The sequence below is a fragment of the Amborella trichopoda genome, chromosome 8 (genome assembly GCF_054954075.1).
Source record: "Amborella trichopoda isolate Santa Cruz 75 chromosome 8, AtrichopodaSantaCruz75HAP2 v2.0, whole genome shotgun sequence".
Lineage (NCBI taxonomy): Eukaryota > Viridiplantae > Streptophyta > Magnoliopsida > Amborellales > Amborellaceae > Amborella > Amborella trichopoda.
The window spans coordinates 30,086,626-30,156,801 of NC_142343.1; the positions used below are offsets into that span (position 1 = coordinate 30,086,626).

The window sequence follows — 70,176 nt, forward strand, 5'->3', positions numbered from 1 at the left end:
AAGCAGTGTTTGCAATGCCAGGGGATAAGGCGCCAGGACCTGATGGTTTCCCTCTAGCTTTCTTCCATAGATTTTGGAATTTGGTTAAAGGTGAATTATTGGAGTTTGTTAAAAGCTTCATGAGTAGGGGGCATATTTTTAAAGAGGTGAACTTTACATTTTTGGTTTTGATTCCCAAGAAGTCATTGATATCAGATATCAGACTGATTTGCTTACTTACTAGTCTTTACAAGATTATTGCAAAAGTTTTGGCAAAAAGGCTGAAAGTAGTCTTTCCTTTTCTCATCTCTAGTACTCAATCAGCTTTTATCCAGGATCGTCAAATTACGGACATTATGCTTGTTGCCCAAGAATGTATTCATTCTAGAGTCTTGAGTAAGAAGCCGGGTATTCTTCTTAAGTTATATATGGAGAATGCCAATGATTGGGTTGAATGAGGAATTCTATTAAAAATTCTAAAGGTTATGGGGTTTGGTGATAAATGGAAAAATTGGATTTTTGGGTATCTCTCATGTCCGCATTTCTCGGTGTTATTTAAGGGAAGTCCCATTGGCTTCTTCAGTGCTTTCTAGAGGTCATCAAGGAGACCCTCTATCTCCTTTTTTATTCACAATCTACGCTAAATGTTTTAGTTTGATGTTAAGTAGGGTTGGGAGTTTGGGTCGTTTTGCAGGTTTTAATATTTCTAACTCTGGTATTGTTATCTCCCATTTACAATATGCTGATGATATTTTAATTTTCTGTGATGTGGATTCTTTCCAAGTAACAAATATTGTTAGATTCCTGAAAATTTGTGAAGTTACTCTTGGCCTTAAAGTTAACTTTCACAAATCTTCCATGGTTGGTATTAATTGCTCCGATGACTTGATAATGGATTTGGCAAATATGATGGGTTGTGAGGTTGGTTCGTTCCCTCTCACTTATCTTGGTCTTCCCATCTCTGATTCTAGGCTTTCCATTGCAGTCTAGGTATTGTATTTGAAAGAGTTCAAGCCAAGTTAGATCTCTGGAGGCACAAGTATTTGTTGTTGGATGAGAAGGTGACTATGTTGAGATCTTGCTTAACTAATCTTCCGATGTATCATATGTTATTGATTAATATGCCCGCCTCGATTGTAAAAAAAATAGAAAAAATTATAAGGGATTTTCTGTGGGGTTCCAATATTAAAAAGAGAATATTTCATTTACTAAGATGGGATAGAGTATGTACTCCAAAGAGAGAAGGTGGTTTGGGCATTAGGAATATTAGAATGGTAAACCAGGCTTTGATGTGCAAATGATAGTGACGTAGTTTTCATTTGTAGGATTATCTTTGGTTCATAGTTCTTTTGGCCAAGTATGAGATGGATAGATTTGATATTTGGCTTGGGGTGGAAGAGGTAAAGGTTTTTCTCATGTGTGGAAGGCTATTTTCAATTGTAGGCCTATGGTTTTGGGCTACTTCAGATGTAATATAGGTTGTTGTAGGCGAGTTTCCTTTTGGCACCACAAAGGGATTGGGGAGTACCCGTTGAAGTCAGTTTTTTCAGAATTATATGGGATAATTACTCAACCTAATTTAAAAGTTAGTGAGGCTGTAGAGAGAAGGGGTCATCTTACATCATAGAACATCTTCTTGGCTTACAGTTGCTTAAGCAATGTGTTACTATCCCAATGGTGTGCATTGATGGAGTTGTTGGATAGGGCCTATATCTCACTGAATGCAGATGATGAAATGATTTGGGAAATTGAGAGTGACGGGGTTTTCTCTGTTAAATCGTGCCACAATCTCTTCTTTCATGGTCGGTGGAGATGGTCTTGCCCTCATATTGCCCAAATATGGAAATGACTCATTCCACACAAAGTTCAAGTCTTTATTTGGTTGGCGACATTGAATAAGGTGTTGACCATTGATAATTTGATCAAAATGGGAAAAGTTTTGCCGAATGTTTGTTTGTTATGTAAAGTTGACTGGGAATTTGGTGCGCACCTTTTTATTCATTTTTCATTCAGTGTGAGAATTTGGTATTGGCTTTTTGGGGTTCTAGGGATTAATTTGGTGCTTCCCCAATCTGTTGAAGGAATAGTCTCACAATTTGCTCTCTCATTTGCCTAAAATTAGAAAAGTTATTTGGAAAATATCGAAAGGTATTATCCTTTGGGAGGTGTAGAAGGAAAGAAATAGAAGAACCTTTGAGGGGATTTCTATGTCTTCTGAAAGATTAGTACATATCATCAAACTTTCTATTTGGTCTTGGTTATCAGTAACAAAAGAGGGTTGAGGTATCTCCAAGGTCGATGTTAGTAACAAAAGAGGGTTGAGGTATCTCCAAGGTCGATGTTATGGCTAATCTTAGTAATCTTTTCCTCCTTGGTTGTGTTAGCAATAGACCGAAAAGTATTTGGACTACTCCTTCTAATAGAAGTTTGAAGCTCAACTTTGATGTCAGTTCTCTTGAAAACCCTGGTTTAGCTGAGATTGGTGGTGTATTGCGAGATTGCTTGGGTAACATCCTTTTTTCCTATGCCAGTCCGATAGGTGTTAAAACTGCTAAGTTTGCTGAACTAAATGCTTTACTTAGTGGGGTGAAAATCTTCATTGATAGGAATCTTGGTAATAACTGTTGGATTGAAGAGGATTCCTTGAATGTTATTAGATGATGCAATAAAGAGCAGAAAGTTCCCTAGGAGCTGCGATCTTTATGGTTGCAGGTTATAGATTTGGTGGATTCTTTGTCAGTTTCTTTCTCCCATGTTTATCGTGAAGTGAATAATGTAGCAGATGCTTTGGCTAAGGGTAGTGCTTCCTTACCTTCTCTTGTTAACTCTGACAATGTAATTACCTTTTCATAATCATCAATAAAATTCAGGAATATTTGTCAAAAAAAAAGAAAAGAAATATATGAATAAGATATATTTATATGAAAATTTCATTACAAAACAACCTACTATATAAGCATGCAATTATCATAATGATTTCACCTCCCTTTGCTTTTTTGTTATCATAATTAATATCCTGACACCTGGGCCGGGTTTTTGTTCGAGGAAAGCACTACCACAAACACAAACACAAGGGCTGATTTTTTGTTCAAGGAATGGACTCCATAAATTTGTGCCAGCATTTTAAAACTCGGCCAAGGCAACCCGGACTCAACCATGGATAGAGGCAAGTTTTGGGCGAGTTAGTTGTACATAATATTTTAAAATTTTAAGCATAATGTTTTCACAAATTCATATCAGGTTTGTTAGAATGGTTTATTGGTTATTGCTAATGAGTGAAGTCTACTCCAACTAGAGTTTGAATCCTACCCTTCACTCTTATTTTTTCCGCCCGTCAACTTTCTTTTAATGTTGGTGTTCAACGTTTGAGAATCGAGGTCAAGACCTCTTATAAAGAGGTCCTCTAACATAAGGCGCACTAACCAACATGCCATTCTTTATTTTATTTATAAAAAGAGACACTTATATTATATATAACTATTATTTGTATTCATTTTCTTAAAAAAAAAAAAGATCCAAACTTGAGCAAGTTACTCAGACTCGCTCGAGTAACTCACCTCAGCCATGTCCCGAGTACCTTGGCCAAGTCGATTTTTTAACATTGATTTGTGTACTTATGACATTCATGGTATGTAGCCATGGCACTACTTATTGGTTATTAATGAGATATTAATGACAAACAACACGGTGTGGTCAAGAAGATTGAAAGGATGATATGATGTTTCCTTTGCGGCTCTTTTGGAGACAATAAAAAATATCATTTGGTAAGATGGGATAGAGTTTGTACCCCGAAAAGTGAAGGAGGTCATGGTATCCGAAGAGTGGCATTGATGAATGAGGCCTTATTGACAAAATGGTGGTGGTGTAGTTTATGTTTCAAGGACCAGCTTTGGTGCAAGGTCCTAACTGCAAAATATGGTGTGGATAACTATGGTGTGTGGATTGGAGGTGGTAGAAGAAGTAAATCGAGGTCTGTTTTTTAGAAGGATATCTTTATGTTCAAAGCCTATCTCCATAGAGACATCCGATGGTGTGTGGGGAATGGGGCCCAAATTCCATTTTGGCATCAAAAGTGGATCGGAGATAGTCCTTTGAAGATCGCTTTCCTTGAATTATTCACTAAGACTTCTTATCCTAATGCTTTGATAAGTGATACTTATCAAGTGGTTGGGGAGCATGTGGAATGGGATATTTAATTTCCTTATAACCGTGTAAATGATAATATGATGGCACAGATCACGGGCTTGTTATCACAGTTACAGGAAGTGTTTATATCCAATTATATTAGTAATGAGTTGGTTTGGGAGCACAGTAAGGATGGTCTTTTTTCGATAAAAGCAATGTACTCTCTTGTTTCATGATCGCTACAGATGGTCGCTGCCCAAATTTCCCAAATATGGAAGTGGTCTATTCCTCATAAAGTTTAGTGTTTTATGTGGTTGGCTGGGCAAAATAAAGTTCTTACCATTGATAATCTCATTAAAAGATGAAAGATCTTGCCCAATGTGTGGTTAATGTGAAAAGAAGATGGGGAGTCGATTTCACATCTATTTATTCACTGTCGCCTTGTCACAGGTATTTGGAATTATTTCTTTGGTGTGCTTGCTTTAGGATGACTCTACCTCAAAGTGGTTTGGGTATCATCTCACAATTGATGTTTTCGGCTCTACCTAAAGTGGGGTCTATGATTTGGCAAATTGTAAGAGGTGTTGTGTGTTGGGAAATTTGGAAAGAGCAGAATAGACATACTTTTGAAGGACAAGGGCTTTCTGATGATGGTCTTCTACAATGTATACTTCATACTATATGGAGTTGGTTATCTATCACCAAAGATGGGAGAGGGATTACTGAGATCGATGTGCGTTTAAATCTAGCCAGTTTTGCTTTTTCTTAAAGGACAAGGCCGAGAATGAACGACAGATGGATACCCCCTATACTGGCTATTTGAAGCTAAACTTTGATAGTAGTTCTATGGGTAATCTTTGGAATGCAGGGGTGGGAGGCGTAGTGCGAGATTGGATTGGGTCAATTATTTTCTCTTATGCTGGACTTCTTGGGTGGGCAACGACTAATATGGCAGAATTCACAATGTTGTTTAAAGGTTTGATGTTTATTAAAGCCTTGAATTTGGGTCATTTCATTGTTGTGGAAAGTGATTCTTTAAATATGATAAAGTGGTGCAACAAGGAACTTCGTGCTCCCTGGATATTGCGATCGATTTAGGGCCAAGTTTTGGACTTAGAAGGGGGATTATCGCTATCCTTCCAGCATGTGTTTAGAGAATCTAATGGTATTGCTGATGGATTGGCTAAGAGGGGTGTGTCGATGGATTCCATTTCGATATTGAATGATGAAAATATTGAGTGATGTGAGTGCTGAGAGTTGTAATCATGGTTTAGTTCGTAATAAAAATTGATAATATTTGTCAAAAAAAAATGACAAACAACACAGATTGGTTGTACTCAACTTTGAACATCAACAGTAACTACGGTGGATGCCCCAACACCATTTTATTTGCAGATTTATGAGGTTTTTATCTCATTGTAAGGCAAGAAAACCATGTTTTAGCGTTGCATTTTGGCCGGCATACTTTAAAAAATTACCACCTATATTCCTTGCTCTCAACGTCGTCATTACAGTTTCAAAGTTACACCTCAAGGCTATGGCCTACGAACTTTCCAATTTAGTCAAAAAGTACTAAGGGCTCGTTTGGCTCCATGGGTTAACAAACTTAGATTTTGAATCAAAACGTTGTTATGTTAAATCTTGGTTATATAAAATAATAGTTACTCAAGTAGGACTTGTTTGGATGACTTTGAATGGTACCCAAGTTATGCATCTCATGTTTAGATCATTTTTTTTTTGTATAACCTAGTTTGCTATTAGGGGTCATTTGGTAAAAGTTTGAATATTTACATGAAAAATATTTACATATTTAAACAATTTATGGGAAAAGAATCCATAAGTATGCTTTTTCCCATGTTTTGCAAATACAATTGGAAATAGGCACATAGAGAGAACACATCAAACTTGAAATTTTGAAATAATCTCTCTCTAAAAATTAAAAGCGGTGTACACCTAGGCTTCAGAGATGAAAAAGTATATAATAAGAATAAATTTTTTTTTTATACACGAAGGTCGCAATCACTTTTAATTGTTAGGTTTGTGATGAAGTCGCTAAGGGTGCCTCAATGATTAGGTTAAAGTTCAAAAAATGCTTTTTGAATTTTGTAACACATGCCAAGTTGTCGAATTTGGCATGAAGAACAAAGATTTGAATTCTAATACTTAGTGAGCTCAAAAATGTTAAGAGTAAATGCTAGGAGCAATTAGATAGCCTCCATATTTTAGAAAACAAACGCTACTAAAAAATATACACAAAAAATTACATTTTATAACACATCAAATGCATCAAAGTCTGTGGTAAAGGGTCGTGGGTTTTGGAGTAGTGCTGTGATTTTCACAATACCAAGGACATTAACAATAATTTTATCTTTTTTACTGCATCAGGAATGGAGCCTATTGACGGTTTTTCCATGTGGATGTGGACCCCTACTATTCATGGGGACTTCATTCAGCTTTCCATACTTACTTTTCAGGGGAAAACACCTTCAATAATATAGCTATCAGAAAGCTTACTAAAAGACTTGAATTGTTATCTAAAAAGACTTGAATTGTTATCTAAATGAAAAGAAAATATTGGGCATGAGGATGGGGATGGTTTGATTCTAGATCACAAAGCAAGGCCACTTAAGAAACGTTTCTCTCAAAACTTAGGTGTAGAAAAATGTAAATGAATGAATAAAACAAGTATTAATATTTTTTAGGAATTTTTTCCAAGAGGTAAGAGTGTTTATGGTGCATATTTAATGCATGCGATAATGAGAATATTGAAAAGTTCTTGTTTGTTGGCTTTCTCAAAATTTGTGTTTATCTATTTGCTCCTTGATTTCTAACTCTAACATTTTAGGCTCAACGAACATGTTAAATTCAAAAGTTCTGTGATGTAGTGTGAGACTTCGGTACAAATTTAGTGATCCCACTTCAAGTAAAGAGTAGCTCTTCACAAGACATGCTTGTTTATAATATTATACGAGATTCTAACTTCGCATCATTAATTATAAGGTAAATAGTAGGTAATATTAACCACCTTATACCTAACTATTCATACTTGTGGTTTTTTACACGGCCCACATACCAATGTACGGATTGTATGTAAACCCTATCCTTCTTCCATAAATGACACCAACTAATTAAGAAGTATTGTTCGTATAAAAATAAATAAATGATCTTATAGGATCCTCATTCACCCATACGTATAGGACTTCAAAAGATCACCATTAAATTTGGTACGGATCTATAGAAAAATCCAGTCCTACACCCATGTGATAACTTTTCTAGATATCCATGCCAATTTTAATGGTGATCCTTTAAAGTCCTACACACATGAGTGTGTAAGAGTCCTATAGGATCATTACTCATAAAAAATATAGAAGCTTTTTCAACTTGTGACATTCCTGTCGTAGAAAATTATTTTCATACAAATATTGTTGAAGCATTTTTAAACAACCTGTACTATTACTACCATTGTTGCACATGTGTTCCAATATCAGTCAAGTATGGACTGGTATGTATCTAAACTTAAGTATCTAAGTAAAAAGAAAAAAAAACATGTTTTTAATATAAGGTTGAGGCCCAAAACAATAAAGTAAAAGGTACCTTTAAATAGTGTCAAAAGATAGATTTTTCAGTAACAAAAGATCTATATATTTAAAAATCTAGAAAATGGATAGCCCAAATAATGCATTTACAGTATGTACTAATTCCCAAAACTTAAATCCATGTTTTTCATTCCTATAAATCTCAAGATGGTTGATTTGAAAGTTTTTTGACATCAAAACAACTTTTTCTAGTGAAATTTTAATGTGCAGCTTATTTTATTGTTTAAGGCCTATAAACTATTTCATTTTCTTATTGAACTTGAAGTTATTAATTTTTGGTCCTTTTTTTAAAAAAATTCATGATGAGTTGCAATGCTCTGTCTTTAGATATCTTTAGGATTTTTATTAACTATTAACAGTCTTTGAGGATGATTGTTTATGAATAAATCAACTACGAAAGTAAAGGTCTAATGACTTGAGGGGCTTAGGATGCTATGTAGAGCCTTAATTTGAGTTTTATTACTATCGTACAATTATTTTCACAAAGCTATTTTAATTTTTTTTTTAAAAGCCCCAACTTACTAACATCATTTAAATATTGGTTTTGTACGTCGTGAATATCTGCCTTATTATTTGCTCCTAAGCAATTATTTTTGTCTAAATATTACTTTCTAAATATAACTTCCAAGTGTAGTATGCCTATAGTTGGTTTCCTTCTAGACCTAAACTGTAATGGATTTTATTATGTTCTTCATTACAGGGGCATACTTAATCAATAATCATCACCAATTATACTTATTAGTTATTCCCCAATTACATCGAATTATAGATGATGAAAAGGTAAGGAATTATTTTATGCTAGAGATGAGTAAGAATAGCAATTCCCTTGGAAGATTTAAAACACATTGGACAAAGTCAAAACATGCAATAAACTCATGTTACACACTTTATCTTTCTCTCTCTCTAAAATGCACCTACATACCTGTGAATGTCAAAATTTTCTTTTACCCGTGATTCCATTTTCTATACTTATCTACAATGGATGCAGAACCTTATAATGAATTCAGCTATTTTGAGCCCTCGCTTTGCTTTCTTATTTTTACTCAAACCAAGTATTATTATTTTTGCTTATAAAATGGTCTGAATTGCTCTCTCATTTTTCCTTAAAGAGAAGTAGCTCTCTCATTTTTACTCAAAGGGAAGTATTGTTCTATTTGGTCTAGCAATGGCACCCAAGGAGAAAATGGGGTGAGGAAAGCTTGAAATGAAGATGATAGAGAGCAAAACAAATGGGCAAGTGACATATTCAAAGAGGAAAAATGACATTATCAAGAACGCTTATGAGCTATCAGTTCTATGTGATGTGGATAATGTCATCCAAAAGTGGAAAGCTCAGTGTCTTCTCTGGGGGACAAGTGGTCAAGAAACTAATCCTTTATTCTCTTTTTTTTTTTTCACTATTTGGTTGATCATGACTCAATCTCTTTCATTTTTTTTTTTTTCTTTTGTGTATTCTTTTGCAGGATTGAAAAAGTTTTTGCTCGCTATACTGACCTTCTCATACATATATGAGGGAGGTAAGAGCTTAAGATTGAAGGGAGAATTATAGATACTCCCAAGATCCAACTTTGCTCCCTATATATATATATATATATGGTGCAGTTGGCATATGGATGCATCCGTAGCTGTAGAGGTAAGGTGCACCTTCAAATTTTATCATGGTATGTAATTTTGATATAAAATGTTTTTAGGATTATCTCAAAATCTATTTTTATATCTAATTATAAAATTTTAAATTTTAAAAATGGTTAAAATAAAGTAAATCTATAAACATAAGAAAATATTGAAAATGGACGGTATAGATACTATGTTGTAAAATACACTATTTCTGAGACTTAAAATCTTTTTATTTATCATGGTCATACATCTCGATGTCGAGATGATCAATCAAATGGTTTTTCAACATTATAACGACCTTTTTCGATGGATTATTGAGGTGCATCCGTAGTTCAACATTATAAGATTACATCCTTATCTAAACTTTTTCCACATATATCTATACCATGATAAAATTTGAAGGTGCACCTTACCTCTACAGCTACAAATGCATATGTATGCTAACTGCACCTATATATATATATATATATATATATATATATATATATATATATATATATATATATATATATATATATATATATATATATATATATATATATATATATATAAAACTAAGTTATGAATCCCAACGCTGTTTTTTGTGTACCCACCAAGTAGAAAAGTAACATTTTAATGATGAAAATGCTCCCCTCTAAACCCACATTTCTCTTTGTTTTATATAATGAAGTCGATCGAACACATTATGTGACATAACGGTTTCTGTTCTATACTGAAGCTGGTCTAGCACGTAGTGCGCTAGACTGGCTTCTTGTCCATGTTGAAGCCAGTTTGGATTTAAAAAATATTTTGGACTCGGAGATGCATACAAAATTAATTGAGGGGGTATCTATTATTTTCCCTTGATTTAACAAGTTCCTTTTGTCTATCCATGGTAGGTTGATTAATTTGAACAGGGTTGTGCATAAGTTTGTAGGTGGTTATGATACACACCACGAAATATAAGAGGATCTATGGGTTGCCTAGGGGAGCAATTGAAGGTTGCAGGTTGTGTTGCCTAGGAGACAAATTAGTTAGAGCCAGAATAGGGGTGAAAAATTATTAAAAAGTAAGTATATTATGTTTACTGTCAAACTACTCCCTCAAGCATAAGACCCATTTGGGAGGAGTTTTTTAATTTGAAAATTTTGGAACCACCTAAAAATCATAGATGATTATTTTTGAAAATTTGAATTTTAAGATTTTCTAACACATTGGTAGGTCTCTATTGAATCTTAAGACATTATATTTCTCAAAGTGCATGGAGAGTACCATTTGGATATTTTTCCCCGGAAGTTATTATGGGTTGAAGAGGTTACATCCTCAAATTTTTTTATCTTAAAGTTATTCTTAAATTGAACTTTCTAGTAATAGATTGTATGCTTTCGCAAGAGAATGAAATATTTTGGCATTATTAAAATTATGTACATTTTAATCTTTTGCTTTTTTGAAGAGACATAGAGGCACCACTGGAGTTCAAATGAATTCCAAGTTGTGGATTGGGAGTACTTATATTTGAAAACATTGGTTTTAAAGTATAAAAAAATATATCACAATTTTCTACGCAGATTATAAATGTCAAGAATGGGCCCTTGTCGTCAACGTGGCAGAACCACAGAGTCCAATCCTACCCGCTAACACGTCAAGAAAAAAAAAAAAATACTATACTTCAATGGCTTACGGAAAATAACAATGTATGGGGTCATTAAGGTTCAAAGAAAAGGCCTTTGACGTTATTGAAGCCCACACGATATCTTCATCATTGCTAATTATAGATTAGACAATAGCAATATGTGTAATCATGAATGTTGGGAGGTGGAGCCAGGAACCTATTTTTTTACTCACACACATATTCAACTCAATAAAGTAATTAAGGTCAATAGAAAGGAGATTCATAAAAGTAATTAATGTCGATAGAAAGGAAAAAATTTGTTGGTCTTTCTATAACATGACTCATCCGACAAAATCATGAAAAGCTTGGAGTAATTAACATAAGTACATCTGGAGGAGAGCTCATCCACTTCAGTTGCGGACCGACGATCCAACATTAGAATCTTCAATTCCCTGCCAAAGTAATTTAGGAAAAGCAAGTTAGGTGCCATCCAAAGAAGATCTCAGTGAAATTGTATTATTTGAAATTAGCAAAATAAATAAATAAATAGTTTGTTAAATTTGAATGCATCAAAATGATCTACTTACTTTGTCCCTTGTGTGCGAGTGTGTGAGCGAGTGTGCACATAGGTGTGATCCTCTTTCTATTAAAAGTTTAGATCAATGTTATCGGGATCGGACTGAACATCTAAATGGCAAGTGGTTTGGTCAATTTAAAATCAATCCAACCACTAGTCAACTAGTTGGACCAAATTTTATGAAAAAAAAAAAAGAAAATAGAAATAATAGTTTAAAATATAAAATATACCACGTAAATTTTTCGAATTTCATTTGGTTGGTTGAACAGGCTAGAACAACTGTTCCATCGGGCCAATGCACCGATTGGCTGTCTTACTGGTTGTACCACTGAATCGGCCCAATTTTGATAACCATGGTTAACAGGAACATTTCAAGGACCTATTCTAAAAAGCTGCAGTGAAATCCTACATCTAGCCTATGAGTATTAACCAACTCCATAGAAACCTAACTACTACATAGAAACATGTGAATTTCTAGGAATGAAAGACCATACTTCCATTGTATTTGAGCTTGAGATATCTGGAGGGTGAATTGCAGGTGTTACCATTTTAACTTCAGGCCACTGTGAAGCTGTAGCATCAAACTGAACGAACTCTTCATTTGTTCTGACTTGATTGCTCCTATTGGTCGATTGAACTTGGTCTGCAATGTTTCTTCCAGCAACATTCATCATAGAAGAGTACATAGATGAAGTGGGTACACATTCAGGAACCGATTGTGGATGGCCCCTGGAAATCAAATTTTTGCAGTATTAGAAGAAAATTATTTGGTCTATAGGATTCTTAATGTTTTTTGGTTCATTTTAATCAATTAGTTATGAAATGTTTTTCATGGAGAGCAGGCTATGGTTATGTTCACCCACCATTTTGTTCTTTTTCTTTTTATCTATGTTGTTAGCCGATAATTTATTTTCTAAGTATTTATGAAAAATACCTCAGGGCGAGCAGGGAGATGCAATTCACGAAATTCTAAAGTGGGGCCTATAATTACCTCTGCAAGAACCGATCCATATTGTGAGCTGCATCATTTGCAAGGGACCCACCAGCAATGGAGCTCTGTCCATGAGAACACATCTGCAATTTTTTTTTTAACCCAGAAATAAGTCACGCCAATCATAGCAGTAAAGGTCTTTATTTTGTTTTATAGAAATTATTGCTCGGAAAACAATTTTTTACCTGTAAATTACTTGGGTTGTTGCCTCCGAGCCGAATTCTTTCTAATTCTTGCTGCATAAAACAAACAAAGTTTAGATAGATTCGTTTTGGGATTAAATGTAACTCAAAAAACAACAAATTCATGTGGCCTAAGAAAACAAATAATGTTTGATGAATTTGGAATTTGGATTGAGAATTTACTTCACGATTTCTCACTCGAGTGAGTGTTTCTTCAAGGAGATGCTCATAGTATTCGGCCTGTGCTAGTGATCTTATCTCGATGGGCTTGCCTTCAAAAAGCCTGAAAGTGAAGATAAAGATGTAAATTTATTTTTAATATGGTTGATATTAAAGTATAGTTTAGTTAAATATTCATTTTCCCATATGGAGAAAGGGGGTACCTTAGTGTTCTTTGTGCCTCTTCCAATTCACACTGCACTCTATTAATCTCAACTAGAAGCTCCTGAAATTTTCAGAGTAATTGGTTCTCATGAGGAAAACAAGGATGTAACAAGAATAACATGATTGTAAAAGAAAGGGAATGAAAAATAAAAAAAGGTGAATGAGTTTGTGAGCGTACCGGGATGCGTAGGTTAGGAGTATTTGGGATCCTTTAAGTCAATCCACAAGGAACCCGATATAAGGAAATCAAACATTAAGAAGATAGAGAGAAACCAGACATTCAGAAGAGGTAAGCATAAACGAAACGCCCCTATTTCCCAAACTTGAGTCATTTGAGACCACTCACCCAATTCCACTCAGATTCGGTTGAGTAACTTGGTTGAGGCCGAGTTCCCCTTAGTTAGCTGTACAACTTGGGGATATAAAAAAATATAAAAGAATCTTTTTTTCTTCTTTAAAGTTGCTTTCTTTTATAATTTTTATATATGATTTGGATGTATTTGGCAAAGATTATTTAGTGTTTTTTGTTATACCCATTACTTTATATATATATATATATATATATATATATATATATATATATATATATATATATATATATATATATATATATATATATATATATATATGTTTTACAATATCTTGAATTGTAAGTTAGTTGGTTTTTTTTTTTTTTTTAATCTATTGTTTTCTATTTCAACTTGTTTTAACTTTTTAAAGTTATTTTTTCATGTTTTTATTTTTTAAAATTTTAAATTTTATTTTATTTTTTTATGGCCAAATGGCCATAAAAAATTGATTTTTCACTACTATTTAATCTTATTTAGTTGCATTTTGTATAATTTTACTTTAAAAATATTTTCCTTTTTTGGATTTTTTTATTTTATTCTTGAACACTTTTTGGTCTAGTCTAGAACTTGATCCAACTAGGGCAAAGTTACTCGGACTCGAGCTGAGTACTTGCTCGAGCATAGACTGAGCAACCGGCCTGAGTTGATCTTTCTAACATTGATCCCAATGAGTGGGTCAAAATTTAGAGAAAAGATTTAAAACCTTGTGACACACACCAGGCTGAGCAACCGGCATGAGTCGATCTTTCTAACATTGATCCCATTGAGCAGGTCAAAATTTAGAGAAAAGATTTTAAAACTTTGTGACACACCCCAGATCTCCAGATTTTTCATCTGACATCTATATGTAACTGTGATCTTCTTACATCAAAAGAAAATGGTCTTATAGTATAAAATCCCATGTAAATACAAAGAAAGATAGAGACATACCTTGCCCTACGGGAAGGGTTTCGATAGTGCCTTGAAGGCATCTTATCCAATGATCCTGCTATATCTTTGCTTCTTGCTGCCCACTTTAATGATTTCCCTTAAATGGATAAGCTTTTGGATGGCCTCAAAAATCGCATATCACTTCGAAGCTTTTGCCTTAACACTATGTATTTTACTTTGAGGGGGGGACCTTTCTTGTTTGGTCACTTTTTCAGTTCCTGTAAATTTATTTTTAAAATATTATTATAATATTAAAATCAACCGATGTCAAGTGAACTGGCTTATACTAGGTCTCTGACTTAACCAAAACCTACGTAAGGGATTGTAAGAAACCAATAATGAGGATGCTTTAGTTTGAACTTTGCACATAAAGAATAACACTGTGATGGTGTAGTGAGTTTAGTAAGATACAATTTATAAGAAAATAAGAAACAAACGGTTACCATGTTTATTTTGGAAGGAAGCAATAATTAAGAAAAATAGTTATTGGTGAAGAAGTAATCAGGCATGTGTTTGACATGCATATAGCGAATATTGAAAGATATTAGAAGGGTTATTTTGTTCCAAAAAAATAAAAAATTATAAATGATACACCAAATAAATAAAAATTTAACATTTTACATATTTTCAACAATTCCAACTCATGATCATGTTTGACAGGATTTTGAAATTCAATAAAGATAAATAGTAAAATTTTAAATAGCTCATCTCTTATATCGATTTTGATAAATTTCCACAAAAAATGGCATATATGTTTTGTAGCAATTAAAGATAAGTTGTAGATGTTTATCTTAAATAAAATAAGTTGGTCAAATGCTATAGATATTTATGATAACTACCCAAATTTATTTGATATTACCTTTGAAAAGTATATATCCAATCTAAAAAAAAATGTTTATCTTAAATGAAATAAGTTGGTCAAATATTATAAATATTTTTTATAACTACAAATATTTATATAATATTACCTTTGAAAATTTTATATCCAATCTAAAAAAAGTTTGCATTGCAGTACTAGTTAGATTTGCCACAATCAAGAAGAGAAGGTTCAAATTAGTCCATATTAGACAACAATAAAAAGTCTCAAAATAATTCAAAATAAAAGTACAAAGAAAATATAAAACATGAAATAAAAAGATCAATTCAAAAAGTCAAATAAAAAATTCATATAAATTATAAGGATCAATATCAAATGTTTCAAATTTTTTAAAATTGTATTAAAATATTTTTGGGCTTTCAGATTTTGTTTATTACCGGCAAGAGAGGTCTCAATGTTTTTTGAACAGTGTTTTCATGGAAGAACATTATAAGTCATGGGGTAAGGCATGATAGGAAACCAACAATAGAGATGCTTTAGTTCGAACTTTACACGTAAGGAAAAAAAATTGATGATGGAGCAGTGAGTCCTGCTCGATGCAATCTATAAGAACATAACAAATGGACGGTTACTCTGTTTATTTATGAAAGGAAGCAATATTTTAACAAAACTAATCTTCGAGGTAGAAGTAATCAAGCATGTGCTTGACATGCATATTGTAAATATTTACAAGATATTAAAGGGGTTATTCTTCTAAAAGAATATGGAAATATATCAATGACATGCCAAACTTATCAACTATTTAACATTTTAGGCATTTTCAACTACTCCAATCATGATCAGTTTCATGGGATTTTGAAACCTAATAAAAATAAATAGTAAAATTTTAAATAGCTCATCTCTTTTGTGCATTTTGAAAATTTTCCCTGAAAAATAACATACATGTTTTCTAATAATTAAAGGTAAGTTGTTGATGTTTAAGAATGAAATAAGTGGCCAAATATAATAAATATTTCGGATAACTAAAGACATTTACATGATTATGATAACTACAGACAATTATATGATTTTACCTTTGACAAAGTATGTATATGATCTCAAAAGAATTTTCAACAATAAAAAAGAGAACATTCAAATTATTCTATATTAGATAACAATAAAAAAGTCTCAAAATGATTCAAACTAAAAGCATAAAAAAAACATAGAACATAAAAAAAGAGATCAATTCAAAAAGTGAAATAAGAAAGAGAGTTCTCAATATTTCAAACTTTCTAAAATTGTGCTAAAAGCTTTTTGAGGCTTCAGATCTTGTTTGTTACCTGCAAGAGAGGTCTCAATATTTCTCGAGAAGATCTTTCATGGAGAGAAGATGAGAAGTCATGGATGAAGAGATAGTAGGAAACCAACAATAAGGATACCTTAGTTCGAACTTTACATAAAATGAAGAAGACTGTCATGGAGCAGTGAGACTTGCAAAATACAATTTATAAGAATATAAGAAACCGACGGTTACCATGTTTATTTTGGAAGGAAGCAATATTTAGGTAAAAATAGTTATTGGGGAAGAAGTAATCAACACGTCTTGGACATGCATATGGTGCATATAGTGAATATTTAAGTCCTATCAGAAGGGCCCTTTTCTAAAAAAAAAAAAAAGAAAATTTATCAATGATAAACCAAACTTATCAACTATGTAATACCTTACATGTTTTCAACCATTCCAACTCATGATAATGTGTATTTTGATGGGATTATGAAAGTGAATAAAATAAGTAATAAAATTTTTAATTTCTCATCTCATGTCATTTTACAAATTTCCCCAAAAGGTAGCATACATGTTTTGTAGTAATTAAAATGATGTTGTAGAACATAAAATAGTTCTCAGCTCAAGTTACATATTAGGCTACTCAGGCAATTAATAAATATTGTTATTTATATTTCGATTAATTCATAAATATTTTTCTCTAAGGTTATACATGAAGTAAAATTAATAAATGTTGTATTTGTTGGTTATGATTATTGAAGAGTCTATGTAAGGAAAAAGTTAATCATGATATTCTTTGTATTTCTGATGAGGAAGGAAATCAACCATGTAGATATAGGAAGGAGCAAGTGGTGAATTAGCAATTCTTATATGATTAAAAATTATAAAAGAGATATACGATTTTACTTTTTCATAAAGCAATATTTAAGTAAACTATATCATAATTGGTAATGATTAGGTATTGGAAAAATATAAAACATGCATGTTATATAAATTATAAGTTTATTCTAAAACTTAAACTAGGCCTCAACTCAATTTGCACATAAATTCAATTGAGTTATTCAAAAACGTAAAACTTTTATATTTTTAGCTTGTTTGTACTCTATTGTATGTTGTTACCAAGTAATTCACTATTAGTAAATATGCTTGAAAAGTAAGCCATTGTGATGAAGAACATTTCAAAAATCTTCTTAGTTTGGGTGAGGAAGGAAACTGCACTTAGAATTAGCCTGAAAGGAAGAATTTTATGGTGGTTTAGAGAGTCTTGTATGATTAACATGATTTTAAGTTGGAACAGTTGCAAGTGGAAAAATGTTAAATGCTTCATTTTTAATTGGTAGTTTGGCCAATTTCCTTTATTTAAGTAATGATAACATAATTTAGTTCTTAGAAAAATTATTTACCTATATAAAATTAAATTGCAAGTTAGTTATGAGATCAACATAACTTATATAATAACCCACTTTAGTCATTAGTAAATATTCTTGTTCATGTAGTTGATTCATTTATAAATACTCATCCTCTGTGTATAGATCTAGCAATAAACTTAAGATTAATCAAAACTCAAAGCATTGTAAACCATCGTGTCAAAATAAAGAATAAAAAAGTCACAAATTTGTATATGACTTCAACGTGTAGCACTAGATACCCACCATTCCATACTTGACAATCATACATTTGTATTTCTACAGCAATGATATTCTTACAAGTAGTTGAAAACAAATCTTTAGTAATGTTTTTCTAGAAACAATTCTTAGGAATTAGTTGGTGTGGTTTATAGATGAGAGGTAGAGATTTCTATACAATCAGTCAGTGATTAAAAAATCGCCGAGTCGAATCGGATTTGCTCGGTTCGACTCGGGAATCGGCACTGGACGTGCCGAATCAGTCAAAAAACACGAAATCGCCCGGTTCTAGAGAGAACCGGGTGATTCTGTACAGTGACTTGCCGATTCACTGTACGGAATTGGCGAGTCCCGTGAAGAACAACGGCTGCACAGTGTTCTTCACGGGATTCTTCAAAATTTGTCATTTTTTGATCATTTTTTTTGTTTTTTTTGCCATGTGATTAAATATGCAGGCTTTATACAGATTTTTTCAGCCTTTTCATGGATTAAATGATAGAGAAATTTCGTTTTTTTTATCATGAAAGTTGGGTTTTTAGGGTTTTCGCCTTTCCTTGTGTTTCATGCCAAATAGGGCACGAATCTGTGAATATTTGTAGGCATTTTGATCGTAAAGTTGTTCATCAAAATATTCTGTTACGAATTTGTGATAATCGTTGAGAAAAACAGAGCAATTTGGAGATTGAAGGCTCGGGTTCACGAAACCAGGTAAGAACTTTGGGTTTTTTTTTTTTCCACTATATGATCAATTTTATTGCTTATTTTGAAAATAATGAGTTACATTTGTAGGGTTTTTAATCGTTATTGCTTCTTTTATCATTTAACATATTCAATTTTGTTTAATTTTCTCAATTACAGCCTGATTTTTTAGATGAACACAGTGAAGTCTGTGAAAAAAAATTTCTGCTGTTTTTTTTTTTTTTTTTTTTTCCGCCTTTCGATTTTTTGTTCATGATATAGTACAATTAATGTGTTAGATTTCTAAGGTTTTTAATTGTTATAGTCTTGTTTGTAATCAGATATACTCAATTTGATCTGATTTATTCAATTTGAGCTTCATTTTTTAGATTCAATGACTGCTGTCTGTGAAGAACTGCGTTTTTTGTTTTTTTGCACATTTTAATCGATTTGATTTGATTTATAGATGATAATATGTTCAAAATTTAGGGTTTTGATTCCTTATATTGTTATTTATCAGAAAATATACTCAATTGGATGTAATTTATTTGCTTGGAGGTGGATTTTTTAGTTAAAATGGTTGATGTAAGATGGCTCTGTGAAGAACATAATTTTTTTTTTTTTTTTTGTAATCCATTATCGAATTTTTTTTTTTTGTAATCCATGATCGCATTTTTTGTAATCCATGATCAAATTGTTTGTTTGTTTTTTTTTGTAATCCATGATCGAATTTTTTGTTTTTTTTGTTTTTTTTTTTTGTAATCCATGATCGAATTTTTTGTAATCCATGATCGAATTTTTTGTAATCCATAATCTATTTTTTTGTAATCCATAATCCATGATTGAATTTTTTGAAAATTTGTGATTTTTTTTTTTAATCCATGATCGAATTTTTTTTTGTAATCCACGATTGAATTTTATGAAAATTTGCTGTACTTTTTTTTTTTATCCATGATCGAATTTTTTGAAAAATGATGATTTTCCGAAAAAATGTGAAAATCATGACAAGATTTAGATTATCATGAGGTATTAAACCATATTTTAAATTTTTATTGTTAAATTTTTTGTTGAAAAAATTGTATGTTGATAGATTATTTATGCAAAAAAATGCATGTTATTATATTTTTAATGCAAAAATGTATTTTTTTAGTCTGTTGTTAATGCATTTTTTAGTTGGAATAACTTATGTTAGGTGGCTCTGTGAAGAATGATTTTTATTTGTTTTTTTTTTTTTTGTACATGATGGATTTTATTTTAAAAATCATAATTTTCTGAAAAGATGTGAAAATAGTGACCAGGTTTTGATTATTATGAGGTATTAAACCATATTTTTAATTTTTATTGTTAAAGTTTTTGTTGAGAAAATTACATGTTGATAGAATATTTATACAAAAAACATACATGTTATTATATTTCTAATGCAAAACTCTATTATATTTTTTATGTAGTTTTGCATTAAAAATGTATTTTCAATTTTTAAAATTTTGAACGCAAAAAATACATGTTGTTAAATTGTATTATCGTGTGGAATTAAAGTGAATATCATTGTACAAAAATCGTGGCATATATGACAATTATATTATCCTGCATTTTTTCAATTTTATTATTAATTTTTTAATGCAAAAAATGTATGTTCTTGATAATTGAGTTGTACCCATGTTTGGAGCTTGCATTTTGTATTATATTAATCTTCATGTTTGTAATTGACATGTACGAAAATATTATTGTCAATATAGGTATTTTGCAATAACAAATAACAACAAATATGACTACATGAACTACCCCAACATATTATTACTACACATGGTGATTATTTTTCTTGTTGAACTGTCAGGTTAATGTTTAACTTTTTAGATATTAAAGCAGTAGAATCATGTCAAGATCTGCAGAAGACTCTGCGTGGCAACATGAGGTCAGACTTGATCCCAACAAAAAAGATAAAATTATTTGTAATTACTGCCAAGAGTGATAAGTAGTGGGGTACATAGGTTCAAGCAACACTTGGCAGGGGTTAAGGGAGATGTTTTTACATGCAATAAATTTCCTTAATAATGTAAAACAACAGATGACGGCAATTCTTAATGCTAACAAAGGTAAAAAAATTGCCAAACATAGGATGAATAAGGAGATAGCTAGTTTGTATACGCCATCAAGCAGGAATGATACAGAAGAGCAATATAATAATGACCTAGAAGAGCAATATAATAATGACCTGGACATGGCCACAAGATTGAGTTTACGTGAACAATATCAGAGGGAACGTGGGTTTAGAATGCCCGGTGGGTCTAGCTTAAACATGCATGGTGGGTCTAGCTCAGACATATATAGCGGGCCCAGCTTAGACATGTATGGCGGGCCCAGCTTAGACATGCATGGCGGGCCCAGGTCGAGCATGTATGGCGGGCCCAGCTCAAATATATATGGAGGGGTTGGCGGCAATATGTGTCAACAAGAATCAAACGTTGAAGAAATAGTTCCTAACTTATCTAGGAGTGCCAGTATTGCAGGTCATGATCGTATAGACCCATTTCTCTCAAAGCCTAAGTCACAACAGATGACCCTAACAGGTATGGTTCAAGGTTGGGGAGATATGTTGGTAAATGGTTCTACGATAAAGGGATTCCCTTTGATGCAGCCAATAGCCAATATTTTCCACCTATTATGGTCAGTGCAATCAAGAGAGCAGGGCCCGGGGTAAAACCCACGACGGCATATGAGCTCAGTGGGCCAATATTAGATGAAGAAGTGGAGGAAGTTACTAAGTGGATTAAAGAATATAAACAGAGTTGGCCAAGGACAGGCATCACTCTCATGAGTGATGGTTGGTTGAATAAAGTTAGCAAAAAGGAGTTTTTAAACTTCTTGACCTATTCCCCAAAAGGTACAGCTTTTTTGTCTAGCAAAGACGTATCAGAAACGAAGAAGGATGCAAACTTCTACGTACGACTATATGATCAGAGAGTGAAGGAGGTAGGAGATAAGCATGTAGTCCAGTTTATTACAGACAATGCGCGTTCATGTGTTTCTACGGGCAGCAAGTTGATGGATAAGAGGAAGCATCTAGTATGGACGTCGTGTGCTGCACACAACATCGGTCTTATGTTAGAGGAGATAGGTGAGATCAAAATTGTGAAGGAGACTCTAGATGAAGCAAGGTTGGTGTCGAGATTTATATACAACCACTTTAAAATATTATTTCTGTTTAGAGAACACTCTAAGAAAAAAGAGATAATTAGGCCTGCCATAACCCGCTTTGCGACCGATTACTTAGCTGTGGACTCCATTCGGGAATCTGAAGATGTATTAAAGAGATTGTTTACCTGTGAAGAGTGGTTAAATGACCGCCTCTCGAAGTTCAGTACCGGTATAAAAGTAGACAGCATAGTCTCAAATAGGAGGTTCTGGTCTCGATGTTCCAGTGTCGTAGAGGCCACTGCTCCTTTGGTTATGGTGTTAAGAATGGTTGATGCTGACAAGAAAGCTACCATGGCATCCTTTATGAAGGTATCGAAAGAGCGAAATCAGCTATTAGGGAGAAGTGTAGTTTTGCTAACAAAGTGATCGAGATTATAAAACAGAGGTGGAATACCAAATTTGGACATCCAATTTATTATGCAGGTTAATATATATTTATATCATTAAAACGTTTCATTGTAAATTATTTTTTTATAAAATTTTAAATGACATTTCTCTATCGATATATTTTCCAGGTTACTTCTTTAACCCAAAATTTTTCTATTTGACACCTGAACATCCCCACAAGATTATGGAAGGGGTCAGATACATTATTGCCAGGTTGGAGAGAAGCCATCGAAACCAGGTAGCAGCAGTATAAGAGGTATTATTTAATGTTTGCGTAAGAACTTTATTGAGTTGTTATATTTGTGAGGAATAATGCACTAAAACGAAATATATTTGTTCTAGCTTGCTATGTATAGGGATGCTATAGGATCCTTCGGAACTAGACTTGCCAGGAATTCTCGAACAAAGATGGATCTAGGTTATCTCCTAGCTAATATTTTGTTCATTCATATATTTAATCTTATGAATTGTTCTTGCCCTTACAATGCTTTTTGCATTTTAATACAGCTGAATGGTGGGAGATATATGGTACTGATGCACCTCACCTAAAGAGGATAGCAATCAAGGTGCTCTCCCAGACATGTTCTGCTACTGGCTGTGAGCGCAACTGGAGTACATTCTAATGGTTGCACACTACTAGGAGAAATCGACTCGCTTCGGAGAAGCTTCATAAACTACTCTACGTTCATTACAACTTAAACCTCCGAGAGCGACAAATAAGAAGGAAGCTTGAAGACTATGGACCGATAAACTTAGATACAATATTTTTTACAGACACAGCAGACCAATGGGTAGTAGAAGAGGAGGAGCTAGTGTTGCACAAGAGAGCGTTCCTTGAGGCTATCGGTGAGGAAGATCTTGAAGAAGGTGATGAGCAGCATGAAAGAGGAAGCAATCAGCCAACGTATCCACAATTTGTCGGAGATGTCGATGATATTGCACCTAATGAGGGAGAGTGGGAAGGGGGTCTAAGGGAAAATGAGAGAGATGATGATTCTGAGGCCACCCTATCCCAGCCATATTATTCACATATCGAGTCCCAACAGCAACAAGGTAGGGATGAGCACGACAGTGTAGGTGAGCATGAAGGTTGGACAAGCTTCGGGGATTTTGGATTGGGAACACAACATAACACTCAGGGATTTGGATATAGTCTGACGCCTGCTAATATTGATGATTTGTTTTTAGATCGAATCAATGAACTGTCAAACGAATTCAATCAATAGCACCAGCGTGACCAAGAAGAAGAACGACATCGTTTGTCATTTTATTTTTAGATCGTATGTTACTAATTGTATGCTTTATTGTAGTCCATGTATGTTGATATACTTATTCCATGATAATTCTATATTTATCCTTTTGTGTGACGTAAATTAAATGGTAAATAGTAGTTCATGCAGGGAAAGAACAAATCAATATTCGCATATTCATGCAAAGAAATGAAAATTCTTAATGGAGTACCCTCATTTTTTATTGAATTCCTAAAAAACAATATTTATAATGAATTTTAATACTTTTTTCGGATTTTTTTGAAGCTTTAATTTGACCGATTCACCCGATTCCCGATCAGGATCGCCGATTTGCCGATCTAGATCGATTTTAGAAGTGCACGATCCGGGTCACCGATCCGCTTTTTAAACCATTGCAATCAGTACATTTGTATATGTGTAGTCATAAAGCCTGAATGTATGCTTGGAATTGGTATAAGATGGCCAAGTAAACAAATATACAAATGTAACTTATTAATAGCTTTACTACATGGTGCAATGAGAAAGCATCATACAAGTTGAAACAAGCATGTCTAATGAGAAACCATAGTTGTTTGTATTGGGTTGTTGATTAATGCTGATATCTAATGCTACAGGACAAAGCTTTGAAATCTAAAACTTAGATTGAAACATTACACTTAAAATTTTATAAAATAATTGTATAACAAATCAAATGCATCAATTAGGTAACCTCAAAATTTTAGGAAACAAACACAACTAAAAAAATAAACGCCAAAACATTCCATTTTATAATACATCAATTACATCAAAGTATGTGGTAAAAGGATGACTTAATAGAGCAGCACTATGTTGAGAATTTTGGAGTAGTGTTGCGATTTTCACAATCAACAGGAATAATAACAATGATTTTAACTTTTTCACTACATCATGAATGGAACCCATTGAAGGTTTTTCCTTGTGGATGTGGACCCCTATTATTCACTAGCGTTTTATTTAGCTTTCCATACTTATTTTTCAGAGAATAAAACGACTTCAATAATATAGCTCTTCAAAAGCTCACCAAAAGACTTGAATTCTTATCCAAAATGAAAAAAATTTGTGCAAGAGGATCAGGATGGTTTGATTCTAGATCACAAAGCAATGCTAGTAAAAAGTGTTTTTCACAAAATTAGATATAGCGACAATGTGGCTAGTGTAACTGGATGGATAAACCAACTATTAATATTTTTTAGGCTTTTTTATCCAAGTGGTAGAATGTTTATGGTGCTTGATTGATGCATGCGATGATAAGAATGCTAAAAAGTTCTTGTTTTGTTCTTTAAGATTTGCTTGTTAGGTGAATGTGGCCATTAAAGGCCTTTTGAGTGCTTGTAAAATGAAATGGTATAATGGAGCATGAACTCAGTGGGAGTGTGGTCCCTCGAAGACCATACTCAGCAAACAATACTTGCTGATACCGAACTGTTCTTGACAGTCTAGGCCAATCGATTGGGAAAACCTATGTTACATGGGCATAGAAAATTAACCAATAAGGGTTTTAATCAGTCATCCCTTCATGATGTGAGAGTATACCCGAATGAGTAAGCCGAGGTTCTCAAAGCCCTTTGTGTGTGATGGGGGGTCAAAACCTCATCCATGCACCATCACACGTCATATATAATGATATACCGTTTCGAGAAAGCAAACTACCTTTCAGGGTGAAGTTTATGCATGTGCGAGAGATACCCTTATACGCCATAGGAGCTGTGGTCGCATCAGGTCTTGGTAACCTTAGTTCGTCTTTAGGGGAGAACCTGAAATCTACAGACTGAGATTGTGACCCCTTGGCTTATTGGCCAGATTTTGGTGACCCACTAATGAGCCCCAGCATAGACTATGGGTCATGGAAAACACTAAGTCGGTTTGATAAAACAAGTGCGGTCTGTAGTCCACAGTTGAAGGTGGAGTGCCCTAGTGTTTTATTGATTTAATTCCCAAACCATATTGATCATTTTCTCATCTAATGAATTTAATTATGTTTGTTTTATTGATATATAATTTTTAAAATTATTATTTGAATTTTTCTAAATCTCTGGATATTTTATTTGTCAAATTTGGATTTATAAAATCAGAGATATTGATTTTATATTTATTTAAATATTCAAATAAATTCTAAAATTGTTTTATTGAGTTTTAAAAAGACTTACAATTGCATAGGGGCCCATTGTGCACATGGGCTCACTATGGCCTAGATGGTGGGGCCCATGAGATCCTCTTATGGGTGGCACGCCCCACCCATTTAGAAGCTTTCTATTTTTGTGATAAGTGATTTTGGCTAGTAGCCAAGTTGCTATGTGTTTTGAAAAGGTATTGGCTTGAAGAAACTTTGAGTGAATTTTTGGAAAGCATGAGAAGGCTTGTGCATTATTTTGGTATGCTCAATATTATATTTAGAATTACTTTATTTAATTTCTATTGATGGTAAATGGTTTAGAAAATGGGGATAATGGTTCTAGCACCTTCCATATTAAATTTCATAAGAAGAGGCAAGCCAAAGAAAGCTCTAAAAAACCCTAATCTTATTCAAAGAGTATGAAAAGAGACTGTTTCTACCTAAAATATCTCTACATTATCTATCTATCTTTATCTCTCATGAAAGCCCAAAAAGGGGGCACACCCCACTCTCTCATCTTTGAGGTCCATCTCTCTCCCACATTGTGAAGAGGGGCTAAGGGTTTAGGCTTTGGAGTTCTTCTCTGTCTCTCAACTATAGATTTATAGTCAAGGGTTTTAAGGTGTAGCAAAAAAAGAAATTCATCTATCTCAGACTTGGTTGCTAAGGGAATTCACCTAGGGTTTGATTTTGTGATCAAATGTGTTCATGTTCCATTGGTGTGGCTTGCCTTAAACTTGCTTTCTCGGTTGAGATTGAAGGTTGATTATTGATCCCGTACCATCGAATGGTGGTGACTTGGTATGGGGTTTAATAAGCCCGGTTGAGGTAATCTTCGACCCTCTATTTTTTGTTTCTGGTCATATTTAATTATATTATTTTTATACTCCTAAGCATAAGAATTATGGATATGTTTTTTGTTTTAAAAAAATTGGTTTAATGACATCAAGGTTTTTAAGATATTAGATTTGTTAATTTTGTTTTATTTGAAGCAAGGGTTATTGTAATAAGACTACTTGTAAGTGATCTTTACTAAAAGAAAGGAAAAAAAAGAAAGAAAATGAGTGAAAATAAGAAAAATAAAAAAATACACCCCACCGGCAAGATCGCATTAGTCTTTCTTTCATTGCTTGCTTTCTAAAAATTTGTGTTTTTATATCTAACATTCTAGGCTTAACTAAACATGTTAAATTCAATGGTTTTGTGAAGTATGAGACTTTGACACAAATTCCACTTCAAGTAACTGTAGTTCTTTATAAGACATGTTCGGTTATAACCAGTGTTTAACATAGAGGATCCGCAACCCGAATCAGTCAAACCCATATCCGTGTTGGATCAATGGATCGGTTTGGTGAATCGGCTGAATCGACAATTTTTGTCTCAATTGTTTTTAAAAAAATCACTATAAATCTTTAAAAAATAGTGTTTTTTTAGTTTCTAAAAGAAATTAGGAGTGGTGAATCATGTACTTTCATTACTCTATAAAATACGTGAATACTGAGACCCTACTTTTATGTCTGGAAGTCTATATAATTACTAATTATAGGGGAATGATTTCATGCAACACTTGTATAGTACTAGAATGCAACTGTCTTTAAAAACCATGTTAGAGACATTTATTTGACACAAATTTTTAAATGTACATTATTTTTCGTTTTGAAGAACAATCACAAAAAAGAAATTTTTGAAAAAATTGTGTAGGAAGTTTCAATTTAGCCTAATTAATATAAGCCGTCCATTTCATTGAGATGGTTAGATATAGGCCTCAAAAGCAATTTTTTATTCTCAAAATTTTTATATAGCATTATCATCATTAGATAAATAATGCTAAAAAAAAGAAAAAGTGATTTTGAATTATTAAGGCTTAGATATTGAAATTCACCAAATGGATGGTAGATATTCATTGTTGGATGGGTACTAATTTTGACCATATCTAGGGTGCAAATTGAAATTTGTTTTTTGTAGGATTGATTATGAGGATAAAGAGAGTGTGTGCAAAATTTGGGGTCAAACAAATTCCAAAAATATGGTTTTCTGAGACCTTGTATTTCTGTCTGGATGTCTGTATAATTATTAATTATAATATAGTATTATAATATTACATCAAAATAATTTAAAAATATTTAAAAAAATTTCCATATTATAAGATTGAAAACCAAATTACCATGTAAAGTAATTAGTATCAAATCAAACATTCATTAATTCTCTTTACTCGTCTAAAATTAATACAACCTAACTAACAATTATATTATATATTGAAAATAAAATTATTGGTTTATAATTTTATAATTAGTTTACTACAAAAATAAGAATAAATTTGAAATTTGTCTTATAATACCATCTAATTTAAAAATCTAATTTACAATTATAATAAAAAATAATATATTATATAATTTATAATACAATATTAGTAAGTAATATTTTATATTTGGTTATCAGTATAATTAATATAATTATTAATAATAATATTATACTAAATGTGATTCAAAAAACAAGATGGCTCTTGCATGTATATTTTAAATTGCCCGTATATGTTTTTTATCATAAACGTAATTAGTTTAAAAATACTTTAAATTGCTAGTATATTTTTTAAGCAATATTTGAGTAGCTAGTATACTTTAAAAAACACGCGTTGTTCTTGCATATATACATTGTGCTACCCAAAATATTTTTTTTCTGCAAATTAGTCTTCTATTTGAATGTGTGTGTGTGTGTGTATAGAGCAATGATCCAATGCAACAGTTGTATCATATTATAATGCAACGACACTTCTAGAAAACCATGTTTGTTGTATTTGTGTGGCCCCAAATTTTGCACACACACTATCTTCATCTCAATAATCAATCCCCTCAAAAAAAAAAAAAGTCCAGTTTGAACTTTAGATATGGTCAAAATGAGTCTCCTCAAAAAACGAATCTAGACAATTCATTTTGTGAATTTCAAGATCTTAGCCTTTATAGACTCAAAATCATTTTTATTTTTTATTTTTTAACATTGTTCATCTAATAGTTTAGGTGTGTCACAAAATTTGAGAAAATTTATTTTGAACTTTGAGCTTAGTCAATGATACAAATGCAGCCCACTCAATTTCACATCTAGGGTCAAGATTAAACACCTTGTGTAAAAAGTAAACAGTCTCATTATATACTTTTTCTTTTTATTTTTCGAATTTTAATATATTTATTTTCCATTTCTCAGGGTAAAACGTTTTTGAATTCTTTTTAGTGTCATAATATTAAAATTTATAGGGGGTTTATTTTTCAATCATGTTATATGGAATCATTTTTTAATAATTTGTTAATCATGTTTGTTATAACATTATAATTAATTATTATACATTGATTACATTGAAAATCAGATCGTGTGTGTATGTCTATATATATATATATATATATATATATATATATATATATAACGAGAGAGAGAGAGAGAGAGAGAGAGAGAGAGAGAGAGAGAGAGAGAGAGAGAGAGAGAGAGAGAGAGAGAGAGAGAGAGAGAGAGCAATGATCCAATGCAACGGTTGTGTTATAGTATAATGCAACGACACTTCTAGAAAACCATGTTTGTGGTATTTGTATGACTCCAAATTTTGTACACACACACTCTCTTCATCTCAATAATCAATCCAAAAAAAAAAAGTTCAATTTGGACCCTAAATATGGTCAAACTGCGCATAAATACACTCTTTTTATTCTAATGAAAAATCACAAAAAAAGAAGAAAAAAAAAAAGAAAAAAAATTGAAAACACAACTTAAAAGTATTATTCTAGCCCAATTAACATAGGCTGTTCATTTTGGTGAGATGCTTAGATCCAAGCATTAGAAGGATTTTTTCATTTCTAATTTTTTTGAATGGCTTATTATCATTAGATTTCACATTGGATGGTGATAAATAATTATGACCTCTCCGGACAAGAGGTAAATTGCGTCATTGTATACAATCCCAAGTAAAGAAAAGGGCATGTTTATTACCCTACGTTGCCCACTCCAAGAATATTTATTGTTGTAAAAAATAAAATAAAGTTGAAAAAGTGGCATGGGGTAGAAAAGCAAGCTAGAGAGGAGAAAACTATTTTGTGGTTATGGACCGTTAGAATGAGCCTCGTAGTAAATGCGCATTCCCTATTCGCACTTGAAAAGATGCAAGAATTATCCTACATTGCACCATTGAAGTGCACAATGGCCAAGTAAAAGGCATGACCTTTCCTTCACGAATAAGAGCTTTATGATTTCGTGGGGAGGTACACAACAAGTGCTGGCTACATGTGCAGATGGCCCCAACTGCCAATGATGTTGACAGGAAGATACGATCCCAAGTGTAATTTTTATTAAAATAATGTAGAAAAACCTAGTTCTATTAGATCCCAATATATTTCGGGACATAGATAGCTTTAGACAATTTTCGATCCGGATCGAGCGATTCCGATCCGAAGCAATGATTTTTCAAATATTGGTATAACATTGTACGTGATCTAACTTTACTTCATCAATTGTAAAGTAAATACTAAGTAATATTGGCCATCCTATACCAACTATTCATACTTTTGGTTTTTTAGACTGCCCAAATACAAATGTAGGGGCTGTATATAAAAGCCTACCCTTGTATATAAAAGCCTACCCTTCTCCTATAAACCACACCAAATTATTAAGAAGTATTATTTGTATAGAAATATATAAAAGCTTTTTTCAACTTGTGATATTACTGTTGTATAAAATTGTTTTCATGCAAATATTGTTGAAGCTTTTCTAACTACTTGTATTAATATTACCATTGCAGTACCAGTATTCTAATATCAGTCAAATATGGATTGATATGTATTTAAGCTTAACTATTTAAGTTAAAAAAGCATGTTTTTCTTATGTGCGGGGTTTGTATAAGGTTGAGGCCCTAAACAATAAAAGCAAGGCGTTCCTCTAAATATTGTCATAAGATGATTTTTCAATAACAAAACTATGTGTAATGACCTGAAAATTTATTATGTCTAATTATAAAATTTAAAGCTTCAAAAATAATTTAGATTAAATAGATCTATAGATACTTGAAAATATTGAAAATGGATGGCCCAAATAATGCATTTACAAGATGTACTATTTCCCTAAACTTAAATCCATTTTTTTCACACCTATAAATCCCAATATGATCGATTTGAGGGTTTTTCAACATCGAAACAACCTCTTATAGTGAAATTTTGAGGTGGAACTTTATTTGATTGTTTAAGGCCGATAAACTATTTCATTTTCTTGTTGAACTTGAAGTTATTAATTTTTGGTCCTTCTTTGTAAATATTCATGATGAGTTGCAATGCTCTTTCTTTAGATTATTTTTTAAGATTTTTATTACCTATTAAAGTCTTTGAAGATGATTGTTTATGAATAAGTCAACTACAAAAATAAGTATGTATAATGGTTTGAGGGGCTTTGGATGCTATGTAGAGCCCTAGTCTGAGTTTTATTACTGCCATACAATTATTTTTATAAAATGTTTTAGGTGTTTTTTTTTTTTTTTTTTCAAAAAATAAAAATAAAACCCAACTTAACTTGCTAACATAATTTAAATGTTGGTTATGTACATCGCGAACATCTGCCTTATTAATTGCTCCTAAGTAATTACCTTTGGCTAAATATTTGCTTTCTTCAAAAAACAAACATGGTGTTTTAGCACCCCTTTCGTATATTTTAAAAAATATTTATTATGCAATGCTCTCTAAACAATCATAACTTTCTGCATTACATGATAACTTCCAAGTGAAGTATGCATATGGTTGGTTTCCTTCTTCACCTAAACTATGATGCATTTTATTATCTTCTTCATTATAGGGGCACACTTAATAATCATCACCAACAATACGTATTAGTTATTCCCTAACCGCATTGAATTATAGATTATGAGAAGGTAAGGAATTAACTAAATATAAAAAAACTTATAATTATCTTAGTTTATCTTAGAACTTAATTTCAATTACTTCGACATACATATACTTTTTACCTTTTTTGTTATTTCTTAAATCCAAATCCTTCTAATATCTTTCGAATATTGTCTATGTGCATGTTATACGTGTGATCGATTTTTTCTTCTTTAATAATTGGTTTTTCCTAAATATTGCATCTTTCTAAAATAAACATTGTAACGGTCCCTTTCTTATATTTCTATAAATTACATATCGCAGTACTCTACTCTATTGCAATCTTCTTCCTTTTCTACTAAGTTTAAACCACAATATCTCAATTGTTGGTTTCTTTCGTTGCCCAATTATAAAGAATTTCATGATTTACATTCTTCTTTCCATGGACACACTCTTCAAGAAACACCGATAACTTTTTTGTTAGTTACTCTCTCTTTCTCTCTCTCAATCCATCCATATCCCTACATCTAATTCTAAACAAGATCTGAAGTCCCAAAAACAATCTCTTAATATAATTTTATAAAGTTAAAGATGCGAGATTTATATCCTAAAACCATTACCTTTTTTTGTATTTCATTTTTGGAATTAATATTTCTTTTCTTATGTTTAATATCACCTTTGGAGTTTTATTTGAATTCATATTTTAGACTTATTGTACATTCATTTCTTAATTGTATAAATCAAACTAGTACGTCAACTTGAACATTCATGACATTGTAATTTTTCTTTTCAACGTTAAAATCACGATGTTTACTTATCAGAAACTTTTATTACATTTAACTGATTTTCATTTAGGATACTTTCCACTTCAACTCACTTGAATCCTCATAATTTCTTTCTTTATTCCCTCTGTTTTATTCTAAATCTTTCATTCTATGTCTCTTCCATCACTGTGCGGTTTTAATCCCATGCCTTACATATTGTTTTCTTCCGATTCATAAAAAAAATAACTTTCAAATAAATGAAAGTCTCTAAAATTCATATTTGAAATATCAATTTTACCCTAATTGTTTTTTAGCCTTATGTCTATGCTATATTGCCTATATTTAAAGTTTCAATTTTTTCAATAGAATCCAGACATTCCACTTTTATGCATAAGACTATATGAGTCTTTTTTTTGTTAGAATCTTTTGTTTTAGCTTTTGAAAGTAGTTATTGTGTATGTGTATAGATAAATTGGTACTTAAGCTATTTTCATTAGATTTTACAGCATATTAAAATGACAAACAAATCCTATATCACAATAATAGACTATTTTATTTCTATTTGTTTTTATTATTCCTTCATTAAGATTCGTTTTTCTTGGTGTAGGTTTGTTGGGGTTCACACACATAATGTCATGGCACGATGCCCCTATTCCTTACTTACAATTCCAAGTACTAGAAACTCATCGAGATGTTTTGGGTGTATTGTTTTAAATGAGAACATCACATATTATTTTACAAGTTTTATCATATAGACCACTCATAGGTTAATTTGACGCCCTATTTTTCTAGCAAAAATAAAAAAAATGTCTAAAACAAGTTTTTAAACAAGGGTACGATCTGTATAGTGGCAAAAATATTAACAATAATACACTGTTATTTACATTTTATTCTTCTAGAAAATATGTGATATGCATTGTATTTATGTGAAGGAAATTTATTTTGTAACAAGCCCAGTTTGTCCCATCCAATAGCATTTATCTGGCCAGGGTTGCCCACCTACTCAACATCTGGGTTGGGCTTAGGTAAGGGTCCCTTTGACCTAGTCCTGACCAAGCTGGACCTTTAGGGCATTGAGAAAGAAACTCATTTATAAACATGGTGACTTCTATTCTATAGTGGCTCATATATTTTAGGTTTTCAAACGTTAGTTTTATATTTTTTTTTAAAATCCACTCCAACCAGTTTGACCAATGTTAAAAACTAGATTTAATTGAACTAGATTTTTTCTTTCTCTAGACATATTAATTGGAGCCATCTAATCCCACTAGGGTTTACCTTGGGAGGAGATTCTCTCTCTAAACATAATCATCATTGAAAACTAAGAAAAACAACAAAAACCAATTATAAATACTTTTATTTATAGTTACTCAATTAAAGATTGAGAGAGAGAGAGAGAGAGCGAGGGGATTCAAATATAGTTTTAAACCAATACAAGAAAGCTTCAGTTTGAAAGTAATAGCAAAGCTTATCTATTCTTCCTATTTTTTCCCATGCATGCTTAAAGAGACAAAACAAGTTTTAATTAATGGCAAGGCTTATCTTTTCGTCCTATTTTTGCCATGCGTGCATAGAGAGAAAGAGTAGGCCTATATATAGTTAGGGCCTATATATAGTTACTCAATTAAAGATTGAGAGAGAGAGAGAGTATTTTTTTGAGAGAGGATTCAAATATAGTTTTAGACCAATACAAGAAAGTTTCAGGTAGAGAGTAATGGCAAATCTTATCTTTTCTTGCTATTTTTCCCATGCATGCTTAGAGAGAGAAAGTGCATTTTAGCTAATGGCAAGGCTCCTCTTTTACTCTTATTTTTACCATGCATGCATAGAGAGAGAGGGTCTGGATTCTAGGGAGGTAAATCTCTATTCTTAAAAATTGTAATACTATTCCTCCCACCACTCCTTTTCTAGGGTTTTAACATCTATGGGCTTCATTCCACTATTCTCATAGATAAGACATGAAATATCATAAGCACCCCTTGGCTTTTGCTCAAGCACTCCCATTTGAAAATTGACAATATTGCCCTTGCTCCAGCTCATTAAGTTACAGTTTTGGGGTGTAGAAAGGGTACAAATTTTCTCCTAATGCAAAATTGGACCACTATACCTAACTTGATGATGTAACTTTTAAATTATAATGAATAATATTAACAATAACCAATACTTTTAATATTTGACTGAAATTCAAATATTAAAACTTGTGCTCTATGCCTTACTCGAGAAAAACTCTAGCAAATGGTGCACAATGTGTTAGAATTCGTGAGAGCATACATGCACATACATTGAATGAAGAATGGTGGGAGAAAAAGAGAGAACACAATATTTGGCCGAAGCCTTATGTCCATGGATCCAAAGCCCCTACCAGTTACATCTTCACTATTTTTGGATAAATGTTTACATCAATAAGTTCCTTATAAAGGACAATCACACAATTACATGAGATAAATATGACATGATAACTTGATGACTAAGTAACTGGGTATCTATCTTCTAGATACCTAACCTTATCAAGAGATATATACTCATACGTCCATAATGATGTATATCAATATGAACCCGAGATATATATATCCTAACACTCCCCCTCAACCTCAAGATGCTTTGACAGAAAGCAGTTAGAGTTTGAACAATACTAAGTTGCCAAAAAAAACGAGTAGTGATCAAATCTATGGTAAATTTCACAGGTTACCATGGTCTTCCAAGAAACAACCTTTTTTGGGCTCTCTACTTTCTTCTAGAGATTTTATCTCTCTAGGGTAGGGTTTTCTTCTTTGAAAATCTTTTCTCTTGGAGGTGTTTTTTCTTTCTAGATGCTTTCTCTCTCTAAAAGAAAATGATCTTTCTTTCTATCTTCTTTGGAAGATCTGGGATCGAGTAACGAAAACTCGACGATTATCACACTGGATGGAGCAACGAAAAACTCCATCATCAAACAGGATCAAGTAATGGAAAACTTGATCATCAACTAGAATCGAGAAATTCGATCATCATCATCTCCTCATCTGGAGACAGAACTCTTGATCATCAACCAGGATTGAGAAATTCGATCATCTTCATCTCCTCATCTGGAAATAGAGCTCTTGATCATCAACCAGGATCGAGAAATTTGATCATCTTCATCTCCTCATCTAGAGACGGAAAACTTGAATCAATATGACCAGACCATAACTTCCCTTTGCATAGTAGTTGGACTGATCCAAAATCTGGATTTTCTTGTCCACATAGTGGTTACACTAGAGAAGTTGACTTCATCTTTACTCATCTCATCTCCTTATCTCCTATCCTCTCCCCATCAAGTTGGGTGTGGATGCAAAGAAACACCCTACTTGTAAAATACAATTTTTTTTTTCTTTTCTTTTGAGTACAATCATATAAAAAAAAAATGCCAATGAAATTGTGCTTTTACACGAAAGGCCACACCTTAAAAAAATACCACCCGATTTTTTTTCTACTTCTTCAAATTTTTTTTTTTTAGAACAATCCCAAAATGAAGATAGTTTTGGCACCAAACCCGTACATGCAGGAGCTTTTACTTCCTTCCCTCTCTTTTAAACTCTCTCTCTCTCTCTCTCTCTCTCTCTCTCAAATTGCATTATCTCTCCCTTCTTTTCTCACTATTTCTCCACGACTGAATTCATGGAAATTCTATGGTTCTCGCTCTTATAGCTCGTGCACTCTGAAATAGTAGAATTGCTCTATGTAAAAATTTGCGACTCTTTGATCAAGGGGAAACACTTTCTGTAATTATAGCTTACGTGCATTCACTGGAAAAGTCCGTTTTTTTCTCTGCTGTAATATCTGAACTTGCACAAATCTCTTTCTCCCTCTATAAGTCCACTAGTGAAGTCTGCAAATCTCTCTCTTTCTCTCTCTTAAACCATAAGATTTCTTTTCCGCAGGTCACTCCCAAACTCACACCAGTTACAAAATTTCTCTCCTAAAATAAAAAAGAAAATATCAGAACTTTGTTTTCAGATGATTTGAGAAGATTCTCTTCATAGCTTGGCTCCTCACAAATAGTTTGCTCCATCTTAGCAACAATACCCTTGCCCTATTTGAAATGTCTCCTTGCATAATTAATCTCCTAAACCCAATTACTCCATAACTGCTCTCTCTCTCCCCCAATATGGGCTCCCATCAACCTTCCTGCAAATCTACCCACACAAACGCCATCAATGACTCGATGCATGAAACCCCCATTACTGGCCGAAATCGTAACCTCCACCTTTGTAAAAGATGTACAATTTCAGGCACGAAAACAATGTTCCATTCATTCATAAAATTCTTCATATAAGAAAATTCAGGTTGTGAGCCTTGGTTTGGAGGGGCCTTCGAAATAATTGCCCGCAAAGTGGTTTGAGCCCTTGGTAAACTAGGGTTTTGAAGCCCACAAAGGAAGGTAGCAGAGTAAGTCTGAGATGAGGGCAAGGTAACAGAGCATGGGGCTGGATACCAAACGCCAAAGAGTACAGGGAAATAATATGCCTGATTTTTCAGGACCAAGGGAGAGAGAGATGTCTTTGAAATTTTCGGAAGCCAACAACAGGGTAGACGATCTTGAAATTTCTCGATCCCAAAGCTGAGGTCCTCGTCGATCGCTTTGATACCATGTTATAATTCGTGGGAGCATACATGCACAAACATTGAATGGAGAATAGTAAGAGAAGAAGATATAACATAATATTTACGTGGTTCAGGCCAAACCCTTAAGTCTACGGATCCAAAGCCCCAACTGGCTACATCTTCATTATTTTTTGGATAAATGTTTACATCAATAAGTTCCTCTATATATAGAGAACAATCACACAATTACATGAGATAAAAATAGTATGATAACTTGATAACCAAATAACTAGGTCTCTATCTTCTAGATACCTGACCTTATCAAGAGATATATACACATACATCCATAATGATGTATATCAATATGAACCTGAGATATCTATATCCTAACACAATGCACAACTAGGCATTTACCATATTGTTGATGAATAGAAGAATAACTAATCCGCATTGTTGTGGCTATGTACCTTGAATGTCCTAAACAATATATATATGTAATAATTTCCTCAAATTAAAACTCGGCCCTTGTGATCAAGATATGAATTACAATAACAAAAAGAATAATGAGAGGTGAAAAGCATTTTGATAACTTCTTTGCTTTCTTGGCATGGTTGCAAAAGTAGGATATTATGCAATGATATATTTATATGTGCAAGATGAGACAAGGCTTTACAAGTTCAATAAGGATTGGGCAAGAACATAAGGTCATTTCACAATCGCTTGATATCCATTCAAGATGTTGTTCAATTGAATCTTGGTGCATCTTACCTAAGCGATTGATAGGACAATATTATTCATAGAAGTATGTTTCAATCTTTTTTAATTGTATACGTAATGTCCTATGAAAAAGAAGATGGCGTTTAGAGTGTTGTTAGGGCTATATTTTATGCTAGAGTTGCGTAAGAGTAGCACCTCCCTTGGAAGATTTAAAGCATATTGCTTAAACTTGTGACCCAAACAAACCCCATCTCTTTCTAAAATGCACCTATATACCTGTGAAAATTTCTTTTTACCCTTGATTCTATTTTCTATACTTGTTTACAATGAAGGCAGGACCTCATAATGAATTCAGCTATTTTCAGCCCTCACTTTGCTCTCTCATATTTACTTAAAAAGAAGTATTGTTCTTTTTTGCCTATAAAATGGCCTAAATTACTCTATCATTGTTACTCAAAGAGAAGTAGCTCTCTCATTATTCAAAGAGAAGTATTTTTTTTTTAGTCTAAACAGTGGTAGCAAGGAGAAAATGGGGTGAAGAAAGCTTGAAATGAAGATGAAAGAGAACAAAACAAATAGGCAGGTGACCTATTCAAAGAGAAAATATAACCTTTTCAAGAAGGTGTATGAGCACTCTGTTCTCTGTTTATGTGGATATTGCTCTTATCTTGTTCTCTAAAACTGGAAAGCTTAGTGTCTTCTTTGGGAAAAAGAGGTAAAAAAGCTAACCCTTTTTTCTTATTTATTTTCCTTTTTTTTTTTCTAAATATTCAGCTTGATCATGACTCTATCTCCTATATTTCTTTTATGTAATCTTTTGCAGGATTGAAGAAGTTTTTAATCGCTATATCGACCTTCTTGTGCATAAAAGGGACGTAAGAGTTTAAGATTAAAGGAAAAATTACATATACCCCCAAGATCCAACTTGGTCATGCCCCTCCCCTCAAAAAACACTTTTTTAAACCAAATTATGAACCCCAACGCCATCTTTCTATGTATCCACCACGTAAAAAACAATATCATTTTTATAATGAAATATCCCCCTATCTTAACCCATATTTCTCTTTGTTTTATATAATGAAACCAGTCCAATACATTATATATTGTAACAGCTTCTGTTCTCCATTAAAGTCGGTCAAGCATGTAGTGTGCCAGCCTGGCTTTTTATCCCTGTTCAAGCCGGTCCGGCTTTGAAAAGTACCCAAGAGTTGGGCATGCATAGAAAATTTGATCATGGGGTATTTATAATTTCCCCATTCTTTAACATGTTCCCTTTGTTTATCCATGGTGCCTTTTATTATACCCTCACATTTCCGTTTTCCTTTATTATTAATTGGATTCGTTTGCTTTCTCATTTATGTTTTTCCTACATGTGCAAAAGATTTTAAAATGAAAAAGTAAACACTACTCTCTTTTTCTCTTGTGCATGTGTATATGACTCTAATTTATGATCATACTCAATCTTGAGTGAAACTAATTTTCAATTTTATGTTGTTATTGACTTTGCGAAACAATGTGTCCGAGAAGACCTTATGAAGCTGAGGTCTGAAGAAAATTTGGCCGCTCAATTGAGCGGGTACCTCTCTTTTCTCTCACACACATATGCAAAATTCATGTTTATAAATGAATGACTTCATTTATGCTTACCTCTCTTGATTTTTTTGCTTTATTTCCCATTGTGGGTTCCTTGTTGATTGTCTTAAGGAATCTCAATCAATCCAGACCAACGCATCGAGGTACGCTTACAACTTATTTACGTAGAAGAATATAATTGTTTATTATTGGTACAACAAAGCTATAATCACTCTTAATCTTTAGATGTTAAATCAGACTAGGGATGTGTTATTGTCTATGTACAATGTCCACGAAAACTTTTTTTGGACATTGAGATACATCCTTAGCCACCTGATTTCGAATGTAATGGCTAGGGGTCATTCCAATATTTTTACACCTAAGTGATGCAAGAAAGGATGCCTGATATTATTATATTTTAAAATAAATTTTAGGTTTGTATTTTGTAATTTTTAAGTTTTATTATAAGGCTTTTGAATTTTTTAGGGATTATAAGATTTTTTTTTTTTTAGGTGTACTAGTGGCATTTTAGAAAATTATAATTTGTGTCTCTATGGAATTATTTATTTTAAGAAAATTTAGCAAAACTAAACGTATAATTTGAACTATTTAACAACTTATCCATAGCTTTTTAATCTAATTTCAGATAGCCCGTCATTCTTTTTTCAAATTTCTAATAGACATCAAACAACACATCATGATGAGTTTTAAAATTTATGGAAATACACCAAAGTTAAGATATTAAATAGTTCAAACTTTTGGAAATTTTATAAATATTTATTTATTTTTTCAAAACTAAAAATGTCATTACGAATTTGTGTTATAGCTAGAAGTTTTAGTTTTACTAGAATTAGTATTTCTTGAGAGTTAAGGTTTGAGGTATGAATAGAGGCCGTTGTAGGATTTTAAAGCAGAGTTGAATATTGTTTAGTTGGAAAATAGAGCTAGGAAGCTTGGTTTGATGTGCGATTATTTTTAATCAAATATTTGTTTGCGATCTTTCTGTAAATTCTCCATTCTCCACTATATATTCTTATAATATACCATCCCCTCACAATTGATCTTTCTTGGTCTTTCCTTTGCAATATTGTGACTATGGTTCCATTCATCATTTTTTTGGGTACAAGAGCCAACTACTTTGAAAATTTTAGGACTTCAACAAGAGACTACTAGGGCCCTGCATGAATTGGAGGATGTTGAGAGAACTAAGGTACCCCTTTGTCACTGATGGGAAAATAACTCATTTCCAAACTAGGGCCCTGCATGAATTGGAGGATGTTGAGAGAACTAAGGTACCCCTTTGTCCCTGATGGAAAAATAACTCATTTCCAAACTATATTTAAATAGAAATCAAAGTAAATAAATATTTCACATATTTATCTTAACTCTTAGGATTTTCGAAAGTGAACCCATAAGGATCATAAAACTATCAGAAGCATAATAATATTAGCATGTCTTTCAAGATACACTCAGTCGACTATAGGGAAATTATCATAAATATATTTTAATTTTTGGTTTATTAGAAAAAAAAAAAAAACCTTATACATTCCTAAACCTTGTCTATACCTTCTTTTTTTAAAAAAAAATTTTGTGATTTTTTTATCAAAATAGCCTTCACGGTAGAAGGGGAAACTGATTTAAAATTGATTAGGAGCGATAACAGAGCACGTATGATGGAACGAGAGAGAGAGAGAGAGAGAGAAGATTTAAGATTGATTGAGAGAGAGATAACGGATCATGATGGAACAATATATAGCCCATCACGGTACTAAGTATATCATAATGAGTTCACGGTCATCTCTTTCTTACTATCTTTCTCTTGCAGTGATGTTTTGATTAAACCCCATTTCCATCCATGGAGGACTCACTCAATTCCCCTAAGAACAAAAAAGAAAGACCTCTAAAGCCCCAAAACGATGGTGATCACCCTTCTCATGACCAAAGAATGCCTAAAAGAAGATCTTCATGGATTGATTAAGCAGATATTTTAGAACCCATTGCGCCTTTGTCCACTTCAATGGAGTAATCAGAGCCCACCATGACTTGTTGTTGTGGTTCACAAGTGGATTTGGAGACAATTCTAGGTTCTTATCTGGTTTGGAAGAGAAAAAAAAAAATCATGTACCTCATTTTTGCTGCGCATCTGAAGAGAACTCCGAAGTCATGAAGTTTTTGGGAGAGAGAGACGCATCCATAAATGTTTCTTATGATAGATCAAAATGGAGATTACAACCACTTTCAGTTGATCCTTGGAATTCAAACAGAGGCTTCTTTATCAGGTGTCGAACCCGAATTCAAATTTGCTATAGCGACAAGCTCTAATGAAGAAAATGTTGGGGTGATTACCTTGTGGGGTCGTCCAGCCCCATAGGAAGTGGCAAAAAAAAAAAAAGAAACTTGAGAAGAAACTCATATTGTAAATATTATTTGATTTTAGTTGATTTTTCTCTAGGATTTGCCCCATGGTTTTTCCCTTCACATTGAAGGGTTTTTCACATTAAACCTTGTATTGTGATTGTGCTTGGTGGAACTTTCCTTTTTGTGATTTGTGATTTCTACATTTCTTGGCACTTAGCAAATTGCCCATTTTCAGTATTTGCACAAACATACATTGTGGGATATTTTTACCTTTGATTCACACATAGAAGGGAAGGGCATTGTTCCCATCAACTGGTATTAGAGCACACCAGGTTAGGTTTTTTAAATTTATTATTTGTGTGTGAATCAAAGATGGATGCAAATACCTTCACGGATGATTAGTTTGAATGGGGGTAATTGGTCAATTTGGAAGGCCAATATGGAAGACCTTATCTATTCAAGAGACCTATATTTGCCAATTGAGGGGATATAGAAAAAGCCGGAAACCATCACCGATGATGATTGGAAGAAGTTAAGACCAGAAAGCAATTGCTTGCATCAGGCAATGGTTGAATGATACTGTGTTCCACCATGTATCAATGTAAATTAGTGCAATTTTCTTGTGGAAGAAATTGTATAATTTGTAAGAGAGAAAGATGACTCGAAATAAGGCATTTTTAATTAGAAAATTTGTAAATTTGAAGTTTAAGGAGAACAGGTTGATTGCGGAGCACTTGAATGAAATGCAAAGCATTGTAAATCAGTTGGCAGCTATGAAGATGATGCTATATGATGAGCTGCAAGTATTGTTGTTGTTGAGCTCATTGCCTGATACTTGGGATATCATTGTTGTATCCCTTAGGAACTCGGCATCCGATGGGGTTGTTACTACGAGCCAAGTTACAAGTAGTTTGTTGAATGAAGAAGTAGAATAAAATCTTCATATTCCTCCCACTCACACGCATTAGTCACTGAAGAATAGGAAAGATCGAAAAATAGAGAAAATCATAACCGAAGCAAATCAAAAGGGAGGTCCAAGTCAAGAAAATGAGTGACATATTACTATTGCAAGAAACCCGGATATATGAAGAATGAGTGTCGAAGTTCAAAAGAGATAAAAAAGAAGGAAAATGTGGTGATGAAAACAAAGAACATCAGAAAACCACTACAGTTGCATCCAGTGAAGTTATAATCTTCTCGACGTGTGATGAAGGTTGTGTTAGTGCAGCATGTGATGATTCAAATTGGGTGATTGATTCAGGAGTATCTTTCCATACTACTTCACACAGAGATTTCTTTACCATGTACAAGTCAAGAGACTTTGGTTCGATAAGGATGAGAAATAATGGAGTATCTAAAATTGTTGGAATAAGTGATGTTTGTATTACTACCAATACTGATTACAAGTTGGTCATCAAGAAAATGAGACATGTTCCAGACCTTAGATTGAATCTCATCTCAATAAGAATGCTTGATGATGAAGGCTATGAGTCACATTTTGGCAATGGAGTGTGGAAGTTGAAAAATGGCTCTCTTGTTGTGGCAAGAAGCAAGAAATGTTGCTCTCTCTACAAGACTGAAGCCTAGCTATCCAAAGGTGAGGTGAACATTGCCTTTGAAGAATCTCTATCTGACATGTAGTATCAGCAACTTAGTCACATGAGTGAGAAATATTTGGAGATTTTAGTGAAGAGAAATTCTCTTCCAAGTATCAAAGGTACATCCTTAACCCCTTGAGATCATTGCCTAGTAGGAAAAACATAATAAAGTTTTTTTTTCACATGCTAAAACTAAATGAGATACTGAAATACTTGATTTAGTTTACTCTGATGTATGTGGCCTTATGACTGTGAAAACTCTTGGTGATGCTTTGTATTTTATTATCTTTATTAATGATGCATCCATGAAAGTTTGGAGCTTTGTCATGAAGAGCAAATACCAAGTATTTGAAATTTTTCAAAAGTTCCATGTCATGGTTGAAAGGCAAACATCAAAGTCCTTGAAATGTATTCACACAGCTAATGGTGAAGAGTACACCTCAAGGAAGTTTGAGGAATATTGTGCCAAGCATAGCATACGACATGAGAAGACTATTCACTCCACACCGCAACATAATGGTGTTGCAGAAAGAATGAATCGTACGATAATGGAAAGGGTTAGAAGCATGCTTTCCTCAGCTAAGTTACCAAATGAGTTTGGGGTGAAGCTATGAATATAGCATGCTACTTGATAAATTTATCTTATTCGACTCTATTGAAAGGGGATGGGCCAGAAAGAGTGTGGACCGGCAAGGATGTATCCTACACACACTTGAGAGTCTTTGGATGCAAGGCTTTCATACATGTACCTAAAGAGCATCGAAGCAAGTTAGATGATAAAACAACTCAATGTGTATTTCTGGGTGATGGAGATGATGAATTTGGGTACAGGTTGTGAGATCACAAGGTCAAGAAGTTGCATAGAAGTCGAGATGTGATCTTTCACGAAAACCAAACACTTTTCGATTTTGATAAGGAGGAACCGCCAAAGAGGCTTGTAGATGAGCTGCCAGAAGCACAAGCCCCTTTATCCATACATAATGATGACAGGCAACAAGTTCAAGATGAAGATGACCAAATTTGAGGTGCTAAGACTCCTCAAAATGATGATATACATGATGATGTTGAGCAAGGGGAGCAGCCTCTTCAAGAAGAACCACCTATGGTGAGGAGGTCACAAAGGGAACGAAAACCTCAATAAAATATCTATCATCAGAGTATGTTACACTCATTGAAAGTGGTGAACCAGAAAGTTTTAAAGAAGCTATGGTACATGAGTAAAATGGATGGAAGAAAGCTATGTAAGAAGAACTTGAATCCTTGCATAAGAACAAAACCTATGAGCTTGTTGAACTACCAAAAGGACGAAAAACTTTGAAGAACAAGTGGGTATTTAGGTTGAAAAATAAAGATGACGAGAAGAAAATGAGGTAGAAGGTAAGGCTGGTTGTCAAGGGATTCGGGCAGACAAAGGGTGTTGATTTTGATGAAATATTTTCTCCCATTGTGAAGATGACTTTTATTCGCACTATCCTAGGTTTAATAGCTAGTCAAGACTTGGAGATTGAGCAGTTAGATGTCAAGACAACTTTTTTGCATGGAGATCTAAAGGAAGAAATATATATAAAACAACTAGAAGGTTTCCTAGTGAAGGGCAAGGAGCACATGGTATGCAAGTTGAATAAGAGCTTGTATGGGCTGAAGCAAGCACCACGACAATGGTATAAAAAGTTTGACTCTTTTATGATGAGTCATGGTTTTACTAGATCCACTGCAGACCACTGTGTTTACCTTATAAAGTATTCTGAGTCTTCATTTATTATTCTCATGTATTATGTTGATGATATACTCATCGTTGGTTTAGATGCTAATTTGATGGACAGGTTGAAAAAAGAATTGAACAAGGTTTTTGACATGAAGGACCTAAGGGCTACAAAACAAATTTTGACATGACAATCAAGCGTGATAAGAAGAACAAAAAGTTGTAGCTATCACAAGAAAAGTACATTCAGAATATACTTGAAAGATTCAACATGAAGAATGCCAAGCCATTCAGTACACCACTTCAAGTTGAGTGCCAAGTTATCTCCAACTAGCAGTGAAGAGAAGAAGGAAATGGAGAAGATCTCTTATGCTTCAGCCGTAGGGAGTTTGATGTACACTATGGTGTGCACAAGGTCTGACATAGCACATGCCACCGGTGTAGTTAGCAGATACTTGGCAAATCCAGGCAAACAATATTGGGAAGCTGTAAAATAGATTTAAGGTATCTAAGAGGTACATCTAAAGTTTATCTATGTTTTGGAAACTCATCACCCTTAGTGGAAGGCTATACAGATGCGGATATGACAAGAGATTTTGATAGAAGAAAGTCTACTTCGGGTTATTTGCTTACTTTTGCAGTAGGAGCCATTTCTTGGCAATCAACGTTGCAAAAATGTGTTGCACTCTCGACATAGTATATTACTTCCACAGAAGCTTGTAAGGAGATGTTATACTTGAAGCGTTTTCTCATAGAGTTAGGTTTGAAGCAAAAGGAGTATGTAGTTAGATGTGACAGTCAAAGCGTCATTGATCTAATCAAGAATTCTAGGACCAAGCACATTGAAGTGCGGTATCACTGGATTCGAGATGTCTTAGAAAATGGGTTGATGAAGATTAACAAAATCCATACTGATTGGAATCTGTCAGACATGATGACGAAGGCAGTGCCAAAGGAGAATAATGAACTATGCAGAGCTTTAGCAACCATAGGTGCCATGTGAACATCCAATATGGGGGAGGCCTCCTCATGGGTCTGGAGGGGGGAGTTTGTTGGGGTGATTACCTTGTGGGGTTCAGCCCCATAAGAAGTGAAAAAAAAAAAGAAAAAAAAGAAACTCATATTGTAACCCTCATGTGATTTTAGTAGCTTTCTCTCTCGGATTTGCCCAATGGTTTTTCCCTTCACATTGAAGGGTTTTCTACGTTAAACTTGTATTGTGATTGTGCTTAGTGGAACTTTTTTTTTTGTGATTTGTGATTTCTATATTTATTGGCACTTAACAAATTGTCCACTTTCAGTATTTGCACAAACATACATTGTGAGATATTTTTACTTTTGATTCACACATAAAAGGGAAGGGCATTGCTTCCCAACAGAAAAGGACTCCAAGCCTTTTGTGGATTGTTCTCTTTCAGAAGAGAAATATCCTCAATCAAAATCACTGGATGTTTATCTCTCTAATTTAGATAAGAAACCTAAATAGGTAGAGGTTTCTCTCTGTATAGGGCCTGAATCAATGGGGCCTTCTTTCCGACTACCTATGCTAAATGCCAGCAACAATCTACTTCAATTGTTATAGCTCCTTCAAATTAAAGGCTTCACTCCGTATTCAAACTTTGAGAAACTCACTTTTGATCCCGAGGTGGCATTTGGCAAGCTTTTACCATCTCTGGTGTCCACTATGATCGAGGATTGGCTGGGTTCGGTCGACTTACATTCAATTTCAGAAACAGTGAAGCCACATATGGCTTTTGTGGTTGATATGAGAATTGGCCCGCTGACTAAACAATGGCAAAGTAAGATCTTAAAATAGATAGCAAATTATTCAATCATTTTTTGTTCTTTTTATGCTGAGTGAAATTTGTTGTCTTCAAAGTTATATTATTTCAAAAAATAATATATAATCTCTATTTGTTTGTCTGGTGCATTGTGAATTGGAAGGAAGTGGGATTGGACTTTACAACCCAACTAATTTATCTGTAAAATATTCTTCTCAAACAAAATTTCTCAAAATAGAAACATGTTCTTCTAAGATTGGGCTAACTTGTTTGACCTTTGATTATAAGAAAACTAAAAAATGGGAGACATATTATCATGGAAAGAGTTCAAATGCAGATTGCTTACCCGGGTTCATCTGTGAGTTCTTTAATGATGAATACTAGTGCATTGAAACGTACTGATCAAGTTGGTTTGAACGATGAGAGCAATCAAGTGGAGACAAATGAAGAGTTTGTTCACGTTGAGATTGCAGCATCTCAGAGGCCATTCACACATTAGCGGCAAATCGCTAATAGCAACTCGCCTACCGTCATGATTGATTTGTCATATTTTTCCTCAAGCTAATATAGTGGCTGATGTACTTGCTATAAAAGCAAATTTTTTTTCAAATGCAACCATTTGGTGTTCTAGACCTTCTTATTTTCTTTTTTTTTTTTACTTCATGATATTGCACAATTGCCCTATTATAAGGTTGTAAAATAGTGAGTTGTAATTCTTCTTATTAATAAAAAGTGGTTAAAAGGCCATCTCCCCCGCCGATTTACAAAAAAAATAAATCTCAGAGGCCTGAAACATACAACACTGGAACATCTAAGATTCACACTCCAGCAATCTCAAGCCAAATATAGTGAATGTGGTATGATCATTGAATCCATGCAATTCAGTTGTTTGTATGTAGTAATTTGTTTCTTTTGGGTTAGCCAATACTTTTTGACAATGGTCCGAGTTACACGTGTTCTAAGTTGGGTGTCCAACTCAAGGATATTAAAAAAAATTCAAAACAAATCATAACAAATCTTTAAAATAAGGAATTTATTTGGGATATTTTATTTATGTTTTCTATCACAATGGCAAAAATTGAAAAGTGTTTTGGCCATAAATACTTATTTTTACATTTTTCCCATCTTTTTTTGAGTATTTCGAAAATACCCTTGTCAAAAGTTGATGTTTAAAAAAACACAAATTCTACTTTTTTAACCTCATTATAATATTTTTTTGGGGTAAGTTAACATCATTATGATGTGTTTTACTTAATCTTACTTTGAACATATATTTCCTTCTGTTTTTGAATTTTATAGTTTTTTTTTTTATATATAATTTTTTTAACCGTCGAGTTACTTGGACTTGATCCAAGTACTGGGATCTGGCATGGGTTAAGTACTCGGCCTTGCGTACTGGTTTCCGATACTGTTTTCACATTGTCATTGAAGACTTCTTTGCAATTCTCAGAATAATACCTTGAAATGAACCTTTAAATTCAGTAAATAGAAACAAGGCAAGAGAGTAATACTAAAAACGATTTATGCACACACACAGGGGCACAAGTAGGACTCGCAATGTGCTGTGTGGCCCAACATGGCCTGTCCCAATTTTTAGCTTGGGCCAGTCCTATTGGAACCAAGACCAAGGCTAGGCTGAGGGCTCGCGTCGCCCGCTGGCAGCCCTTAGCATAATTATACACTAATTTTTAGCTTGGGCCAGTCCTATTGGAACCAAGACCAAGGCTAGGCTGAGGGCTGCGTGGCCCGTTGGCAGCCCTCGGCATAATCATATACTAATGCATAAATGAATCTAACAGAATTTTTAGGTAGTTTTCATTGATCAACTGCCATCCGTACAATAAAACTAAAATTTTGTTATGCTTATATTTTTTTATTGGAGACCTTTTATTGAGAAGTTACAACTACCTCTAGTTGTCATGTGTAGAACCAAGCAGGTATAGGTGTGCGATTTTTAGAGACAAAGTTAGAAAAAAAAGTTTGAAAAAAAAAAATAGATAATTGAGGCTGATCAATGGCATATTTTTTACCCTTTTGATTCTATATTTGATGGCTAAGAGTAATTGCGATCTAACAATTTTGTGAAAAATAGTTGTTCACTATTAAGACTCATGTAACTAGTCTAACTTGAAGCATTTGAATTCTCACTTCTTCTTTTTTTTCCTTAGGTTAAATTATTTCAGAAAATGCTATTAACATATGATTTTGATTGGTTGGCATGGAAACAATTTGACAACGAATTGGAGAACCTGATCCGCCGATGCATCATCAAGAGGATTAGATCTCTTCTGACTATGCTCAGACTTATACACAAAGCAAGGATGACATTAATCTCAAATATGAGACCATTATGTGTTAAAAAAAAACAAAAGGTATTGTGTTTAAGAGAAAGAAAAAGTTTTTTATCAGTTTTGTTTTTATTGGGTAATTTAATGGGGAAGACAGGCTCCTATCTATTTTTTTAAAATAGATTAGGAGTTAATTTTTGACTCCTACCCATTTTTTTCAAATAAATCCCATTTTTTTCAAATAAATTAGGAGTTAACTTTTGACTTTTATTGATAGGTAATGTTAGTAGTAGAAATGAAAACCACAACATAGTAACTAACGTATAGGGCCACTACTGCAACGTGGTGACGGGCTTTTTTTTTTTTTTTTTTTTTGTCACCGATTGATGTACAACAAAGTCTTTCCAACTTTTCGCTTTCCTATCAACTTTCTCACTCTTTATTTATAACTTATACCTTCTCCTTCACGTAGCTAATAATAGGGTTGGAGATGGGGTAGCTCGGCTCTAGTTGCTCAGGTTAGCCGAAGGCATAGCCCAAACCTAACCAAAATAAATAAAAAAAAAAAGAAAAAAAAAAAGAAAAAAAAAAAACGGGACAAGCAATAAGGAAAAAATAATTACAAAAGCTCCTAGCGAAAGGCCAGCCTTATCCAAAAGTGGCCATCGAGCTACATACCCTAGTTTTTTATGGCGGGGCCACCTGACATTATCGTTTTATTCCTACAACCGACTGGCGACCTTTTTTTAAGAAAAAATTGAAATTTCCTTTTTGGAAAATGGTTTGATAGGGCTGCAGCCCTATCAAAATAAGTAAAGCCTTTCCTCACAACTCATCGAAAATTGTTATTTGCGTTGAAGAACATTTACATCGATCATCTCGGCTTGAACATTTTGGTTGAAAAAAATTAGAATTTCAAGCTCTAAAAGTATATATTGTAATAAATTATTTAGAATGTCCACTTCTCCCTTAAAATAAGTGTTCATAAATTTGTAAGATTTGTATATTTTTTGAGTCTCAAATTTTATTGTCGGAATTAAGAATATATTTTAGAGCCATTATTGAGATTTAAGAAAGGGGTGGCAATGGAGCCCACCCTCGAGGGGTGGCCACCCTCTCCACCACTATGGGAACTTTCTCATTCGGGAGTCTTGATAATGGGGTTGAGTTCACAATGGTGGCACTACCTGAGTTTAAGTTATAACTCATCGATGCATTCAAAAATCACTCACAATTTCTAAAACGGGTAGGGGCCTGTATTCCCAACTGATCTACCAAAAAAAAAGAGATCATGAGTCTTAAGCATTCCAATCCCTGATCAAGGATTAGATGAAAGGTTGTCCAAACATTTCGTTTGGGTGAATATGTGTCCAAATATTTTAAAAAAAACAACAAAAAGGGTGGTAAAAAAATTAGAGATGTAGAGAGAGAAAAAGCACAAGAGAAAATCATGCTCTTGTAACAAGTTCAATGAGAAAACTTATTAATAGTTTTTGGTTTATTTTAGCTTTTTAAACCACTGTAGCTGAAGAACTCACTGAAATGTTGGGCATGACAATGATTCCTCTGTAAAACTTTTGTGCAGCCCATGTGTAATTCAAAGAAACGAATAGTATATATATATATATATATATATATATATATATATATATATATAGATAATTGAGGCTGATCAATGGCATATTTTTTACCCTTTTGATTCTATATTTGATGGCTAAGAGTAATTGCGATTTAACCATTTTGTGAAAAATAGTTGTTCACTATTAGGACTCGTGTAACTAGTCTAACTTGAAGCATTTGAATACTCACTTCTTCTTTTCTCGACTACATATATAAAGATAGTCGACAAAGAATTTTTTAATTTCTTTTTAAATAATATGCTTCAATCTAAAAAAACTAAGAGTAAATAAATAATTTCTTAAAAATAAAAAGACAAAAAACCTACTAAAATTGGTCCGAATTTATTAGAAAGACAAAAGTATTGAGCTTCCCTTAAACCAATTTTCAGTCACTATTTTAGTCAGCATTCATATGATCAATTGATCTAACAATCAACAAAGGAAGAAAATATTTAAAGAAAAAAAAAAACAAAACCTACCATTGAAATTGATCTCAAAATCATCCAATTTTAGTCATGATTTTAGGCTATGTTTAGAAGTTCTTCTCAACGGTTTGTTTTTTTTTTCTTAATTAAAAAGAAAGAGTTGGCACGTTTAGTTTGCCTAATATCTTCTTTCTAGATCGGGCAATTTCTTTTTAATTGTCTTTTTGTTTTTGTGAGAGAGAGAGTTGTCCAATATGGTCGTGAAAGAGAAATAGATGTCCAAGAGAGAGAGAGGTGCACATGATAGGAGAGATGGAGCCTGGGGAAGCAGATGGTGAGGATGATAGTTTTGATGTTCATGTGGTGTTGTGAGGTTTGATTTGTCTTTTGGTTGCTCTCGGGTGCTAGTTTTTCTATTGTGGCTTGAGCGACTGGGTTAGGAGGGGATGGGGTTTGTCTTATGCTCATCTGGTTAGGTTGTCTTTTTTCTGCATAGCAAAGAGGAAGCTATGGAGGCCTTGCGTAATCGTTTTGTTAGGGTGCGTGGAAAGTTGTTGTCTTTAGATTTTTGGAAACCGTCGTCCCATTTGTCTTACTTGCAGATGGAAAGTCTCTGGATCAATCTTTTTGGTATTCCATTCCATGCTTGGAAACTAATTGTTGTGGGGAATTTTACGATGTTGACAGAGCTTCCTTTGGTGGGGTTAATTTGAGAGCTGTGAGAGTACGTATTCGGAAGCTAAGGGGAGCGTCCATTCTCAAATTGGTGAGATTAGTTGTGGGCCAAGAATCTTTTTCTATCGGGGTTTCATCCGATTTGACTAAGAAATCTCAACTTCGGCTTGCTGAGGAGGGGTGGAAGACGGTTCATCGTCGACGCTCGTTTGTTCATGAAATGGCTACCCCAAATTTAAACATTCCGGTAGTATTACATCGGAAAGTGCAGAAGAAGAATGGTCAACACTTTTTCAGGGAAGGCACTAAGGGTGTTCAAAATTTGAAAATTCATCAGAGATGGATTCCTCTGGGGCATTTTGTGAATTTCCCAAATGCATTTGCGTCGGCCGTTTCTGGTGATATGGAGGGTGTAGATCGATAAGATGGTCGCTTGGGCTCACCTAATTTGGCTCCACCTTTTTCTCGGATAAATCAAGAAATGGACGGCGTATCCTTGCATGGGATGATTAAGGCTCAAATATCGGAGGAGGATGGGCGTGTGGTTGCGTCCTCGGCTTTTATATCGGTGTGCGCAAGTGTACTGCCTCCTTTCTCTCCCTTTCGTTATAGGGTCGAAGGCGGCTTTCGGTTGCAAACAATGAAATTTTAGCTAGTTCGTCTTCTTCTATGTGGTGGTGGTGGTGGTGGTGGTGGCTGGGCAGTGGTGCTTATCTTAATTGGCCCTCCAAGTGCTTCTAGATTTGATTGGAAAAATGTACCCGTTAGTGCATCGGCGTGCTGTCAGATGGCTCCGCTCTTCTTCGAGACCCTCCTTCGATCCATTGGCGATTGACCTTTTGGCAATTGTGGTGGTTGATGGAGAAGAACCATTGGAGGAAGGAGAAATTGCACCTGAAGCCTTAGAGAACTTGGATGGAGGAGGAGATGGTTCAGAGGACGCACTTCAGAACCTATGATCCTGGTTGACATGGATACTCCTCCACCCCTTAACGTCATTGTCCAAGAGAATAGAGCCATGTTGCTTGATTTAGTTGCTGATCATCCAGTCAATTCGCCTCTTCAGACGAGTGCTGATAAGGAGGTTCTTGGTGATCCCGATCTGGAGAATATTAGCTCTATTGTTTCTGATAATGGTATGGACTTCAATGTCTCGATTGGTATGGTTTTTAAAGACATTCTCGCGAAGAAAAGGTTGGATAAGAAAGAAAATGTTGCTGCTAGTAAGGTGGTACCAGGGGCTCTGGAAGAGATGCCTAGATCAAAGAGAAAAGGAAAAAGCGTGATTAAAGGCACGAGGTCTTCTGCGAGGCTGTAGGCACGAGGAACCTTGACGCTTAATGCGACGGCGAGAGGAATCATCATTAACGATCAAGTAATTGAGGTTAGCTTGGATTCTTCAGTTGGAGACGGGATGCTGGGAGACAGTTTAGCGGAAGCAATGCTCCTGGAAGAAGCTTTTTTTCGATCTAGCAAGGATAGTCCAGGTTCCTCCTTTGCCAACCCTTTTTAATTAATATTATCTCGTAGAATGTTAGAGGTTTGGGTGACCTCAAGCACAAGAAAGATGTCCACTTTTTGATGACTTAAGTTTAAACCCACTATATTTATTCTGCATGAAACTAAATTTCCGTATCCCAGTTTGTCTGGTGTCAGGGAGGTTTGGGACCTAGTTCAGTTGACTTTTTAGGTATTGATTCAGTAGGTGCTTCTAGGGGACTGTGGATTCTTTGGGATCCTACAGTTTTACAGTCTGTTTGCATTATAAAAAAGTTAACTTTGTAGCAGTTGGTTTTGTGGGACCGGTTTTTTGCTTGAAATGGGTTTTGATGAATGTTTATGGACCTCATGATTTTTCTCTTAAAAATATATTTGTAAATGAGATGTCAGATGCCTTTCTTTTGCTTTATTGTCCTATATGTTTGGGGGGGATTTTAATTTTACTAGGTAGTCGGATGAGTGTAGCAATGGTGGACCGGTCACGGCTGCCATCCGCTTTTTCAATAGATTCATTGAGGGACATGCTCTAATAGATTTGCATGTCTCAGATACTGTCTTTACATGGACTAATGGGAGTTTATTGAAGTTGTCCATATCCAAACTTTATAGGTTTTTGGTTTCTGGAGATTGGTCAGAAGGCTTCCCTCTTGCTTGGGTTAAGGCTTTACTGAGACTCTCCTCTAATCATACCCCTATCATGCTTTGTACTAAGAAGGTCGCTTCGGGCCCTAAACCTTTTAACTGGTCCGTAAGAAAGAGAAGAGATATCACATTAGAGATAAAGTTGAGAAAGTCCTGTGTAGAATTGAAGAGGTGGATGTGGTTGTGCAAAATTCTAGATCATTGTCTGATGTGCTGGTGGTGGAGAGATACTCTTGTACTATGGAGTTGCAGGAGCTTAGAAGGGTTGAGGAGGTATATTGGAAGCAAACGTTTAAAGCTAAGTGGTTGAAGAAGGGGGATCTGAATACTAATTTTTTCCATGCCATGGCTAATGCACGTACTCGCCAAAATAATGTCTCCGGTCTGGTGATCCAGGGTGTTGATCTAGAGGATAGTATTGGGATGACTAATGCAATCATTAGCCATTTCCAAAAAGCTTTAGCCTCTGAGATTAATGTGACCCCCAGACTCAATACGGTGGGCTTTAGAGCACTCCCCTCTGGGATGGCTTCCTTGTTGGAAGTTTATGTCTCATTGGTAGAACTAAAAAGAGCGATATTCTCTTTGCCAAGAGATAAGGCTCCTGGGCCAGATGGATATCCTCTCATTTTCTTTCATACTTTCTAGCATCTGATTAGTAATAAGTTATTGGAGATGATCATGGGCTTCCTTAGGCGAGTCGAACTTTTTAAAGGCGTCAATTCTACTTTTCTTTCCCTATTCTTAATAAGTCTGTCATTGCGAACGTTGAAGATATCAGACCCATCAGTCTCTTGACGAGTCTATATAAATTTGTGGCTAAGGGGCTTGCTGAATGGCTTAAAGTGGTGTTGTCGTCCATTATTACTAGTCCTCAATTAACGTTAATTAAATATAGATTGATCACTGATAGTGTCTTGGTTGCACATAAGTGCATTCATTCTCGACTTTTAAGTGGTACCCCTGGAATTGTGATTAAGTTGGACATGGAGAAAGCTTATGATAGGGTGGAAGGGAGCGTCCTTTTGAAAATTATGAAGAATATGGGCTTTGGTGAGCAATGGAGGAATTGGATTTTCGGTTGTCTTTCATCTGCTTACTTTTCCATCCTATATAAAAGAAGCCTGATTGCTTCTTTAGAGCCTCCAGGGGCCTTCGTCAAGGTGATCATCTTTCCCCATTCCTCTTCAATATTTATGCATAGTGCTTCAGCTTATTTATTCATAATATTGAATCCAAAGCATATTTTGCTGGTTTCCAATTGCCGAATGAGGGACCATATATCTCTCATTTACAATATATTGATGATACTTTGTTTTATTGTGAAGCTGAGGTGGACCAGATTACCAATATTGCTATTTTTTTGGAAGTCTATGAAGCGGCCGTAGGCTTGAAGGCATTTTTTCTGAAAACTTCGGTTGTTGGTATAAATTGTGATGATGCAATGGTTCTTGAGATTGCAAAGGTATCGGGAGCCAAGATGGATCAGTTCCCAATTACGTATTTGGGCCTGCCTATTTCGGATGGCCGCCTGCCTTTGGCCATTTGGGATAAAGTGATTCAGAGGATATAAGTGAAGCTTGATTTGTGGAAATATAAATATATTTCGTTGGGGGGTAGGATTACTCTGATAAAAGCCTGTTTATCTAATCTCCCTATTTATCAAATGTCTATTCTTCAGATTCCCTCATCGGTTGCTAGGAAAATTGAATTGCTTATGCGAAATTTCCTTTGGGGGTCATTGGATCTTTCCAAAAAGTTCCATCTTCTTAGATGGGATAGGGCTTGCACACCTAAGAGGGAAGGTGGTTTGGGGATTAGAAAAATTAAACTTGTAAATCAAACCTTGCTTTGTAAATGGTGGTGGAGAAATCTTAATTACAAAGATCAACTCTGGTATAAAGTGGTTGCCTCAAAGTATGGAGAGGATAGATATAAGATGTGGGCTGGAATTAGAAATTGTACTAGGGGATATCCTCTTGTTGGAGATCTATTAATTTGTGCAGATCTTTAATCCAGAGGGATATCCGGTGGTCTATTAATGATGGTAGCAAAATTTCTTTTTGTGGCACCACAAATGGATTGGTAATTCTCCCTTGAAATATGTCTTCCTACTTGTCTTTCAGAGGACGGAGAATCCCAATGCAGTTGTTGCAGATTTATTTGAGTTGGGGGGTAATCAGGTTGAATGGAAAATTATTCTACCTTCCAATATGATTACTGATGATCTTTTTCTTTAGTTTATTGGTCTGTTGGCTTCTCTTAACGTTGTGTATCTCCCTTGTAGTGCTGAAGATGAGATGGTTTAGGACATTGTTAACGATGGTATCTATTCAGTTAAAGCTATGTATCATCTGCTTTTCCATAATCGATGGAGATGGTCCATGCCTGAAATTGCCATCATCTGGAAGTGGCCTCTACCTCTGAAGGTGCAAGCCTTCTTGTAATTGGTTGTGCAGGATAAGGTTTTAACTACTGACAATCTCATCAAGAGATGGAAGATTCTGCCAAATATTTGTCCGCTCTGCAATGGTGATGGTGAAACAGGTTCTCACCTGTTTCTTCATTGTCTTTTTACTTTTGAATTTGGTTGTGGCTTTTTTGTCAGATTCGAGTGGCATTTGTTTTACTTCCAGAAGTCAAGGGGATTATTGCAGCTTTATTGGTATCTATGTTTACCACAGACAGGAATTGTGATTTGGCAAATCGCGAGAGGAGTGATTTGGCAAATAGCGAGAGGAGTGATTTTGTGGGAAGTATGGAAACAAAGAAATAGAAGAGTGTTTGATGAGATTTGTATGCCTTTTGATAGAGTTTTGCATAACATCATTCAATCCATCTGGTTATATTTATCAATTACAAAAGTTGGGAAATATATCCTGGAAGTTTACATGAGGAGAAATTTATCGACCTTGTTCCAGTTGGGTTTTAGGAAGTGTAGGCCTAAAGGGAGATGGTTACCTCCGTTGAGGGGAAGCTTGAAGCTAAATTTTGAAGGCAGCTCTTTAGAGAATCTTGTTCTTGTGGGTTTTGGAGGCATGGTGAGGGACTGGGAAGGAAATATCGTGTTGACTTATGCAGGCCCTCTGGGAAAGGAAATAGCAAACCATGCTGAGTTCTTGGCCTTACTTCATGGTCTAAAACTTTTCGTGACCAAGAATTTAGGTTCACTCTATAATGTTGAAGGAGACTTCCTAAATGCCATTAATTGGTGTGTAAGAGAGAAGAAAGTACATTGGGAGTTGAGATCAGTGCAGCTACAGATTATTGACTTATCTCGATCTTTTAGTGTTTCTTTTGTACATGTATATCGAGAGGCCAATCTGTTGGGTGATTACCTTGCGAAGGGTGGTACCTTTCTTACAGAGATGTCTGTCTCTAATTCTGTAATTTCCTTCTAGTTATCATTTAATAATATTGCTGAACTTCTATAAAAAAAAAAAGAGAAATAGATGTCCAATATATTTTGAACAATTGTTTCATGCAGGCTAGACCACATTTCTACAATATGTGGTCAAGAGGTATAAAGCATCCATCTCAAAGATGGATGCAAATAGGTGGTCCATCCAAAAACAAGTGTAACTAACGATCCAAATATTTTCTTAATATAATTATTATTTATAGTTTTCAAAATTAATTTTATTTTTCATATTCATGATCTACATGTTAAAGATAATACATTCTCTAAAAATTAGGATCAAATTCTATTTAAAAAAATATATTTATCGCCAAGCCCACATTTCCACATGTGCGGGCTTGGCCGCATGCTAACCGCGTCCAATATAGTTTTCTGTATATATGAGAGAGAGATCTAATGTGTGTGTAAGAGAGAGTGAAACAAAGAGAGGGAGATCGAATGTGTTGTGTGTGTGAGAGAGAGATGTTCACAAGTGTTTGTGTGTGGTGTAGGAGAGAGACGTTGAATTCAATTGTAGTTAAGACTTTTTTTTTGGTTAAGTAATTGTAGATAGACTTTCAAATAGGAAATGACATATCAATATTCACATATTTTTGTAAGACAAACAATTCATAATGCACTGCATCCATTTTTTTGTAAAACCCCTCAAAAAAATAATCTATGTTAATTTTCAATACCTTTTTGAAAAAAATTTATAAGGCTTGAGAGGGTGGATTCGGTTGATTCACCGTTTCATATCGCTGATCAACCGCTCTGGACTGGTTATCGGGATGGACGATCTGAGATCACCGATCCATTTTTTAAAAGATCGATGCAAACTAATGCCCTTGCTTATGTTTGAGTTTGGTTTTGTTATTAAGCTTTGCACGTAATAGATCTAAAGAGAGAGAAATGCATCATATTGTGGGTATCGTTCATACTTCCATTGGTTCTTCATGTGAAATTGTATATTTGTTTTACCTTTTTTTTTGGTTTATCATACTAGGTGTATGATTTAATTTTATTTTTTTGTATATCACCTCTACATATATAGGATTTCTTCTGCAAGTTCAATACTGAAATAGAGAGTTTTTCTCACATGGTACTAGAGCCTAGTCCATTGGATCTAGGAGCCTGCAAAACCACTCCGTCAAAATTGCCATAGAAAATTCATTCACTAAAACTGCCATATCTGAAACACTGTCGAAACCACTACACCCAAAACTGCACTTAGAAAACCACCCAATAAAATCTAAAACAGTCAGAAAACTACCTACAAAAACCGCCATCTCAAAACTGAAACCACAACCTGAAATCCAAAACTAACATCTGAAAACCACCATCTAAAATTTGAAAAACTGAACCACCATCAAAATTGAAAAACCGAAACCACCATCTGAAATTTGAAAAACCGAAGCCACCATTTGAATTTGAAAAACTGAAACTACTATATGAAATCTGAAAAACGATGATTTGAAATCTTAAAAACTGAAACCATCATCTTAAAAACCAAAACCACCATCCTGTTTCTCTATTTTGATCTCGTATTTTAGAGAGAGAGAGAGAGAGAGAGAGAGTTATGTAAGAACTTCTAGAGCTTTTGGTTCGGCATTGTTCTGAAATATGAAATCAAAACCATCATCTTAAAAACCGAAACCACCATCCTATTTCTCTATTTTGATATCGTATTTTAGAGAGAGAGAGAGAGAGTTATGTAAGAACTTCCAGAGCTTCTCGTTCGACACTGTTCTGAAATTTTGGTGTATAGAGGATTACGTTTTCTCTCAAATAAAAGGTAAAGCGAGGCTTCCACGATGTGCGGAAGGGCAACTTTGACAAATCTGATGATCTATTTTGCATTGAGAAGAAGGAACATGAGGAAGGCGAGTTGAGTGATGTTCACGCAAGATCTTTATCAAGAGGTGAGCAAGTAAATATGATGGAGCAATGATTTCATGCAACAGTTACATCATAATATAATGCAACAACTTTCAAAAACCATGTTATGGCCATTTGTTTGATCCAAATTTTAAAATATACACTCTTTTCATTCTAATGAACAATCACAACAAAAAAATATATTTGAAAACACAATCTAGAAAGTATTTTTTTAGCCCAATTAACATAGGCCGTTCATTTTGGTGAGATGCTTAGATCTAGACTTTAGAAGGATTATTTCATTTCCAATATTTTTGGATGACTCTATTATTATTAGATGAACAATATTAAAATAGAAAAAAAATGATTTTGAGTTTATAAAAGTTAAGATCTTGAAATTCACCAAATGAATGATCTAGATTTGTTTTTGGAAGGGACTCATTTTGACAATATCTAGGGTTCAAATTGAGATGAAGAGTGTGTGTGTGCCAAATTTTGGGTCATATAAATAACACAAACATGGTTTTCTAGAAGTGTCATTGTATTATTCTATGATGAAATCATTGCTCAATATGATGATATGTTTTCCCTTGAAAAAAAAAAGGACAAATATCTTAAAGTAAAACGAGTTTGTGGCCCGGATTGTTTCTCGGTGGTCCATGGTCTTGCAACTATTGGTGATTCATAGTGTCTCTTGCTCAACTTAATGGAAAAATTCATATCTTTTAGACTTGTTCCAGTAAATTGTGGAAATTGTGACGGATCACTTTTGTAAATTGTGACGACCAAATTTCTTTATTAAAAAAAAAAAAAAGCTGGAACTCAAGCCTGATCTATTGGCCATGACTATTGGAATTGAGGCACTAGGTGTAATACCATCAGCTATTGGTATTGCTTCTTCATTAATCACTCTTACAATGGAACAACTTCAGCGGTTGCTCTCACAATCCCGATTGCCCAAAAGGTCTACATCTGCTTTCTCAATCACTCTTACTTGTTCATTTGAGTCTAATTAAGCTTAAATTTCGGAGAAGAGCTAGATCTCGACGACCCTCTTGTTTTGACATATGGCACGTGTCATGGCATGCCCGAAACAAGAGAATTTTTGGAGAGAAGATAAACTCGAAACATGAAAATTCAGATTTTTTAAAAAAAGAACATCTAATCCTTTGAGGTGCCATAGCTCAAGATCCTGATGTCGGATTGTCACAAGTATGTGTCCATTGCGACCGTGCTTCAAAGAGCTACAATTTGATATAGTTTTTATGAATGATTGGAGGCTGGATGACACGAATTTTAAGGTAAAAAATGACATACTTTTCTGGTCGTTAGAAAATCCCATTTTTCGACGACTTTCCAAAATTGGAACATGCTCAAACGGAGACCAAAATGGACGAAATTTATCACAAAATAATCGTGATAGTATCATCTTCAAATTATGATCAAAATGAAGGCTTAAGACGTCATAGATCGTGCCAAATTGGTGGTCGAAGAATTACAAGTTTATGAAACTTGACCAGATTTCATTAAAAATCCATTTCAATATGATCAAAGGATATCAAAATGTGCACAATAGTTCAAGCATCAATTCTACAATGATTAATTGCTCAAATTACCACTACAAGCATCCGAAAAAGCTCTCGAGGCCTAGCAATGGCAAGAGGCCCCACATGGAGAGATGATTTTGTCATTTGTTGAAAATTGTTGAATGGTATTTTGGTCATTTGGTACAAAAAGGGATCAATATTTTAATTTATAAAATGTGTATTTTTTGATAATTTTGGGTGTTTTTGAGCTTTCCACCCTTGTTTTGTGGTTGCTCTATATAAGGAACTCAAGTAATTTATAATGGAACTTTTCTTTGAGCTCTTTTGAAATCACTCCTGAATATTTTGAGTAAGCTCTTGAAATTATCGCTTGTTCTTTTGCTTTGCTTTCAAGTTCAAGACTCAAGATGAGAGGAGAGAGAAACATTTTCTAGAGAGCAAAAGTACCCCTAGAACCCCTCACTCCCTAGAACTTCAAAATTCTAATTCCTTTAGGATTTCCAACCACCAATCCTATACATCCTAGAACTTCTAGCTTCCATACAACTTAAGACTCCTAGCTTCCAACCTATTACATAGACCCTACACCCTATACCCTACTTTAGCTTGCCTACACCCTAGTTTACACTATACACCATAGTACACCATACACCATAGCATTCTATATACTTTAGTTATCTTATACCCTACCTAATCCTATACACCCTAGTTTCTATATGCCATACTTCAACCCAACCCACCTAAGCTAGACACCTAAGCCCCTAAACCGTAACCTTGACCCAAGGCTTAAACCTCTCTCTCTCTCTCTCTCTCTCTCTCTCTCTCTCTCTCTCTCTCATGTGCATGCAAAGGGACCGACGAAGGTGCACCTAGGCTCAAGCCCATTTTAGGTTCACTCTCTCTCCTCTCTCTTTTCTCTCTCTTCTTTCGCTGTATTATTCTTTTTTGTCTCTGTTCTTTCTCTCTCCCTCTCTCTGTCTCTCTCTCTCCTTGCTTGGACCCAGGGCGCCCGCACCTTCCCTCTCTCTCTCTCTTTTCCTCTCTCTCTCCCATCTAAGCCCGGATCTGCACCTTGGGCCGGCTCGGATCCTCCTTCTCTCTCTCTTACTCTCCCTCTTCTCTTCTCTCATCTTCTCCATTCGCCCCTCTTTTCCTCTCTCTCTCATCCACTCTCTCCTCTCATCTTCCTTCTCTATCCGCCCCTCTCTCACTCTTCTCCATCTGCCCCTCTCCCACCTTCTGCATCCGCCACACTCTCTCTTCCTCTCTACTCTCTCCATCCGCCCCTCTCTCCCACTCTCCTCATTCACCCTTCTCTCCCATCTTCTCCATCCACCCCTCTCTTCCTCTCCACTCTCTTCATCAGCCGCTCTCTTCTCTCATCTACCCTATCTGCCCCTGTCTCTCACTCTACCCTATCCACCCTACTCTCACATACTCCCCTATCCACCCTATACCCTATACGCCCTACCCTCACATACCCCTATCCGCCCTACTCTCATACTCCACTATCCTATCCCCCACTCTCTCATACTCCACCTATCCTATCCCCCACCCTCTTAGACTCCACCTATCTTATCCCTTACTCTCTCATACTACCCTATCAGCCCTACCCGCAAATACTCCTCCATCCGCCCTACCTCATACTCCCTTTTCCGCCCCACTATATACATTATTACTCTATCTTCTCTACATTCCCATACTAGCCCCATCCGCTCTCCATTCTCTCACCTCCTCTATCCTCTCATCTCCCCTTAGAGATCGGACTCGCACCATAGCGGGTCAATCATTCCTTGACCCCATTCATCTTATTTTCTCTAACCTTAAACATTCTCTTTTCTCTCTAAATCATACTTCAACTTCTCATTTATTTCATTTTGTTTTTTTTATTTCATCATTCCTTTATTTCTCTCTTTACTCATTGTTTCTTTCACCTCTTGAGTACTCGTTTTGGGGTCGTCCTGAGATAGTGCCTTAGGGTTCTAACTCTTAGATCCCTACTCTTACCATCTGCTCATACAGTGAAGTCGGGTCACAAGAGACATTAATTCTCTTATACTCAGTCAGTCGAGTTGGGATCATCCTGAGTTAGCTTTTCTTAGAGTTTTAACATGTTCACTACTCTAACTACCGAGTCACACAATGCTCGGGTTGTGAGAGACCTTCATCTCTCTCTCTCTCTCTCTCTCTCACCTTCTTTTAACCCTTGACCACTTTTAAGGGGCTCTTTGGTTTAGTGACATAGTTATAGGCTCAGTCTTGTAATTCCGCTTTCCAAATCCTTTGCGTATCAAGGCTTTATGCCTGGTGTTTTTCCTTATCTCCGGTAATACCTCTTAGGAGCGGTTACGCCTGGACGCCCGGAGGCTGCCCAATTTTCTTTGGGTCATCTTTTCATTTCTTTTTACTTTGCTTTCTTTATGTTCTTCTTCTTCTCACTTTTAAAATAAGTCATCATCAAGTTGTTATTATTATTCTCTTCTTTATCTTCTCTCTTACTTATTTCTCCTACTACTCTACTCCCAAAACTAAAGCCATTTCTCCATAAGAAGCACATCAAAGAGGAGTATATTATATTTGGATTTCATTAGCAGTTTTCAAGAGAGAGTTCAGGTGAGATATTGAGTTTAGAGAGGGGGCCGAATGCAAACCGCGTCGCTGGACGGCCGGAGGGCTTTTGTTCATTGATCTAAGAGGGCAATTGCCCAGGCTTATCCCACGAACTCAAACCACAATGAGGTAGGTGCTCTAGTCCATCTCTTTATCACTTTAAAATCCTCTCATAGTTGAACATACCTATTCGCATGTGACACACGAGCCGCACACGCACTCATGACGTCAAGCGGTTGTTCGAGAGGAGTTCAATCGAACCCGGTCCCCGAGGGAGGTCGAGCGAGGTAGATCCAGGCCCGACCAACTGTTTCAACCTCCTAGTTAATAGACTCTGGTCCTTCTTGCCAGATGATGGCCAATGAGTCTATTCTTGTTGATTGTAAACCCTGTTTTGATACTATTCGTACTGCTGATGGTATGCTATGAAAGCTTCTAAGGTTGGCTCTATTGCTCCATCCTCTGATCTTTCTGGTAAATTGAATATTTCTAGTGTTTGTCATGTTCCCTCCATTGCCATGAATCTAAATATTTCTAGTGTTTGTCATGTTCCCTCCATTGCCATGAATCTATTTTCTGTTGGTCAAATTACTCGTTCCAATTGTATTGTTGTCTTCACTCTCTTCGGATGTCATGTGTAGGATCGGCAGTCAAGGAAACTGATTGGGACTGAGCATAAAGTTGATGATCTATACTATCTGGACCATCTTCATTTATAAAGGATATTTGTGGCATGTATTGCAATACTTTATAAAGGATTTTTGTGGCGTCAACGTCTGAGTCATATTTCTATCTCTACTGTTAAAGATTGTGAGTTGTTCAAACTCTCGAAAATACATGCATTACCATTCAATCGCAGTAATTCAATTTCAGTTTCTATGTTTGATCTAGTGCATACTGATGTCTGGGGTCCAACTCCTCTTGCATCAAAGAGAAGGTCTCGGTATTATATCATTTTTATTGATGACATCCTTCAAATGATACCTACAAAATGTGCACAAACGGTAAGAGGAAAATCTTCATTTGACAAAACGTCCGTGGCCTCATATTACCTTGAATCAATAATGAAGACGAAAAAACATGAAGAAAAGCAAAAGGACAAGTAAGCATCTAGTGGAGTATAGATATAGTACAAAGTACTCCAAAAGGGCATCCACGACTACTATATATAAAGTACCCAAGCAACTATATATATAACTTCTACTATAAGTAAGGGCTCTAGATAAAATAATAAAATATTAAATAGTTCATCTTCTATAGCATATAGCTCTAGAAACTGGTGAAAATCCCTATACGGAAGACTTTTGCTAGTTGACGCAGCTAACCATGAATGGTTAAATCTCCAAAATATTTCTGCGTGCCTCAAACAATTAAATAAAGTTAATGTCAATCCATACTTCTGGCTTGTAACATGGCATCGCTTACTAAATCACGTCCAACTTGCACTAATGGGGCCGAGTAAGTTACAATCGGTTTGTAACTGAGAGAGATACATGCACATATCTCAAAAATCAGGATTAATACTTCTGGCACATGATTGTGCATAGCTGTGATTAGGCCTGAGCCTGAGATGACTAATCCAAACTCGGGTGCTTCTATCCAATTATGGAAGTTTGAGCAAGTGCCTTGGTTTAGTCCAGGGGCGACAATTTGCAGGTCCTTTTCTTATTTCGTATTTTTTTTGTCGAAGTGTACCTCAAATTTTATATCACCAGGCTCTATAATCCACCTGAGCGGTATGCTAGTATGTGTTCCTGGATAGTTTCAAACATATGCAACTACACGAAATCATATGAACCAATCTCAGGTCTCAAACATTGGATTGATCCAATGTTTAGGGCATTAAACAATTCAACTTTAGGGTGTTTTGATGTTTCAAACATCAGACCACGTCAAACTGACCTCTAAACTACCCTATAGTTTTAAAAAAAGAAAAAGAGAATAAAATAAAAAAAAAAAGGTCTAGGTCTAAAACTAGCAAATAAAAACACACGAGAAAGTATGACTTCTACGTATTTTCTAGGAAAATATGGAGCATTTTGTGATACAACAAATATTTTGTGGGTTTTCTTGAGAATTTCCTCAATTTTTATATTAGAATATTTATCTTTTTTTAAAAGTTCCAAAAGAGAAGTTAGATATATATATATATATTTTTTTTTTGAGAAATGAACTTAGATATAATTTTTTTTTTTTTTTTGAGAAATGAAGTTAGATATAATATTTTTGAGAAATGAAATTAAATATACTATTAAATAACAATTTTAATGTTGGTCGAGGCCACGTTGGTGAGCAAACAGGTGAGTTTTCTGTCACCGACTGTGCGAAGGGTTAAGATGCACAACCAAACCCAAAATATCAGAGTTTCACCCAATTCATTTAAAAAAAAAAAAAAAACTAATCCAACAATATACGAAAGAGAGAAAATTAATTTTTAGTCGGGAAAGCCCAATTTTCAAGTAAGTTGGTCATAAGTTACAAATCAGATGGCTTATACAGGTTGTCTTAGTTTGCCACAAGTCGCGGCTCGACTGAACCAAGGCCAAGAAGGAAGATATATCCAGTTCGGCTTCTTTCCATGATTTGCAATGGCCCTTGAGCACGACTTTTATGGCTGATGGCGCCCACTTCCACATTCCCTGATGGGGAGACATCAGTGAAGGGCGATGGCATACCCTTGTTTCACTTTCTACATCGAAATTATGGCTCAAGCTTGGACCTTCCCACCCTTGGAAAGAGGATGCTGAAGACTTCAGGCCTAGTGTGGTCCTCGAATGGCCTCTGTTTCTTGGGGGAGCATCAGTACCTTCGTGGGTACAACAGTTGGAACTTGGGTGTGGTGCACTTTCACAAGGCCCTCTTACATCCATTTTCATGCTCTCGGCCTGTCAATGCTCGGCCGGGTATTATGACTGGTGCTCCAACATTGTACGACCGGTGCTCCAACATTGTAAAGGCTCTCTTGGAAACATGGAGCAGGGTAAGTAACTCTTAGTTGGGGATCTTCCTTCTAGATATGCACTGCGCTGCACTGCACTTTGTGGGCGGCTTACCGCTGCTAGGGTAGTTGTAGGAGGAATTCGTTCTAAGTAACCAAGTTATAGGAGGAATTCGTTCTAAGTAACCAGGTTATCTTTGGCAATCGCCCCGTGGGTGGGGAGCCTCCTCCTCCAGGGCTTCATGAGCCGTTTGAGATTTATCAGCTACTATGCTCAAGGACTAGTGGAGCCTTTGTCAGCTTTGCCCAGTGGTTATTCTTTTTCCATGGGAGCCGCGTAGATGATGGAGAGCCAGGCTACAACCGTGTTATTGGTGGGAAGGGCAAGGTTACAGAAACGCAGGATATTGATTCTTCTTTCTGAAAATGACCATATTATCTGGCACCCTACTCCTTTGCAAGTTTGCTCTCCTTAGTGATCACCTCTCTATAGCGGAGAAATTTGCAGAGGAATTTTGAAATCCACTTAATCAGTCTTGAGTCTCTTACTACCCTCATCTTTCTTTGGGCCAAAATATTCCCATTTTAGCTACCCTTCCAATCCAAGATTTCCTTACTAATTGGGCTTGTCTCCAACATTTATCTTCCCAGACAGTTCCCTTGGGCTTCCTTAAGCTTAATACTGATGGGGAAACCCAGGATCCTCTGGAAACTTTATCAGACTATGCTTCTATTGTTTTTTCTTTGTTAGCTTACATTGGGGTCCACGACTCTTACCTTTGCTGAGGCTATGGCTCTGCTAGAAGGCCTCAAAAGGGTCGCACAGATGAGATGGGAACCAATGTTCAAGGTTTAGTGGTAGAAGTTTATTCCAACAATGGCCTTCTTTCGGCCACCCACCCACCAACAGCAACCGCTTTGGAGCCTATTCTCAATCTTTGACCAAATATTTTCCTATTGAACTCCCTCCCCCACCTTACCTTCAAGCACATTCACCGATCAGCCAATGCTAAGGCAGATAGGGTGGCAAAAGAAGGAGCTTCTGTAGGCACAGGAGCTCAACCTACTTACTCTCTAAATTAACATAAACAATTAATCAAAATTCGGTTGCAAGATATATTTTGTGCGTTGTGTACATTTATGATGCAGCACAAAATGCCTTCTATTTTGCCTAGTAAATTCTAAAAATGTATTTTCTGGATTTTCATGGCTTATTTATAGGGTTTTAAATTTGTTTAAGGATTTTTTTTTTTTTTTTAAGTACTTGAGGGGCTATTTGGCAGTGTAGTTAGAGTCCATACAGACTTTACTTTTTTACCAAGGGAAAAAATATCATTATAATTTAAGAATTCTATTTCAATGAGAATAGGGATTTCTAGGTTTTAAGTAAGGTCTTTACAATAAATAGGGTTTATTTAGGTTTTTCCTCTCTGATGGAGGGAAAAATTGTTCATATTCTTTATTTTTATTCAAATTTAAAGGATGTATAATATAGTTTTCTTTTAGAACTTATTTCTAGGGTTTTTAGATTTTTAAGGATTCTAGTGTTTTTATCTATTTTTGTTTATTTCATGGAAACTACTCACAAGTACTATTATGAGTACTATTCAAGGTTATTATTCACAAGAGTAAATTTGTCAATACAAAATTTAAATTTAAGTTAGGATATATAAGTCATTTTAATTATTGTATGGATGTATAATATCCTTGAACATTGAATTGTAATATATAAGGTATGTGGGGCCTCAAGAGGGTTAATTACACATGGTTTTTAAAAATTGAAAGAGATAAAAGCTTAGGCTTTTAGAACTCTAGCTTTGGATATGGAGAAAAACCCCTAGTTTTTTTGACTTGTGTTTGTGTTTGGCTTGTTTCTTTCTTATTTTATTATTTTCTTCCCTACATCAAGTGGTATCAAAGCCCGCGATCTGCACGGAAGTTACTGTAGCAAGTACGGAAGTTATTGTAGCATATACGTAGTTACTGTAGCACCACATTTTTTGGTGCCCTTGGTCAACAACAAAGAGGGAAAGTTACAGTGGAGTCTAGGGTTTCCTGATTTTAGCCAAAATTTTGTCAAAACAACCTAGATATTGCTTATTTCAGCAATTTTTGTTGATTATTTACCTAAAGTTTGTAATTTTGGTGAACCTATAGCAGCGAGAAGAGAACGGGATTTTCGTAGACCCACTCCGTGATCCCATAGATGACAGAATTGAGGAACTTGAAATGCAAGTACAGCAGCTGGCACAACAGTTCGCGAGCTTCAATAATGGGCAATACGGTGATCTTTGAGCCCAAGAGGATATCAAGCACAAGCCTTTTCAATTTTGCGCTCCGTGTGTGAAGTTGAGTGATGACGATAGCGATAGAAGACCTAAATGTGGGGAACATCACTCTATGGTTTTCGATTTGAAGGATGAATTTTTTTATTAACACAGAATGCATGGAAAGTCAACGAGTTGTAGATTAGGATTCGTCACCAATCTTCGATACATACTCAGATGAACAACAAGATCTTTTAGGAAATCCGATCTTTGTTAAGGCTCACGATGATGGTTAAGATATTATGGAAGAGGGTGAATGTTTTGGTTTAATCGTTGATCTCAAAGATGCACTCATGGTGTAATCTAGAGCTGAGCCTGGGAAAAATTCATAAGGGTTATATGGCTGACGTGATGCAAATTCAACAAGTTTATGTGATTAAAAATATTCTATCGACATATAGTGACCCTTTTCTCGAAGGTTTCTCAGTTCCAATGCATAATCATTGTGTTTTGATCAGTGTAGTAACCCACAAGTCCCATGATCATATTTACAATATTTGAGTTGAAGAATGTTGCCAAATTAACGCCAATTCCACATGATTTTTAGAAATTGAAAAAGAGAAAAGCTTAGGCTTTTGCAACCCTAGCTTGGGTATGGAGAAGACACGTGGTTTCTTCAACTTATGCGAGTGTTTAGCTTGTTTCTTGCTGATTTTACTATTTGCTCTTAAATTTCCTTGCATCAAGTGGTATCAGAGCCTAGGATCTACCCATTTTTTTCTAGGATCACCAAAGTGTGTCTTTTTCCTCTAATTCAAGCATTCTTTCATCCAGGCATGATGCTTTTAGTGGTTAGCTTTAGACCAACCACTTGTCTCTTAATCCTTTTTTCACTGCTCCCCACTCCCCGAACAAAAGATTTGTTGGAGACGGAATTTCCAAAAGATCCTCTAGTGATTGAATCTCGAGCGGACAAGAACTAGACCTTACATACATCCTTCACGGAGACCCTAATCACTCATTGTACTTCCATGGGAGCCTCCTTCAAGTCCCTCGCCCTCTAGCCCCCGGATATCCATTCGCTCCAGCTAGCCGGAAGAAATAGTTGGTATCTATCCCTCTCTTGCCGATTGAGGTTGTTTGAGCAACTCACTCATTGTCCTGAAAATGCCGAGCAGTGCCCCCCAATTCAAATAGCCAGTACTTAACTACACTCCGAGAGAAACTGTAGCAAGCACGAAAGTTACTGTAGGAAGAAAGTAGTTTCTGTAGCACATACGAAGTTAACGTAGCACCACTTTTTTTGTTGCCCTAGGTCACTAACAAAGAGGGCAAGTTATAGTGGGGTCTAGGCTTTGCGGATTTTGGCAAAAAATTTACCAAAACAACTTGGATCTTGCTAATTGATGCAATGTTTTGTGATTATTCACCAAGGGTTTAGAATTTTGGCAAACCTATGGCCATGATAGAGGGACGTAGAAGGGGTTTTCGTAGATCCACTATGTGATCCCCTAGATGACAGAATTCAAGAACTTGAAAGGCAAGTACTGCAACTAGCGCAGCAGTTTGCGAACCTCAATAATGAGCAAGACAATGATCTTCAGCCTAAGAGGATATCAAGTACAAGCCTTTTCACTTTTGCACTCCGCGTGTGAAGTAAAGTCATGAGGATAGCAATAGAAGCCCTAGATGTAGGGAACATCACTCTAGGGTTTTTGATTTGGAGGATGAGATTATTTATTTTGACACAGATTGCATGGAAAGACTGCATGTTGTAGATTGGGATTCACCATCAATATTCAATATATACTCAAATGAACAAC

At 34.8% G+C, this 70,176-nt stretch overlaps 1 protein-coding gene and 1 long non-coding RNA gene across 3 annotated transcripts; one reads left to right on the forward strand and one right to left on the reverse strand.

Moving 5' to 3' along the window:
* Window positions 1-11,166: 11,166 nt before the first annotated feature.
* Window positions 11,167-16,655, reverse strand: LOC18423661 (uncharacterized). Of its 2 annotated transcripts, XM_020674987.2 has the most exons (9): window positions 16,459-16,655; window positions 14,323-14,540; window positions 13,221-13,251; window positions 13,042-13,103; window positions 12,842-12,941; window positions 12,662-12,712; window positions 12,477-12,559; window positions 12,031-12,214; window positions 11,167-11,360 (listed from the first exon to the last, which is right to left on the reverse strand). In XM_020674987.2, exons 2-9 carry the CDS (start codon window positions 14,361-14,363, stop codon window positions 11,319-11,321), a joined length of 594 nt encoding a protein of 197 aa, XP_020530646.1. In that variant the 5' UTR covers window positions 14,364-14,540; window positions 16,459-16,655; the 3' UTR covers window positions 11,167-11,318. The 2 variants fall into 2 exon arrangements, with proteins under 2 accessions (XP_020530646.1, XP_088701749.1); XM_088845623.1 differs by lacking the exons at window positions 14,323-14,540; window positions 16,459-16,655 and adding an exon at window positions 13,389-13,460.
* A 21,245-nt stretch (window positions 16,656-37,900) lies between these two features.
* LOC148781006 (uncharacterized) lies at window positions 37,901-41,023 on the forward strand. Its single transcript, XR_016039714.1, has 3 exons — window positions 37,901-38,271; window positions 38,380-40,420; window positions 40,954-41,023. It is a non-coding gene; the product is annotated as an uncharacterized LOC148781006 (long non-coding RNA).
* Window positions 41,024-70,176: the final 29,153 nt, after the last annotated feature.

Coding starts and splice junctions, on each gene's coding strand:
- LOC18423661 (XM_020674987.2), bottom strand. CDS start 14,363: ATGCCTTCAAGGCACTATCGAAACCCTTCCCGTAGGGCAAG. Junction 13,104..13,220: donor CTCCTAACCTACGCATCCCG/GTACGCTCACAA, acceptor TGAAAATTTCAG/GAGCTTCTAGTTGAGATTAA. Junction 12,713..12,841: donor CTCGAGTGAGAAATCGTGAA/GTAAATTCTCAA, acceptor TGTTTTATGCAG/CAAGAATTAGAAAGAATTCG.